The sequence below is a fragment of the Nyctereutes procyonoides genome, unplaced genomic scaffold (genome assembly GCF_905146905.1).
Source record: "Nyctereutes procyonoides isolate TBG_1078 unplaced genomic scaffold, NYPRO_anot_genome, whole genome shotgun sequence".
Taxonomy (NCBI): Eukaryota; Metazoa; Chordata; class Mammalia; order Carnivora; family Canidae; genus Nyctereutes; species Nyctereutes procyonoides.
In genome coordinates, this window is record NW_026575020.1 from 2057426 (window position 1) to 2115967 (window position 58542).

General features: G+C 48.6%; 6 protein-coding genes across 11 annotated transcripts; 2 read left to right on the forward strand and 4 right to left on the reverse strand.

Moving 5' to 3' along the window:
• The first annotated feature begins 5742 nt into the window (after nucleotides 1–5742).
• BECN1 (beclin 1) lies at nucleotides 5743–16370 on the forward strand. Of its 2 annotated transcripts, XM_055320374.1 has the most exons (13): nucleotides 5743–5876; nucleotides 6152–6280; nucleotides 8244–8311; nucleotides 9607–9665; nucleotides 10121–10189; nucleotides 10341–10431; nucleotides 10545–10681; nucleotides 10848–11042; nucleotides 11949–12095; nucleotides 13496–13645; nucleotides 14158–14218; nucleotides 14672–14814; nucleotides 15552–16370. In XM_055320374.1, exons 2-13 carry the CDS (start codon nucleotides 6154–6156, stop codon nucleotides 15718–15720), a joined length of 1416 nt encoding a protein of 471 aa, XP_055176349.1. In that variant the 5' UTR covers nucleotides 5743–5876; nucleotides 6152–6153; the 3' UTR covers nucleotides 15721–16370. The 2 variants fall into 2 exon arrangements, with proteins under 2 accessions (XP_055176349.1, XP_055176352.1); XM_055320377.1 differs by lacking the exon at nucleotides 10121–10189.
• Nucleotides 16371–16505: 135 nt separating this feature from the next.
• Nucleotides 16506–24189, reverse strand: CNTD1 (cyclin N-terminal domain containing 1). Its single transcript, XM_055320389.1, has 7 exons — nucleotides 23922–24189; nucleotides 20594–20669; nucleotides 20174–20342; nucleotides 19047–19209; nucleotides 18440–18584; nucleotides 17711–17807; nucleotides 16506–17134 (listed from the first exon to the last, which is right to left on the reverse strand). The coding sequence occupies exons 1-7, from the start codon at nucleotides 24088–24090 to the stop codon at nucleotides 16964–16966; spliced, it is 990 nt and encodes a 329-aa protein (XP_055176364.1). The 5' UTR covers nucleotides 24091–24189; the 3' UTR covers nucleotides 16506–16963.
• Nucleotides 24190–24449: 260 nt separating this feature from the next.
• Nucleotides 24450–25553, forward strand: LOC129506626 (cytochrome c oxidase assembly factor 3 homolog, mitochondrial). The gene is made up of 2 exons (XM_055320400.1): nucleotides 24450–24702; nucleotides 25049–25553. Exons 1-2 carry the CDS (start codon nucleotides 24489–24491, stop codon nucleotides 25153–25155), a joined length of 321 nt encoding a protein of 106 aa, XP_055176375.1. The 5' UTR covers nucleotides 24450–24488; the 3' UTR covers nucleotides 25156–25553.
• Nucleotides 25554–26112: 559 nt separating this feature from the next.
• On the reverse strand, nucleotides 26113–42285 carry WNK4 (WNK lysine deficient protein kinase 4). 5 transcript variants are annotated; one of them, XM_055320364.1, is made up of 19 exons: nucleotides 41555–42284; nucleotides 39949–40121; nucleotides 38759–38979; nucleotides 38259–38416; nucleotides 37682–37770; nucleotides 37376–37592; nucleotides 35349–35613; nucleotides 34990–35111; nucleotides 34703–34761; nucleotides 34488–34605; nucleotides 34080–34196; nucleotides 29057–29194; nucleotides 28478–28532; nucleotides 27795–28375; nucleotides 27655–27715; nucleotides 27143–27551; nucleotides 26858–27057; nucleotides 26592–26689; nucleotides 26113–26488 (listed from the first exon to the last, which is right to left on the reverse strand). In XM_055320364.1, the coding sequence occupies exons 1-19, from the start codon at nucleotides 42170–42172 to the stop codon at nucleotides 26486–26488; spliced, it is 3702 nt and encodes a 1233-aa protein (XP_055176339.1). In that variant the 5' UTR covers nucleotides 42173–42284; the 3' UTR covers nucleotides 26113–26485. The 5 variants fall into 5 exon arrangements, with proteins under 5 accessions (XP_055176339.1, XP_055176329.1, XP_055176336.1 ...); XM_055320354.1 differs by having other exon boundaries at nucleotides 26113–26689; nucleotides 27795–28372; nucleotides 41555–42285; XM_055320361.1 differs by lacking the exon at nucleotides 26592–26689 and having other exon boundaries at nucleotides 41555–42285.
• A 1071-nt stretch (nucleotides 42286–43356) lies between these two features.
• VPS25 (vacuolar protein sorting 25 homolog) lies at nucleotides 43357–48825 on the reverse strand. The gene is made up of 6 exons (XM_055333983.1): nucleotides 48170–48825; nucleotides 47810–47955; nucleotides 47024–47077; nucleotides 46230–46318; nucleotides 45393–45468; nucleotides 43357–43978 (listed from the first exon to the last, which is right to left on the reverse strand). Exons 1-6 carry the CDS (start codon nucleotides 48220–48222, stop codon nucleotides 43866–43868), a joined length of 531 nt encoding a protein of 176 aa, XP_055189958.1. The 5' UTR covers nucleotides 48223–48825; the 3' UTR covers nucleotides 43357–43865.
• Nucleotides 48826–51668: 2843 nt separating this feature from the next.
• On the reverse strand, nucleotides 51669–53520 carry RAMP2 (receptor activity modifying protein 2). The gene is made up of 4 exons (XM_055333997.1): nucleotides 53294–53520; nucleotides 52785–52850; nucleotides 52245–52353; nucleotides 51669–52114 (listed from the first exon to the last, which is right to left on the reverse strand). Exons 1-4 carry the CDS (start codon nucleotides 53391–53393, stop codon nucleotides 51859–51861), a joined length of 531 nt encoding a protein of 176 aa, XP_055189972.1. The 5' UTR covers nucleotides 53394–53520; the 3' UTR covers nucleotides 51669–51858.
• Nucleotides 53521–58542: the final 5022 nt, after the last annotated feature.

The window sequence follows — 58542 nt, forward strand, 5'->3', positions numbered from 1 at the left end:
TTATATAAATTATAAATAAATAAATAAATAAATAAATAAATAAATAAATAGTAAGCCCAATCATATCTATTCTGTGCTTACCACCCTCAATGGTTTGCCAGCTGACAGAGGGCCTCCTGAATCTCCCAGTTGAAGAAACTCCACCCACCCTTGCTCCTACTTATTCTTATGTATGTATTTTCCTCATCACACCTATTATATTGGTTTACTGCTTTAACAAAGTGCCACAAACTGGGTGGCTTAGAACAAGGAAAAAGAATTATCTTTTCTTTTTCTAGGTACTAGAAGTTCTAGGGACTAGAAGTCTGACATCAAAGCGTCAGCAGACCTGTGCTCCCTCTAAAGGTGCTAAGGAAGGGCACCTGGGTGGCTCAGTCAGTTAAGTGTCTGCCTGGGGCTCAGGCATGATCTCAGGATCCTGGGATCAAGCCTCGTAACAGTCTCTCTGCTCCGCAGGGAAACTGCTTCTCCCTTTGCCCTTCTGCTCGCTCGTGCTTTCTCTCACTGTCTCTCTCTCAAATAAATAAAATCTTTAAAATAAATAAAAACAAAGAAAGGTGCTAGGGAAGAATCTATTCTAGGCCTGTCTCCCCACTCCTGGTAGCCTCAGGTGTTCTTTGGCTTGTAACCAGTCATCTCCCTGTGTCTCTTCACTCATCTTCCCTCTGTTCACATGCATCTTTGTATCCCCTCTTTAAAAGGATATCAGCCAGGGATCCCTGGGTGGCTCAGTGGTTTGGCACCTGCCTTCAGCCCAGGGTGTGATTCTGGGGTCCCAGGATCAAGTCCCACATCGGGCTCCCTGCATGGAGCTTGCTTCTGCCTGTCTCTCATGAATAAATAAATAAAACCTTTTAAAAATAAATAAATAAAAGGATATCAGTCAAATTGGTTTAGGGCCCATCCTAACAATCTCATTGACTTGATCATCAGCAAAAGCCCTATTTCCAAATAAGCCACATTTGCAGATACTGAGGTTCAAACTTCAACATATTTTGTGGGGACACGATTCAATCCTTCATACCTACCATTATCTGATCATCTAATCTGTTTACAAATTTATTGTCAAATTCTCTCCTCTGGAATATAAACTATCTGAAGAGTTGGCCAGTGTATCCTCAACATAGAAAAGTGACTAGCACATAGTAGGTCCTCAATAAATCTTTGCTGAATCAATGACTTAGGTACTTTGTCCATTCCTGATAGTTCCTCAAGCACTATGCATGCTACCTGTCATTTACCCTCCAAGTAGCAGGGCATACAGTTTTCCATGTGCCAGGCATTGTTCTTTGTGTTTCATATTATTAGCTCATTTAATCATCACACTACTCTATGTGACATATACTATTATTCTCATTTTATAAATTAGGAAACAAGGCACACGGTCGCTAAATAACTTGTACGAGGTCAGAACTGGCAAATGACAAAGACAGGTTTCTGAACCCAGGCACCTCTAAACCCTCAGCTGTAATCTCTATATGCTCTACTCTTTAGAAGTTCATTACATCTTTATGCCTTTCTGAGATGGTGTTAGTGGCAGCCAAGCAGGAAGAAATGTAGGACTATGAACCAGCCACACCAGGCCAAGGTGAGAATTCTTTGGGGATGATTCTGCTTACCTCCTCCAGAGTGTGTGGGGAGGGGAGGTTCATGCTGAAAGATCCAAGAGGAAGAAGTGTCTAATCTCTAATTAGTTAGCAATACCAGGAGAAGATCAATCTGGTTCCACATACTACATCTAATACCAACTGTAGGAAAATCGTACTATTTAAAATAATAGGAAAGTTATTTCTGGAAGTGAGAACAACCTTCTTTTTTTTAAATTTAATTTACAGGCACCTGGGTGGTTCAGTCAGTAAGTGTCCAACTCTTGATTTCAGCTCAAGTCATGATCTTAGGGTTGTGTGATCAAGCCCCATGTCAGGCTCCATGCTCAACAGGAAGTCTGCTTGCCCCTCTCCTTCTGCTCCTCTTCTTACTTGTGCTTTCTCTCTCTCTCTCTCTCTCTCTCTCTCTCTCAAATAAAATCATTTTAAAATTTTAATTTAGGGGATGCCTGGGTGGCTCAGCAGTTTAGCGCCTGCCTTCCACTCAGGGTGTGATCCTGGAGTTCCAGGATCGGGTCCCACATCAGGCTCCCTGCATGGAGCCTCCTTTTCCCTCTGCCTGTGTCTCTGCCTGTCTCTCTCTCATTCTGGGTCTCTCATGAATAAATAAATAAAATCTTTTAAAAAATAAAATTTTAATATTAATTTATTTATTCTGTAGAAACAACTTTCTAAGGAATATAAGTCACCAAGAAAAAAACAGATTTGGGGATCCCTGGGTGGCACAGCGGTTTGGTGCCTGCCTTTGGCTCAGGGCGCGATCCTGGAGACCCGGGATCGGATCCCACATCGGGCTCCCAGTGCATGGAGCCTGCTTCTCCCTCTGCCTGTGTCTCTGCCTCTCTCTTTCTCTCTCTCTCTCTCTCTCTCTCTCTGTGACTATCATAAATAAATAAAAATTAAAAAAAAGAAAAAGGATTTAAAAAAAAGAAAGAAAAAAGCAGATTTGAGTTTATAAAAATGTAAAGCTCATGCAAATCTGGAAAACACCTTAATTAAATAGAATTCACATAAATTGATGAAAAATGTTAAAAATATTAAGAATCTAGCAGAAAAATGAGCAAAGGATGCAAAGAGAGAAGTCACAAAAGAGAAACTACAGCAAACTAATATATACAAGTAACCAACAATGCCAATGAAAATAACAGGGAAGTGCCTTTTTTTTTTTATTTGGCCGTTATTCCTCAGGTATATGATACCAATACTGGCCAAGGCATCTCGAACAGGCTCTCTCATACACTACTGAAGGAAGACAGAATACAATTACATACAACCACTTTCTAAAGTAATTGCTAATGTTAGTTAGTAGACATGAAATAGCCATGCTCTTTTAATTCAGTAATCCCAACTGTGAGACTAACACAAGAAAGCAGTCAGCCCTTCATTGCAGCATTACTGTAATCACCAAAACTGGAAACAATGGAAATTTTCAGCAAAAAAGAAATACATTAAGGTCATTCATTTGATGTAATGTAATGCAGCCATGAGAATGACAATTACAAAAATTGTGTAGCCAATTAAAAAATATGTAATATTAAATTGGAAAATGAGGATACAAAAATTTCATACAGATTATAAATACAAATACAACTGTGTTAAAGTACACAGGAAAAAAAAACAGAAAAATTATAGTGTGGTGAGATTATGGGTAACTTTATAACACTACTCCCCTAACTTCCTGTGTTTGTTATATTATCTTCCTGTAAAAGGTTTAATTTTGTTGTAAATGAATAGTAGGCTTATTGTAAAAAAAAAAATCCAGCAGTACAAACTTGCCTTAAGTAGAAGAAAAAGTCTCTGTCCCATTGTCCACATAACATGTCATGTTATATGTCATGTTACTTTTTTGAACAAATAAAATCATACCATGTATACTGCCTATAATTTTTATTTCAGTTGACACCTTTTGTCTCAATTCATGGAAAAACCTCTTCCCTGGTCTCCCTGCTTGCAACTTTGCCCTTCTTCAGACTATTCACAAAGCAGCGAAGCGAACCAAAAAAAAAGCAAGTTTACTCTTTTTAATGGCTGCATAGTACTCTGCTGAATGAACAACACCATCATTTATTTAAACAATCCTCTATGAGTGAAGGACATTTAGCAGTGAATATTCTTTTTTTAATTTTTATTTATTTATGATAGTCACACACAGAGAGAGAGAGAGGCAGAGACATAGGCAGAGGGAGAAGCAGGCTCCATGCACCGGGAGCCCGACGTGGGATTCGATCCCAGGTCTCTGGGATTGCGCCCCCGGCCAAAGGCAGGCGCTAAACCGCTGCGCCACCCAGGGATCCCAGCAGTGAATATTCTTGTATGTATGTATTTATGCACTTGTATATCTATTAGGAAATTCCTAGAAAGAGATTTTATAAATCAAAGAATATGAACACTTAAAAATTTGATAGATGTTTCCAAATTGACCACTGAAAACATTATACTAATTTACACTCCTGAGGATGCCTGGGTAGCTCAATGGTTGAGTGCCTGCCTTTGGCCCAGGGCGTGATCCTGGAGTCTCAGGATCAAGTCCCACATCGGGCTCCCTGCATGGAGCCTGCTTCTCTCTCTGCCTCTCTCACTCTCTGTCTCTCATGAGTAAATAAATAAAATCTTTAAAAAAAAAATCTTACACTCCCAGCCAATGGCATTCTAGAGTTTCACAAATGCTCGTCAGCATTGGATGTTATCAACTGGTTCAGCCTTTACCAATCTCATAAAGCAGCAATGCTGCCCCACTTAAATTTCACTTCCATTGATGTAATTACAAATGAAATGAAGCATCTATTGCTTTATCAATCATTTGTTGTTCTGCAAGCTCACTTTTTCATATTTTTTGCCCATTTCATTATTGGTCTTTTGGTGTTTCTATTGATTGAATGGACCTCTGTATTTTGAGGAAATTTACCTTCTATCTTATGAGCTGCAACTATTTTCTACATTTTTTGTAAATTTTTTTACAGCGTCATTGATGGTTCAGAAAGTTTTAATTTCTTATTTTCTTTTAAAGATTTTACTTATTCATCACACACACACACACACAGGCAGAGACACAGGCAGAGGGGACTCCAAGATCACTCCTTGAGCCAAAGGCAGACGCTCAACAGCTGAGCCACCCAGGTGTCCCATAAAGTTTTAATTTCTAAGGAGTAAAATCCTGTGTTTTCCTTTCTGGTTTTTGATTTTCATGTTAGGCTTAGAGAAACTTTCTCCACTCCAAAATTATAAAAAATAATCCATTAATGCTTTCAACTAGTACATTTAATCGTTGTGTTCTTTATGTTTAAATTTGTGACTTGGAGCTTCTTTTGGCATAAACAAAGAGGTAGAGATTTAGCTCTCTGCTATCTACATGGCTCTTTGGCTCCACTCATCACTAAGTCTCATTTCCCCACTGATTTGAAATACTAACTTTTACCCCTGTAAACTTGGTCTATTTTTGAACTATATTATGTTCCATTGATTGTGGTCTATTCCAGCACCAAGACAAAAATGTTTTAGTTTTATTATTTTAATAACCAAATATTTGATATCTGAAGTGCTTGATTTTCCCTAATTAATGACCGAAATTTTAAAATCTAAAATTTACCTCCTCACCTTCCCCTTCAAGTGTGTCTATCACTCTTTCAGGGGCATTTGAAAGAAAACCCAGCTCTCCCAAGGAGAAACTTTTATTTTATTTTTTAAGATTTTATTTATTTATTTGACAGAGGGAGAGCACAAGCAGACGGAGCAGCAGAGGGAGAGGGAGAAGCAGGCTCCCAGCTGAGATGGGTTCAATCCCAGGACTTGGGGATCTTGACCTGAGCCAGAGGCTGACACTTAGCCTCCCAGGTACCCACCAAGGAGAAACTTTTAAAACTGATACTGCAGGAAGAATTTAAAAATTTCAGGGGTTCCATTCAGAAGTGAGAATCTAAAGAAAAGTCACAGAATTACCTACTGGGTGAGGCTCCTCATTCTTTCCCAACTCCGTCCCAGGCATCTCCCCTGGCTACTATTGCCCACCCACCGACGCCTGCCGCGCTTCCCAGCTCAGCCTGTAGGGGGCGCGGCGGGGTCCCTAAGCGAGTAGCCTAGGACCGACCTTAGGAGCTTCAGCAAGGCGGTCCTGACGTCACGTCCGGTTCGTGCGGAAGTCCTCCGCCGGCCGACCGGGAAGTAGCGGAAGCCTGGGCGATGGCAGCCCTGGAGGCCTCGCTCCCCCGCAGACCCGACGCCACGGCGCCCCCACGGTAGACTGGAGCAGGGTGGCGGGCTCCGGGCCCCAAGGTGACGAGCTTCGGGGGCTGAGCTGGGGCTTCGGAAGGGAGCCTGGGAACCCTGACGGCCCCTGTCGAAGCCGCTCCCCTGACTCTGGGCTGATAAACTGCCTTTGCCAGGGCTGCCCCGGAAGCGGGTGCGCCTGATATCCGACTGCTCCTACAGGGAACGGCGCGGGCGAGGATTTCCCCCCGTCACTACACCAGCAAGGCTGCTGGTAGCCCCGGACCTAAGGTTCAAGGGCGCTGATTCTCCCTAACATGGCCTCCTCTCTACCACCGCAGGGATGGAGGGGTCTAAAGCTTCCAGCAGCACCATGCAGGTGAGCTTCGTGTGCCAGCGTTGCAGCCAGCCCCTGAAACTGGACACGAGCTTCAAGATCCTGGATCGTGTCACCATCCAGGAGCTCACAGGTCAGGGAGACCTTTGGAACGAGGGTGATCAAGATTGTGGAAAGTGGGCAGCTTTGGAGATGTAGTTCTTAAGGTGCCTGTCATTGTCATCTGCCATAGACGCGCTGTGAACCCAGGAAAGTCATTTCATCTTTCGGGCTCCCTGTTTTTTCATTTCCAACATGAAGCAGTTCTGACACTGTGCTTCTGAGAGCTTTCTGGTTTAAGGAAATAACCTTAGTTTTTCTGCTCCTGCTGTTTCAAAGTAAAGGAATATGTATGTATAATTATAAACAGCATTTTTTGAGAGCGTACCATATAGCAAGTGCACTACATGCGTTACATCATTTATCCCTACAACAACCCCAGTGGAGGTCATCATTTTACAGATGAGGAATTGAAGCTCAGAGAAGTTAAAGCTTATCCGGGGGCCAACAGCAGGTAAATGGAGGAATAGAGTCTTAAAGTCCCAAGAGGTGAGATGAAGTTAGAAAAGAAAGAAAAGGCTGAATAGATAGTTTAAATAAGCTCATTAGTCCAGAGTCAGCTTGCCTTGATTTAAATCATAAATGTCATTTACTAGCTGAATGACGTTTTACTTTCGAAGCCCTGGTTCCTTGGTTTCTTTATCTGTAAAATGTAAAATGACCTCAGGGTACTTGTAAGAATCAAATATGTTAAAGAACATAAGTACTTAGGAATATGCTGGGCAAATAGTACTCAAATGTTAACTAGCTATTATTGTTGCTACCAATTTCTCTTTTTTTTTTTTTTTTTTTTTAAATTTATTTATGATAGTCATACAGAGAGAGAGAGAGAGAGAGAGAGAGGCAAAGACACAGGCAGAGGGAGAAGCAGGCTCCATGCACCTGGAGCCTGACGTGGGATTCGATCCCGGGTCTCCAGGATCGCGCCCTGGGCCAAAGGCAGGCGCCAAACCGCTGCGCCACCCAGGGATCCCCCAATTTCTCTTTTTTGAGTGGGACTAAACTTTTAATACATTCTAATCTTTTATTACAGAAAATTTCAATCATATGGTCAAGGGAATAGCATAATGAACTCCCTTGTATCCATCACCCAGCTTCAACATTAGCTACGTTGTGCTATTTTTGTGTTTTCTATATCTTCACACACCTCCCCTCCCCACTCAATTATTTTGTTTTTTATTCTTTTTTTTTAATTGTCATGCCTTTAAATGTACAAATCTTAGCTGTGCATTTTTGACAAAATGGATACACTCATGTAACTCAGATCATTGGGATATAGAAAATATATCCATATATGTCATCTCCCCAGAAAGTTCCCTCATGTTCCTTCCTAATTATTTTGGAGGAAAAAGGATGTTAACTTTTATTACAGAAAACTTCAGAGTATAATGAATCTTCATGTACCCATGAGCTAGCCTCAACAATTATCAAAGCATATTTAAATCATGTTTCATCTACAGCCCCATCTATTGCCTTCCACCCCAAATTATTTGGGAGCAAATCTCAAACATAAAAATACTGTAAATGTTTCAGTAAGCATTTTTGAAAGATAAGGTATCTTTTTAAAAACACAATCATGGGCAGTCCCCATGGCGCAGTGGTTTAGCGCTGCCTGCGGCCCAGGGCGTGATCCTGGAGACCCTGGATCGAGTCCCACGTCAGGCTCTCTGTATGATGCCTGCTTCTCCCTCTGCCTCTCTGTCTCTATGAATAAATAAATAAAATCTTTAAAAAAAAGATTAAAAAAAATAACACAATCATGATATTATAATGGGAAAAAATGAGCAATTCTTTAATCTGATTTAATGGGGGTAAGAGGAAGAAGACACGAGATTTATCTATGTGCAAGTGGTACTTTAAAAAAGATGAAGTGGAAAAAAAAAAAGATGACGTGGGAGTGGTGATGAGTTTTGTTTTGTTTTATTTTCCCATACTTTCATATATACTCCAGCTTTTTAAAGACTTTTTTCTAACTCTAATATTTTCCTTGTCCTTAGCTCCATTACTTGCCACAGCCCAGGTGAAACCAGGAGAGACCCAAGAGGAAGAGGCTAACTCAGGAGAGGTATGAAATACTGGAATGCAAACTGGGTTTCTACAGGGTACTTGGTGCTTAAGGATCCCCCAGATTTTGGGGATCTCCGGACCCAGAGATATTCTTCATGATCAGGCCACTGTGGGTCATTGGGGAGATACTGAAGTGCACCTGAGGTCACAGGATTACTGAATGAAGCATAATTTTAAAATGTGGGGAGAAGCTTTTTATTTGAAGCAGAATTACAAGCTGTTATAGGTGGGAGATGAGATGATCTACGTGTCTAGGTCATCTCAAGGCATGCCTGGTTTACATCTGTTGTCCCTAGCTAATTATTAATATCCACTCCTCTCTGTTCTCAAAAGCATCTTGATTTGGATTACAGTGTGATTAACCTAGCCAGAAAGGATTGTTAAGTGTTAGAGGACGTGTCATTTTTATTTATTTTTACTTATTTATTTTAAGGATTTGATTTATTAGAGAGAGGGAGTATGTGCACACAAGCAGGGGGCAAAGGGGAGGCAGAGGGAGAAGCAGACACCCTGCCTGAGCAGGGAGCCCACCTCGGGGCCCAATCCCAGGATCCTGAGATCATGACCTGAGCTGAAGGCAGATGCTTAACCGACTGAGCCACCAAGGCACTCTCAGTGTGTCATTTTTAAACTGTGATAATGTCAGTGATAATTTTCTTTGCTAAAGGTAGAGGTCATAAGAACTTGATCTCATGAAATTATATCAAAATATCAAAAACATACAAATTATCTACTTTGTTGTATGCCATGGCAAACTTCATTGCAGTTTGATCTGGCTTTTTCCTTGTGCTGTGATTCAGGGCATTTTCTCTTCTACCGGTAACTGGTAAGTGTTGAGAAAATACAAATTTAACTCCAGTAGAGTAAAACATAGGAGATACTGTTTCCCACAAAAAGTCACATAGGACTTGGTGTTTGTCTGTACTTGAGGTCCTTTCTTAGTGTACATATCTAGGGATTGGCTAGGTAATACCTATTAAGCCTCTGTGGTTTATCAAGTCCTGCAGTTTTCAATAAACGGTAAAGCCAGATAGTTCTGAGGCTGTTTGGGACTCCACCTTTAAGCTGCCAGAATTCTTTTTTTTTTTTTTTTTTTTTAAGATTTTATTTATTTATTCATGAGAGACACAGAGAGAGACGGAGAAGCAGGGGCTCCATGCAGGGAACCTGACGTGGGACTCGATCCCGGGCCTCCAGGATCACGCCCTGGGCCGAAGGCAGGCACCAAACTGCTGAGCCACCCAGGGATCCCTAAGCTGCCAGAATTCTAATGTCCTCTTATTTCCTTCCCAGGAGCCGTTTCTTGAAACTCGCCAGGATGGTGTCTCCCGCAGATTCATCCCCCCGGCCAGGTGCCTGCTACTCCCTAGCCCCCTAATCCTTGCCAAAGGCCAGTAGAATTTTAATGGAACCCAGAATTAAGACCTGGAGAAAGGTGATGGAGATGAATCATCACCTAGCTTTTTGCCTCCTCCAGAAAAGATGTATCCTCTTATACATACCTGGCCCATCACTTTCCAGTATTGGTTTTCCCTGTATCCATTCACACAGTGGGAAGGGACAGTGGCTCTTGTGATGAAGAATTGAGAAAAGTCTGAAGGAGTGAATGCCTAATAAAAGAGATGGGCTCTTGAAAAGCTTTAAAATAGCAGATGTTCTTAGATGTTTGGGCTTTTAGTTGCTGATGTATGTAAAGGCAGCTGGCAAGGGATATAATATTTAAAAATGGTCTTTCCTGATTCTCCTCCTTTTCTACTGTAGACACACACACACATGTCAGTTTTTGATGCCCCCTCTCCCTCCTTAGTCCATCTAGGCCATCCTTCGTGCTGAGTGGCCCTGTGGAAGACCAGCATGGCCTTCCCTTGGGAGAGAGGTACCCTTGGGAGGCCAGTCGGGCTAGGAGTGGGTATGCGCTTTGAGGCCCCCTCAGCCGGTGCTTGAGAGTCTCTGCCACTGCCACTGCAGTAGGTGGAGGAGGCCTCTCTGCTCCCTCACGTGGCCCATGGGCGGGGGGCTGTCTGCAGGATGATGTCTACAGAAAGCGCCAACAGCTTCACTCTGATCGGGGAGGCATCTGACGGTGGTACCATGGAGAACCTCAGCCGAAGACTGAAGGCAAGTCTGCAGCATTGCTGTGTCCAGCAGTGGGCCCCAGCTGCTAGAGTGGGTGGCCAGACAGGCCACATGGAGCAAGCCCTACCTGACTCTCCTACACCCCACCCTTCTAGGTCACTGGGGACCTTTTTGACATCATGTCAGGCCAGACCGATGTGGATCACCCACTGTGTGAGGAATGCACAGATACTCTCTTAGACCAACTGGACACTCAGCTCAACGTCACTGAAAATGAGTGTCAGAACTACAAGTGAGCGCCCCTATAACTGGTGCCCGGAAATCCGGATCTGAGAGCTTAGAGTCTTAGAGCTGTCACTGCTCTGAGACTATTTGGCTCTTACCTGGGAGCTGTGCTCTGCTCGCGTAAACAGCATAACAAGGTTCCCTGCAGTGAGTATATTCCATGTCCTTGGCAGACGCTGTTTAGAGATCTTGGAGCAAATGAATGAGGATGACAGTGAACAGCTACAGATGGAGCTCAGGGAGCTGGCACTAGAGGAGGAGAGGCTGATCCAGGAGCTGGAAGAGGTGGAGAAGAACCGCAAGATAGTGGCAGAAAATCTCGAGAAGGTCCAGGCTGAGGCTGAGAGACTGGATCAGGAGGAAGCTCAGTGAGTGATCACCCTATTCCTCTGTCTTCTTGGCCTTGAGGCTCAGGAGAAGTGGCTTCTAACTGAATTTGTCTGAGTGGTTTGTAAGTTGCAGTCACCTGTCATTTGGCAGCATGTCTGCTCTAGATTCCTCATACTGGAACAGGGCATTGCAGGCCCTGTTCCCTGTTTCTTGAGGTCTGTTGGGAGGGATATGTATGGGGCTCAGCCTAATTAAGAGAAAAAAGTGGGTTGGTTAAATAGAGAAACCAGGGTTCAGGTTGCATTTCTGCCCTTTAGGGAACTGGGCTCATTTGGGTAAGTCACCCACCCAATCTGGCATCCTCCTCTGGAAAGATGAGAATATTGCCCTATGTTCATTCTTTCCCAGCCCAAAAATTTCACTGGTAATCTTGACCTGAGAGAACCCTCTGCCTAGTGGAGGAGATCCAGTGTCCACACATTCTTGGGGAAGTGGCAGAAAAGTTATTTCTTTCAAAGTAGTGAGCAAATTTCCTTGGAAATGGTGTCTACTAACTAAAAAGACAGTTAAGTATCTAGAAGTGAAGTTATAGAAGTTCAGTTATGGTCAGTTCATGGAAAAGGCCACTTATAACCCCCTCACCTCACTTCTGTAAAAGATCAGAAATACAAGAGCCGCTTGGCCTTGGTTTGGGAGAGTCCTGTTTTCCCCTACCTTTTGCATATGGGTGACTGGAATTTGAGACATTTCTGTCCCTCGCAGGCAAAACAACTAGGACTTGTATGTTCCTTTGAATGGGATCTGTGCCAAATAGAAAGGATGCTGTAACTGGGTCTAACCATAACTACCAGAATAGATTGTCATGAGGGGTGGTGAGAGAAATTTCAGCCCCAAACCTTCAAACAGCCCCAAACATCCTTCAGTGGCCACCTTGCTGCTCACAGGTATCAGAGGGAATATAGTGAATTCAAGCGACAGCAGCTGGAGCTGGATGATGAGCTGAAGAGTGTGGAAAACCAGATGCGTTATGCCCAGATGCAGCTGGACAAGCTGAAGAAAACCAATGTCTTTAACGCGACCTTCCACATCTGGTAATATGGGCTAGAGGGTGAGGAGGGTCTGGGAAGCACTCTACACCTGCACTTCAGCTACAGACCACTGAGCCAGGAAGCCCACCTCCCACTAAATAGGACTGTATATCGTCTCCCCATCCAGGTTGCTTGCATTCCCCATGATGGGATAGGCACTTCCAGGGGTTGGAATTCTAGAGCTTGGTGACATCCACTCCCCCAAGGAAAAGAAAAGATCTGAGCCTTCCAGTCCCATATAAACTTTGTCATCTACCCAAGTGCTGCTTTCTTCCCTCCTAGGATCATTGATGTATTTATTCAACGTTTTGTCCATTTAACTAGTATTTATTGAGCATCTCATACATGGTAGACACTGCTAAGTGCCAGAAGGGCAACAGCATACAGCATTGCACTCTACCTTCTAGTTGCTTATAATCTCGGGGGTGAAGATGTGATGGTTAATTGTGATGCACCGTGATAATTGTGAACCTCAGGGCTGGGGGACCTCTGGGGCCACACAAAGGCACTTGGCTCAGTTTGGGAAGGCCACATGGAAAGTTTATCCTGGGGTGGGGGGTTGATGTTTAAACTGAGATGTGTGAAGTGGAAGTCTGCAGAGGAGGGGGTTGTTCCTAGCAGAGGAACATCATGTGCAAAGAAACAGAGGAACGTGGGAGTGGTGAGTCCAGAGAACTGAAAGGAGCTTATTGTGATGGGAGATTGAATGTAAAGGGGAGAGTGACAGGATATGAAACTGGAGAGTCACCAGTTCCCCAGGGAGCTCGTAGGCCTTATTAAGGGATTTGGGCTTCATCCAAGGGGCAGTGGAAACCACTGAAGCGTTTTAGGCAGGGAAGTGACCTAATTACATTTGTATTTGTGAATGATAGTTTCACCTGTGGTGTGAGAAGTGATGGGACAGGGAAGGCAGTGCCAGTGGTAAGGAGACTTGTCCATAGGACTCCAAGTGGGAAAAGATAGAGCAGTGGCATTGAGTGTGGAAAAGAGTGGACAAATTGAAGAGATTTAGGAAGTCCAATCAAGAGAGCTTGGTGGTTTTTGAGGGGAGAGAGCAGAGAGAAAGCATTCAAGGATGATGCCCCCATTTCTGTTTTTGGCATCTGAGCACAGGAGGAAAGATGACAACTCACATTGTACTTAAAGGGCCCAGTAGAGGGGTGCCTGACTGGCTTGGTCGGTAGAGCAGGTAACTCTTGATCTTGGGGTCGTGAGTTCAAGCCCCACATTGGACATAGGATTTGCTTAAGTAAGTAAATAAAGTGCCAAGGAGAGCTTAGGTATATGAATCTGGAGATGAGGAGAGCCATGTATGTGAGGATTTAGGTGGGAGCAGAAGTCTGAGAAGTTGCTGAGCATTCAATTCTCCCTATACTTCCCCCTATCCTCCTGCCTTCCTCCAGGCACAGTGGACAGTTCGGCACAATCAATAACTTCCGACTGGGTCGCCTGCCCAGTGTTCCTGTGGAATGGAATGAGATTAATGCTGCTTGGGGTCAGACAGTGTTGCTGCTCCACGCCCTGGCCAATAAGATGGGTCTGAAATTTCAGAGGTAAGAAATGCACTCTTTTCTTGGGGTGTGGCATGTCCCTGATATATTCTGTATCTCCAGCCTAGTATTCTTTTCTGCTATGACAGGAGCCCTTGCTCCCAACACGCTGAGAGTTTTCTGTGTGTGGAGCCTTTGCTTCTGATTTTCCCCTTAGGACAGGGCTCTTTCCACTCATTGGGCAGTCCTTGAACTGCCTGGCCAGAGTTGTGATCCCCAACCCATCGTCTCCAGAACCTTGATGGTTCCTCAAGCTGTTTGCAGCTTTTTTTTTTCAGCCTAAATAAGACCTACATTTACCAATGAAAGGTCACCAGACAATTATATAATAAATGTACTTTGTTCAGTAAACAATATCTTTTAAACATGGAGCCTACGGGAAAATGAAAAGGTGGGTAGGAATAATAAAAGTAGTCCTTGGGTAGGATGAAGCCCGAAAATGACTGGGTTATAACATTCCGATAATCACTTTAGGAGGAGTCCTGTATCCATCTCCATATGCATCTCCATTTTAGGTATCGACTTGTTCCCTATGGAAACCATTCGTATCTGGAGTCTCTGACAGACAAATCTAAGGTATCTGGGAAGTCCCATTTTCAGTGGAGTGCAGAATCCTTGTACTTTCTGACAGATAGTTTACCTTGGATATTAGCATTTCTTAGATTCTTTCTTAGCCAGAAGTGTCTCATTATCCCATGTCTTGTTCAGTGTCTTATCTAGTTCAGGATTAGCTCTTTGAGGCCTAGAGACACAAAGTAGGTTTTTAACAGTCTGTTGTAAAGGTCCAAGAGCAGATCAGAGGAGGAGGCATATGCTAGGGTAGGAAAGGAATCACCATGAGATAGGTGTATAATACATTTCCAGTGGTGGTGAACAGTTCTTAGGTGCATTGTATTGGCCCAAGGTTGCTGTTTCCAGTGGAATAAATACAGATGAAACATGACTTAAGAGGTTGATAGGCTTGGGAGAAATGTCTGGTAGCCTGTCTTGGTGCCACGCCCTGAGCCAGTTCTTTCTCTTCTTGAGCAGGAGCTGCCGTTATATTGTTCTGGGGGGTTGCGGTTTTTCTGGGACAACAAGTTTGACCATGCCATGGTGGCTTTCCTGGACTGCGTGCAACAGTTCAAAGAAGAGGTTGAGAAAGGCGAAACCCGTTTTTGTCTGCCCTACAGGTCAGTATTCCCTGATGCCGAATGAACCTGGGGTGGGACCAAATGGACAGGACTGAAAGGACAGTAAGAATGGAAGCAAGACATAGTATAAATGGTGGGAAAGCAGAAAATGGTGCAAAATCACATAACACCGATGGGCAAAGACTGAGTCAATGCTCCAAGCAGGACAAAACCTGACCACCTGGTCCTTGAAGAGAAAGAATATTATCTCTGGTGCTTTGGGGGAGTTGCTTACCACAGAGCTCAAACTGGCCTTCTAATTTCAGAAAGCTTTTCTGCTTAAGCCCTTGGAAATATACAGGAATGCTTCCTTTGGTCAAATCTCGTAGGAGCTCAGTGATAGAGACCGTAGTTCAAGAGAGTAAGGCTGAGCTACTTCTATCACCCCAAAACAAAGCATTTCTTTTCTTCTGCCTCCCTCCTCTCCCCATGAGTTCAGGGATGCTCAGGAAAACAGTCAGGAGTACTGTAACCCTCATTTACCCTCTGCTCCAGGCTTTTCATTTGTTTGGGTGTGTGTCCCGTCCCTGTACTCTGCAATGACAATGAGGCTCTTGTGACAACCTTCTTGATGTTTGGCTTTCAAGCAAATCCAAAATACACTACCATCCCTCGCCAAGAGTTCTTTAATAGATAAAATGACGTGAATGGTCCCATGATCAAGTCCCTGCCCATTTGCCTGAACTGACTTAACTCTGATCTCAGTTACTAATGAGCTCTGCTCTGTCCATCTGCAGGATGGATGTGGAGAAAGGCAAGATTGAAGACACAGGAGGCAGTGGCGGCTCCTATTCCATCAAAACCCAGTTTAACTCTGAGGAACAGTGGACAAAAGCTCTCAAGTTCATGCTAACGAATCTTAAGTGGGGTCTTGCTTGGGTGTCTTCACAGTTTTATAACAAATGACTTTTTTTTCTTAGGGAGACATTTGCCTTAAAGGCTTTAAATTGTTTTGTTTGCAAAGAGAAAAAAATGTTTTAAATTAAATTCGGGTACTATTAAACAGCACATGTTTACAATACCAAAAAAGAAAAAAATCTACAAAAGCCACTTTATTTTAGGATATCATGTGACAGTTTCCAGAGCTACAACATGCCATGTACAGCTACCAGCCTTTGTCATAGTTTTGACTCTTAATCCCATACCTTCATTTCCCTCTCTCCCCTCAAAACAACTAATTTAAATTTGCTTTGTTGTTGTTGTTGTTGTTGTTAACTGAATTGAGTTGAGATTGATATGTTTTCGATGGGTTTTATCTCTCTCAACTTTCTGCACTTACAATATGAAATAGAAACTTTTGTCTCCACTGAGATGACGAGATGTGTGAGACACAGTTGGCCAACGTGAGAAAATGACACATAAGCTTTGGTCACCAGGTGGTGTGATCAGAAGCTTGAAATTTAACACTCTTGTCCTCACTCAGTTCTAGTACTGAATGCCTACTCTGCTCTCTGTTAGAAATATGAAATGGTGTTTGATATTGTCTGAGACATTATGGAAAGATTTAATTATTTGTAATAAAAGATTTACTGCAGTCTGATAACTGCCCAGAGGTACACTGTTGGGTTTTTTGTTGACTAAGATAGAGTGCTTTATATTCTGGGAGTATTGAGTTCAAGTGCAGGTATGTGGAAATTCTGTCGAAACATGTTTAGAGATGGATTAGTGTTAGTTTTACAAAAGACTAGTGGAAATCGTCAGCTGTACAGGAAGCCCTATTTGTGTACATCTCAATGACAGAACAGAGATGTTAAACTAACTTTAAGGGGAAATAAAGGCTGCCTCCTTGATGGTCAGTCAAGGTCACCCGAACAGTCCCAGTTTTCAAGCCCCTGGTTAATATTAATTTCCATGTCTGGTGTTCTCTCTCAATGAAATGAACAGTTAAGGAAAAGCTATAAATGTCTTGTTAAACAAAAATGAACTAACTTCACTAAAATGCCTCCTCCCAGCTCCTTGACATTTTTAGTCTGATTCGGCAAAAAAGACATGCTTGTCAACTTTCTCGGATGCAGAAAAAGGAGCGTGAAGTTGGAATACAAAACAGTTCAAAAGATACTTGGAACATTTGTACCCTGAGTCTGAGAGTAAACAAAAGGGATGAGCGCCATGACAGAAGGCTGTTTATACTTCGTGGGTTGAGCGTGCCTCATGTGTTGGAGGAGGCAGCAGCCCTCAGAGCTCTGGCCTCCAGGTGGGGAAGAACAGGCTGCTGTCGCCTCGGAGTGTTAGCTCCCACGCTGTGAGTCAGGATTGCGTAAGAGAACTCAGCAATGCTTTCCAGTGCAATGCCAGTGATGCTCTGCAAATGCCCCACAACCTTCAGAAATAGATAGATCTCTTATTACTATATAATCTCAACATGTTTCAGTGCACAAGCAGACACATTGCTTGGGCTGTTCTCTCAAACCAGATGTAAATTTTTCTGTTTCTCTGTGTTTACAGAGAAGATTAAACCCAGATCACAGTGTTTGCCAATGGCCAAATTACATTAGGACACCTTTACCCTCCTAGCGTTACCCTTAAGAGTTTCTTTCTGCTAGACATTGCATTCTGCTAGAGGTAAGGTCTGTGAAATATGAAGAGGACATCTGGGCCCTGACATTGTCTTCTGCTGGGGAGGATATACGTATTGGATCTGAACATAATGGATTATCAGAAAGGGAAGCGAACAAGCTGAACATGGTCCTGCATTTCCAGTTCCATAAGGGGAACATCAGAGAGTGCTTTTCAGACCTACCCTAGTGTTTCCTTCTCCAAATCCTGCTTATTCATCCTAATCCCCTGGGTCTTGACTTATCTTTTATAAACTGCCTTCTCTTTTCCTTTAACCGATGGGAGAATGCTTCCTACTAAGTGAATTCTGACCATGCTGGTCCTTCTCAGTGGTGCACACCTGGCTCCAGCACTCATGGTTTTGGATGAAAGCACTCGCTGCGATGATTCCTACTGCCAACAGCATGAAGTCTTCCTTCACTGAAACAAACTTTTCCCTGAGTGATTAAAACCATATTAATTTTAGAGCTTGAATGGAACTTAATCTTTCAAATCCCAGAGCCATGGGACTTCAGCTATGGGTTATGTTGATCATCTTGGACTTTTTTAGATACAAAAGGAAATGGCCAAGTAATGGCTAATTGGCCCCTCTCCCCCAGCCCACCTGGTATTAAAACATGAGCCTCCTGACTGGTTTATGGGCCTTTGTTGTCCCATCTGCCTCCCTAACAAATGTAACTGTGAGTCTTCTTACCAGTCTGACTTTACAGTAATCAAACACTTTTGTCCAAGTTCTAACCCTGTGACTGGCTTCTTTTCCTAAGTGACTAAAAGGCAGTCCAGTAATCTCAAATCTAAGCAGCAGTAAAGGAAGAACTATGAAAGAAAGTATATTAATTACCTGCAGTCATTTTAAATTAAAAGCAAAATCCTTTAGGGTTTTGCTGATTGGGCTCAGTCATCTGCATCCAAGCAACATACTGGGAGTTCATTAAAACCGGGTAACCTGCACAGGTTATCTGTGGACTGGATGCTTTATTGGGTAAATTCCATTCCCATGGTATGTTCTTGAGGTCTGCTCCTGACTTGCTGTTTCTGGAAGAGGCTTACTGGAAAGAGGTTGCCTTACCCTTGCAGCTGACTGGGGATGGGGTTTTCAATTGAAGCCCTCAGAAGGCTCTCATATATGGGTTCACGCAGGAGATAGACAAGGTCGAGCAGAGTCAGGCAGGTTGCATGCAGCCGTGTGGCTGGGACCAAACAGCCATTGTATCCTAGATGGAGCATGGGCACAGCAAAGAGCGCTAAATGAGTCCTCTAATCATGATCACTATTGTCGTCTGACATAAAGCTCCTGAGCTAATGTGTTCTGTAGGAAACCTCTAGCTGGAGGTCAACTTTAAAGGATAAAGGGAGAGGTAGAGAAATCTCCATCTGCAGTGTATATATACTTAGAGTATATTTGTTTGTTCCCCTCTTATCTCATGCCTCTCTAGAAAATCAGCTCTTTGATTCTGCAATAAGAGAATGCCCAGTGAGTCCAAATAGAAGCCAGGTGCTGAGACCTGAGTTCCCTTCCCAGCCAAGTACCAGAGGGAACACATGACTCAGTTGTCCCCGGCTCCCTGCTGTTTCTCATTGGTGGGTTCTGTCTCCTGCTTCCAAACCTGCTTCCATTCCTATTGCCTTCTATGGAAGATTCCAACCCACACCCCCTGACACACTTAATAAGGTACCTAAAACCTCCAGAAGCATTTCCACATATGCCAGGGGAGTAGGCAGATTGATTTGGAAGTTCAGGGACTTCAAAACATCAAGTTCTGACTCCAGCAGTTCTTCTTTAGTGTGTACATACCCCAGAGACTGGAGGAAATTCAGGACTGTAATGTTGCTGATAATCTGAGCAAAGAAAAAACAGTGAGAGGGAGAAAAGGGTGTCAGACTAAAAGGTCACACATCTTGGCAGAGCATAGAAGGCTTTTCACAATCCAGCCCATGCCTTTACCGCATCTTCTCTCTTGGTAATTGCCCCCCACGCCCCACGCTTGTCAGAGTGGATTACTTGCAGCTCCCAAGCCCATCCAGCTCTCCAAGTCTGTACACGTGCTGCTTCCTGTGTCTGGATCTCCCTTTCCTCCCCCTCCTCTCTCCCTGCTTTCCTTCACCCCTCTCCCTCTTTTAGCATCCATCCATCTCCTTCCTACCCACCCCTACTCCCATCAAGAAATCATTTTCTCTAAACACATTTCCTTGACTTTCCAAGGCCATGGAGGTACACTCACAGCTGTATTTACACTAATCTGAGTACCCTCCCACATTATTTGCCTGTGTGTCTTCTCCCATTGGATAATAAATTCCTTGAGAGCGCAGGCAGTATTTTCCCTTGTTGTACCCATGCTGTACCCATGGTGCAGCTTCTGGCCATAAAAGACAGTGAATATTTGTTGCAGGAATGGTATTTTGCTATACAGGCATTGGGTAGGGGTATGGAAACATGTTATCCTCTATAAATGTAACAGTTTGTCCTTAATACTGATAGGCCTGTTGGCAATTCAGGCACCTTACATAAACTGTCCTTGAGTCCAAGGGGAGGAAAGGTGACCTGTGTGAATGATGGCATCTGTCCAGCAATTATACTTTGGGAACAGAACTTGAGGCTATTTAAAAATTGCATTTCTGTGACTGTGTGTGTGTGTGTGTGTGTGTGTGTGTGTGTGTGTGTGTAGGAGGTGTGCTTAGGAAGCATAATTGCACTCTGGAATTTCCACAGGAGTAGTAACACCTAGCTTAGGAGGAGGTTTCCCACAATCCCCTTTGGACGGGCTAAACTCTCAAGTGCCCGGGAGGGACCCCAGCTCCTTACTTTGTAGTGGAAGGAAAGTTTGCTTGCCAGTTGAACACATGACACAAGACGCAAGATAAACTTGTTGAAAAGCTGCTCTTTCAGAGCTTTCCAATTCTGAGGCTCTTTCTTCTCTCTCAGCTGGATCGTGGCTTGCCTGTACATATTCTCTGCCTGCTTAATCATAAACCTGTAAGGAAGGGAAGGGGAGGGTAAGCAATCCACACTCACTCAAACTCAAGGGAGTTTGTGCTGCAAACTGCTGTATATTCTCTCCAATCTCAGTCCCTGGCTGAGCAATGTACATTTGCAATTAATAGAGGGTGCAAAACCAGGTCTTGCAGTGAAGGCGACTGTACTTTTTTTCTTCTTTGTTAAGACTTGGGTACATTAGCTGTTCTAAGAGGTACCACTCACAAAGGCCTATGCTCAGGGCTTTACCTTTCCAGGATTTCTACAGCCTGGTAGCTCACAGATTTCTCCAGACACCATTGTTCAGACAGGAGAAAAACAAACTCTGCCAAAACAAGAAAAAAGAGCCTAATTCACAAGGTGCAACCAAAACCACTCTGTGAACTCCTGGCATCGTGTAAAAGCCATGATGGGGCCAAGGGAAGAGGGTCAAGGGGTGAGAAGAGAGACTGGAACAACCCAAGCTGAGCGGAGTTCCCTTTCCTGCCAACAGGCAGATCAGAGTCACGAAAAGGAGGCTGACCAAGCACCAAAATCAAGGGCTTACCAAGCCCCCTCAGTGACCCTTGAGTCTTCCTGTGCGTCTTAGCCGATAAAAGGCTTGGCCAGCTACACACAAACATACCAGCTGGCCTAATTGGCCTCTGCATCATGCTGGGAACCTCCAGCTTCAAGGGAGATTTTTGGATGGATAAAAACCCTAGCCCCTATATTCTGTTATCAGTGGAATGTTGGCAGGAACAGAAAAGTCCCTCCTGGAGCTTCGATATTCTTTATAATACTGTTTGTTTAGTAACCACCCTCTGGAGAACCCCCATTGCTTTACAAACACGATTCACCTTACAGCTGGACACCATCTCCCCCCCCCCACCAGTTTGTTGGGTAAATCTGTGGTGACTGAGCCTCTCCCTAAGAGCAAGTTTGTTACTGTGGAGTGGCTTGTTTGGAAGAAATATCAGCTAAATCAGGGAACACGGCCCACTTTGTGACGGGGGTTGGGGGCAAAGTCACTGGGGAGGTTAGGAAGGGCAAGTTACCCTGGCAAGATCTTAGGTCGCCTCTGTTTCTCTTTGAAAGAACAGCCCCAGATAGAGTTCTATTTAGTTTGCAATATCATTAGAGGATGGAAACAAGGGTAAATGTCAGTTCTCAGCAAAGGAAGCTCCTGTAGAACTTGGGACTTTTAGCACTGATCGGCAAAGAATTACACATAGTCAAATGACCATGTGTCTTCAGAGGAAATTTGACGTTCTCAGACACATAAAAGTCATGCTAACACAAGACAGTTGAACAATTTGACACGTTCCACATATGTACAAAACCTTACTGTACAGAAACTAAAGCCCTGTTAGCAGTATCCAATGCAGAAGATAGCATAAGCAATTAAGCAAAATACCCTAGAATACATGATTGTGTCATCAGTCATTTTTTTTTGCTGGAGTTTAGGCTTTATTTCTTTGCTTTGTGTGTGAGCATATAGTTGTTTTGCTTTGCTTTGTTTTGGGTCTGAATTATCTGGGCAACTGTTTCTATTTTCTAGTTTAATTTGCCAAGAAAACTGAGCTAGGGTTAGGTGCAATGGATGATGGTTATGCTTTCCCTCCCTACCGGCTCTCCCTCCTGCACTTTACAAACATAACATCTATTATCTGAAAAGACCCTCTTCCTTCCGTTGTCTTAAGCTAGGGCTCTTTATCTCCCTAGTTTCCATCACTGTAAACTTTTTTGAAAGCCTGGCTTAAACCTGCTGCTTCCACTTCCTCATGAATTCCCTAATGTTCTGCACTTTGGCTTCTACTTTTCCCAGCTTGTTAAAACAATGATCTCAAAGGCTAGCAAATATGTCCAAATTGTTAAATAGCATCACCCTTTGCAACCTTTATTCCATTGTTCATATCACTGAGGCATGTGAAACTGGTGACCATCATCCTTCTTGAAACTCTCTTGGTTCTGTTCCTTGGTTCAGAGGTATCTTGGTTCTGTTCCTTCCTCCCCAATCATATTTTTGGTTCCCTTCATGACTCTTCTTCCTACTTTAATCACTTGAACACAAAATGTCTCCCAAGGAACTGTCCTTCACCTATTTCTCTTTTTCTCCCTCTCGGACTCATCATTCTCTGCCAGTTTTCTTTCTTTCTTTCTTTCTTTCTTTCTTTCTTTCTTTCTTTCTTTCTTTCATTTTATCAATTTATTAGAGAGAGAAAGAGAAAGCACAAGGGGGACAGGGGCAGAGGGAGAGGGAAAAAGTGACTCCCCTTTGAGCAGGGAGCTGGATACAGGGCTCCATCCCAGGACCCTGGGATCATGACCTGACCCCAAGCAGATCTTTAACCAAATGAGCCAACCAGGCACCTCTCCGCGTTTTCAACAGTATCATTATGAAGACAACTCCTAAACCTTTATCTCTAGTTCTGACCTCTCTTCTTATTTTCTTAAACAGCTCACTAGAAACCCTCCTTTAGATGTTCTACAGGCACTTTAAACTCAGTAGATCCCAAACCAAACATGTTATCTTTCCCAAACAAAGGTCACATTTCCTCCTAAAGTTTCATTTTCTTAATGAATGTGTGTATATCTCCTAATGGTACCACTATACTCTCAATCTCCTAGGTTCAACCCTTTGGCTGTGGTCATCCATGCCTTCACCTCTTAACTTCATCCATTATAGAGCCCCAGATTTTTATCTCTGAATTATCTTTAATCCATCCTCCCTTGTCATTCCCTCTGCCCTATTGCCTAAACTATAGAGTCTGCACTCCAGAGTCTTCTGCCACACAGACTCCACTGGTCTACCTCCCTCTTCTCTCTCTCTCTCTTCCAATCCATTCTTTACATCAGAGCCAACATAATTTTTCTAGGGCAAAGGCTAAAAGTCCTATCACTACCATATTTGAAAAGTTTCAATGCCTTCTTGCTTCCCTACTAAGCTATGGATAAAACTCCTCTCCTTGGCGTTCCACATGGAATGTCTCCAAACTACATTTCTGGCCTTAATTTCAACTATTCTTCCACATGCTCTGGACAACCTGGACTTAAACACTGTACCCACACTCACCCCAAGCTTCTCTACTTCCACGGCTTGACTCAGGTTATTCCCCTTTGGTAGACACTCCCTCCCCCTTCCCCTCCCTCCCCCTCCGCCAAGCCAACCAAAAGGTCATCCTTCCTGGAGCTCTACCATACCCCGACGACCCCCTTCATTCTTCCTACCCTCAACTCACCCTACCACTCCTTTCAGTCCCCATAAAAGTTACTTTTATCTGGTATGTCGCTTCTCTAACCGGTACTTGCTCCTAGTCGTCTACAGATTTGTTCCAATAGCCTCCCGAGCAGGGACTGAAACTTGTTCCATCCCGGTCTCCCAAGTGGTGTGGATGACCACTCTATACGGGTTGAAATCAAGGATAGGGCGCTGGCGGATCTTGTCTGTCACGAAATCCCCTGTACCTGGCAACTAGTAGTTACACTAACAACACTTATTTGAATGAATAAGGGGAGCTGAGTCTCCAGATTGGTGCCTCAAAGACCGGTGACCTCAGTCTCCCTCGAAACCGGTTCCCCAGCCCCGCGTCCACACCCACGATCCGGGTCTCCCTGAAGCTGCCCATCCGGCCTGCAGCCTCCTGCATGGCTTGCTCATTCTGCTGCACCAGGTGGAGCAGAGCGTCTTCGATGGTCTCTGTGGCGACAGCTCCGAACTGAAAGTCACTGAGGGAGGCCGGTCTTGACCTCACAGGTCCGTCCATTTTCAGAAACCTTTGGGGGCACCTGGACGGCTCACTGGATCCATAAACCGACCCCCTTAGCTTCACTCCAGAGTCTTCTGCCACACTCTGGATTCCTCGTCCCCTTCTGTGTGCTCGTCTTCACCTGAAGTCGGAGGAAAACCTAGTTCCCTCCACAGCCTCGAGCCCTCCACTGCCTTTTCCAGCCCCAACGGCCGCGGACCCCTCAGCCAATCAGAAAGCTTGGCCGCTTGCCGCCTCCCGCCGCCCAACGCGTGAGACCAAGAGCCGCACTCGCTTGGGCGGGAGGGGGAGAGGAGGAAACACGGACTACAATTCCCAGCGTCCCCTGCTACGGCCCAGGACTGCTATTCCCAGCAAGCCCTGCGCCCTGGGACTGCGAAGGGTGGAGCGGCAATATGGCAGCGCCTGGTGCAGGTGACCCTCTCAATACTAAGAGTGGACAGGCCCCTGTGGCTCAGCGCATCGACCCGACCCGGGAGAAGCTGACTCCCGCGCAGCTGCAGTTCATGCGGCAGGTGGAGCTCGCCCAGTGGCAGAAGAGGCTGCCGCAAAGGCGGACCCGGAACATCCTGACCGGCCTGGGCATCGGGGCCGTGGTGTTAGCTATTTGTATCCATCCGGACTGTAGGCTCAGGAGACGGCATAGGGAGGCAGGGGAAGGGGAGCAGAGGCGCGTAGTAGGGCAGTGTGGGGGTGGTAAACGGAGCCCGAGCTGTGAAAGTCTTGGCCGTTTCTGATGCCGAGCCAAGTGTTTGATGTACCTTATTTTGTCATTTTAACATGCTCTTTTAATATGAGTTATTAATAATAACGGAATCGGGGTCAGGGCTCAGAAAAAGCAGAGGGCAGAAGATCGAATCACTGATTTGGGAGGGTGTGTAACATGGGTGGTGGAGAAAGTCTAGGAAAAGGCACTGTGCATACTCCGAGAGGTTTCCTGAACCCACTTCCCCAGATGGCTACACCTTCTACTCCGTGTCCCAGGAGCGTTTCCTAGATGAGCTGGAGGATGAGGCCAAAGCTGCCCGAGCCCGAGCCCTCGCGAGGACATCAGGACCCTGAACCAGGTGGACACTGCACGTCTCCAACCCGCTGGAGCCCCTTTCACGTGGTGGATGATACCGGTGACCCTGTGGAAATCCAAGCCAGCACACAGCATTGATGGCCTCAACCTTGAACGATGATTGAGCCCAAGAATTTATTGCATTTGGCCAGGTCGAGGAAGTATTGCCCACCTTACACAAATTGTGTCCAGTCACTGAGCCCATCTTGCAGTTTGTTTCCTTTTTTGAGAGCTGTATAACCTTGGCTGTTCTCAGGCTTTCAGACTTTGTGGTTTACCCTGTTTACCTCCCTGGGGCTTAGCTGTTATGGAGGTGGCAGCTATGTGTAATGTTGGAGCCTAAAGTGGGAAAGATGGAGTTAGGTTGAGAATAATAAACTGAGTCACCTCTCTTGGAGCCAAATGGGTGTGTTGAGGCTGAGGGGTGGCATGGCTATGCTGGAAAGCTCCACGGGCAGTAGCTGCAGCAGTGGCATTGCCCCAGGGAGCTGTAAATCTTTAACTAGAATTACTTTTTCCGTGAGATCTTTCCGTCTGATTTAAGGGAGAGATCATGGTGGGTCACTGGGCTGTGTGACACTGAACCATGTCTTCAGGGAGGGAAGGTCACTCTTCTGTTCTCTACCTTTAAAAACATCCTTACTCTAACTGTCCTGCCTTTTCCCGTTCTGAGAGGGGTGGATGAAAGATGAGGGGCAAACAGGCTTCCTTCTTTTAATTTCCACTTGGGCCTGCTTTTGTAGGCCGAAGGTGGAGTCTGGATGAGATCTTAGGTTGGTCAAGTGGATCACTGACCTTGTAGTTTCCTCATGAACTGCTGGCAGAAAGTCAGAAGGCTGGGCAGCTTCTAGCCTTGCTTTCCGTTGTGAGGAGAGTCCCTTCTAAATTTTCCCCTGCCAAGCCCCATAAGGCTTTACCCACAGTTCTTAAGGCAAAACAGATTCAGAGTCACAGAATCCTAGTTTCCAGCATTTTTATTGGCTGTTGCTAAGTCTAGTGTGAGTACACCCCATACACTTGCTCAGCTGGGAGTATGCCCTCTAGAAGCATCAGGGCTTGAGTGGGATTGCTTAGTGGTTGACCCTTGCCTGGGGAGGTGGAGGCATGAGGATGGTTGGCTGCAGAACTGATACCTTCTATATATAGTAAATAGTTCCCACATGTTTGGCTCTTCCCTATGGAAGAAGCACTCTCCATGCCCCTTTGAAAGCTTTTTACTCCCTCAGTACTGGGGTCTTCTTGCACAGTTGTGTTGGTCAGCAGATTCTGAGTGCACAAGCTCCATGGTGGGCCCTGGTGTGGGGGAGACGCATGGCTTCTGTTCTGAGTTCACTGGAGGGAAAAGAAAAAGCACTGAAGAAACCTTCAGGATGGGAGGAGGGTGAAGCTGCAGTCAGCATTCCATGGGCTCACCCTCCCTTGGGCCCGCCCTCACCATCCTGCCAACATCCCCGGCGAATGTCACCCCCTTGCTTGCCCGCTGCTCCTGGGAGCCGGTGCTGCTGCCACTCAGGGAGTTCCTTCGCATGATGCCTGGGTGCAGGATGGGGAGGGATAGCACTGAATGAGGGAAGGGGCCATGGGGAGAGGGGGGCTAGTCCCCCCCCAAACCAAGGGGCAGACCCCCAGGGCCTGGAAGAAAGCCAGATCAGTAGGGAAGGGGGCCCAGGAAAGATGGGAGCTGGGCCACTGCAGTCTCACCCGGGCCTAGGGGCTCGGAGCGCTGCAGGCTGTTGCGGCGGGAGGTAGGGAAGCTGCCCTTAGAGAGGCGGCGCTGGCGGCTGGACAGCATCGCAGCTGGGGCCACTATTCCTGGTGGGGGCTGCTTCCCAAGCCGGCTGTACAAGTCCTCAATTTCCTTCTTCTGTAGGGTCTGTAGTGCCTCCACCTCTGACAAGTGCCTAAGGATGCACCAGGAGCATGAGTGCTAGCCACACACTTTACTCTCCCAAGTCCACCTCTTTTGTCTTTCCTCCCCAGACTCACTTCTGCCGAAGGCTCTGCAGCTGAGCCCAGAATTCCTCATCCTCCCCACTGCTCTCGGATTCCTCACTGCTCAGACACAGGCTGCTGTAGGAGTAGTTCATCCATACCGGGCTGGGATGACTCTGGGGTGGGGGGCTGCCCCCCACTCGGGGTTCCTTCCCATCGTCCCCTTCCTCCTCAACTCCAGCCCCTAGGCCTTCGGCTGCACGGTCACTCTCAGCCAGAGCCTCCCTGGCCTCTGGCCCACTTCCAGCACTATCCTCTGTGTCTGAGCTCTCTGAGGTCAGCTGAGGGGTTGGAGGCTTCAGGGAACTGGAGAGAGTTGGGAATGCTGGTTGCAGGGGAAGAGGCTCAGCCGGTTCCTTGGATGAAGTCACTTGGAAACGCCCCACAAGCTGTGGCTTTCCCTCTGTAGAGCAAAAAGGAAGGAGTCATGAAAGGAGGGAGAGAAATTAGAGGCAAGATATGAAGTGGACTGAGAATAATGGGAAGGGGAAGATCAGAGGCCTCACCTTCAGAGATGGGTGCTAGTCTGGCTTCACCCAGGAGCGGCCAAGCAGGATTTGGTGGGGCCTACAAAGTGTGGGTCCATGAGGAGGGGAATGATCCAGAATGGAGCACCCCTCACCATCCCTCTTGGTTTCCTACTCACCTCACTCTCCATCTCAGCTGTTGGAGGTGAAGCCGCAGGGGGAGCGGGCAGGGGCAGGCTAGGTAGGGGACCAGGAGGGGCCACAGGGGACTGGGACAGGAGCCCAGGTGAGGGAGACAGCAGGGACTGGGCCACAGTCATCACAGCCAGCGAGAAGGCACTAGCCAGAGAGAGGAGAGGGGCTGCAGTGGTGGAGGGGAGGGGAGAAGTGGAAGGGCAGGAGAGGAAGGAAGGGGGAGAAAGAGCCGACTGGGAACAACTGGGAGAGGAGGCAGGTGAAGGGAGGATGGAGCTCTGCAGACAATGAGAGGTTGGGCCAGGGAACTGGGCAGCACTGGGAGAGAATCCAAGCAGAGAGTTTGGGGAGTGTTGGGGGAGATTTGAAGAGACTTGGGAGAAAGGGGAAGGGCTGGGGTAAAGGGAAGAAGTGATGGGGAAGATGGGACTTGGGGAAACAGGGGTTTCTGGGGTTCCAGGGGAAAACAGGTTTCCAGGAGACAAGGGGGTTCCAGGAGAAGATGAGGAGGTAGAGAAGGCTGCCCAGCTCCGCTGCTCCAGGGAAGTGCTGCTCTGGAGCTCTGCTGTTGAGGAAGGAGTGTTGAGCTCCCAGTAGTCATTCCCTACTCCCTTCCCAGAAGCAACCCCAAGGGTTGCAGGGAATAGGGACAAAACTCAGTACATACCACAGGATTGGTCTGGAAGGGGGCTTGAAAGGGCAGGCAATGGTACTGGCTCCTCCTGAGGGACAAAATGGGGCCCACAGTTACAGTGGGGGAGAGCTGAGTCTTAGGTGGGATCCATGAACCTCTAGGAGTCCATAGAGGACTTTCAGGGGACACAAAAGTGTATGTGCTAAAATAATTACAGGTAAAGGGGTATGATGTCTACAATTTACTCTCAAGTGGTTCAGAAAAAAATAATACAGATAGAGAGGGGAGGGAGGAAGACAGCAACAAAACTAACATGACCAAACACTAACAACTGGCAAATGTGGGCAAAGGGTATCTAGGAGTTCTTAGTACAACTTGCAACTTCCTTCTGTAAGTCTGAAATTCTATCAAAATAATGAGTTAAAAAGAAAAGTATGTGTTGAACACAATTTTCTAGAACAAGGGCCCATGGCTTTCATCAGATTCTTAAATGGGGTAAAGCCATTGTCTTAGAGGTCCCAGAGATGAAGGAGTTAGAGCCAAGGGGAGTGGTGAAGGCAGTGAATCATGACATCTGGAGCAGAGAGGTGGAAGTAGCCTGAGGGGTCTGACCTGGGGGCCCAGGGGGTCCTCAGCAGCCTCCACAGGGCCAGTATCTCTCTTCAACAGGGTCTCCACTCGCTGGATAATCTCCCGAATACGGCTCAGGAAGCCGGCTCGCTCCGAGGGCAGAATGAACTCGTTATATACCTGGCAAGGGGTCAGCAGGAAGGGGAGAGAAGGCTCAGTTATCCCCACTCATCCCTCCCTGCTGCGCTGATCTTTCAAAGCCAACCCTTTACACCACTGCTCTGCCAACCACCAACCTAAAACAAGTATTCAATAAGTATCTACTGTGTGCCAGAAACCATATGGTGTAAGGAGAAATAAATTTAGCAGACAGGAGCTAACATTCCTAGTATGCATTATAGCTCAGGTGCTTTACATGTCTTATTTAATGCCAACAATGACTCTCCAGCATCTGTACTAACATTCCCATTTTATTTTTTTAATATTTATTATTATTTTTTTTCATGATAGACGCACACAGAGGGGGGGGGCAGAGACACAGGAGGAGGGAGAAGCAGGCTCCATGCCAGGAGCCCGACGTGGGACTCGATCCCGGGACTCCAGGATTGCGCCCTGGGCCAAAGGCAGGTGCCAAACCGTTGAGCCACCCAGGGATCCCTAACATTCCCATTTTAGAGTTAAGATAACCAATTGCAGGGCTCCCTTGATGGCTCAGCGTTTTTTTTTTTTTTTTTTTTGTGTGTGTGTGTGTGTGTGTTTTGTTTTGTTTTGTTTTTAAGATTTTGTGTATTTATTCATGAGAGACAGAAAGAGAGAAGTGGAGACAGGCAGAAGGAGAAGCAGGTTCCATGCAGGGAGCCCGCTTCTCTCTCTGCCTGTGTCTCTGCCTCTCTCTCTCTCTCTCTGTGTCTCATGAATAAATACATAAAATCTTAAAAAAAAAAAAAGACAACCAATTGCTCAAAAAAGAGTGAGTTCAGTCTGCCTAAAATGACAGGGTTTGCACCCAGATTTGTCTAAAGCCAGAGCCTGAGCTCTTTCCACTATTGCATCATATGCTTTTGGACACAACTCCTGCTCTTGCAGGGAGTTGCACTTCTTATGAAGTGTACTATCCAGGTGCTCTCTCTCTTTCTCTCTCTCTCTCTCTCTCTCTCTCTCTCACGCACACACACACAGTACAAATAAGACAAAAGACAGTAAATGTATCATTCAATTTCACAAACACTTGAGCACATACTATGTACCAGGCATTGTTTTAGGTCCAGGTACACTGTTCCAGGTGAGGAATACATAGAAGCATAAAACAAATCCTGGTTCTGAAGAAGCCCAAAATCTAGCCAAAGAGACACATATATACATAATATACTGCAAAGGCATGGTAGGAAAGGCATTCTGATCAAGGTATAGATAAAATACTAAACCAGCTAGAAGAAAGGGAGAGTCGCTTAATGGTACAGTTTCACCAGATTTGCAAAATGAAGAGGTTCTGGAGACCTGTTTCACAACAATGTGAATACACATAACCCTGCTGAACTGTACATTTAAAAATGGTCACGGTAAATTTTGTGTTCTGTATTTTTTGCCACAATTTTTTAAAATGCCATTCCAGAGAGAGAGCAGATCATGTCACCCAGGAGGATAAGGGAAGCTGGGATGGCTTCACAGAGCTGAACCTTGAAGGATGAGTAAGAAAGCAACCCTTCTAGGGACACCTAGGTGGCTCAGTGGTTGAGCACCTCCCTTCAGCTCAGGGCGTGATCCTGGGGTCCTGGGATTGAGTCCCACATTGGGCTCCCTGCATGGAGCCTGCTTCTCTCTCTGCCTGTGTCTCTGCCTCTCTCTCTGTGTCTCTCATGAATAAATAAATAAAACCTTTAAAAAAAGAAAGAAAGAAAGCAACCCTTCACTGAAGACCTATCATGGGAGAGCAAAAGACCTCAGCAGGTCAAAGAAACAATAATAGGGAAATGTGGGCACCCTGCATGGAGCCTGCTTCTCCCTCTGCCTGTGTCTCTGCCTCTCTCTCTCTCTCTCTCTCTCTCTCTCTCTCTCCTCTCTGTGTATTCTCATGAGTAAATAAATAAAATCTTAAAAAAAAAAAGAATAGGGACATGCATAAATGGCAACAGCTCTATGCATGTGGCAAGAGCCAATTATTCCTGCCATGTGTCTGTACCGAAAACAGTACATGCTGAAAACAGCAATAATGGTGGATAAGATAGCCAGGCCTGTTGAGGTCGGTTCTTCTGTCCCCTTAAGCCCCCTGGTTAATGCTTCCTTAGACCTGTATAGATGGTCACAGATACAGTTCCCTGATGCCCCTCACAGGATTGCTTTCTTGTTTTTCCTCCCTTGTTTCCACATACTTTACATTCTACTAAATAAAACTGACAGCCAACCTGGACTCAGGGCTTCACCCGGCACCTGCCCTTCTCGGCGGTGCTTGACAGTGGATCCTCTTCGGGCCTCTCATTGTTCTAAGATAGGGGACTCTGAGCAATCATTTTGTCTCTCATTGGATCATGCCGCGTGGCAACCTATCACGTGTGGGTACTCCTCATATAATTTCATCTCTCCTATATCTACAACTTCTCATAAATTATGTACTGTATCAGAACATCTTTGCAGGGGCGGCCCCGGTGGTGCAGCGGTTTAGCGCCACCTGTGGCCCAGGGCGTGATCCTGGAGACCCTGGATTGAGTCCGGAGGTGGGCTCCCGGCATGGAGCCTGCTTCTCCCTCTGCCTGTGTCTCTGCCTCTCTCTCTCAATAAATAAATAAATCTTTTTTTTTTTTAAAGAACATCTTTGCAAAATGGGTATGATGATCTGCATTTTGCTGATAAGCAACGGAGGTTCAGAGGGGTTAAAAAACTTGTTCCAATTCACCAAATTAGTGAGTAACAGTGGAACTCTGAACTCAGATCTTATGTGAAAGCCTACCCTTTCCTCCATTCCATGTTGTCCTTTTGGAGAGAAGAGCAGAGAGAACAGCATGAGTGATAGCTCTGAGGCATGAAAGGACATGGCACATTCACAAAGTGGTGAAGACCAGAGCAGAGCTGGAAGTGCGGGGAATTTCAAAGGCCATGCTCCAGAACTGGGACCTTACTCTGTAACCACAGGTAGCCATTAATTGTGTAGGAGCAGAAAGCAAGGGCTGATTCAAGTCTCAGGAGAATTCTGCTGCAGAGGAGTGGACGGTGGAATGGTGGGAAGAGAAAACAGGGCAATGGTCAGGGGGAGGGGTCGCTTTGGCTGTGTGGAATCTGAGTGGGCTTGAAGCCTAGTAGAGAAGCCTTTCAGAGCAAGAGACCCCTGAGCAGATGGAGGCAGAAGTGGAGAGGCACCTGGCCTCTTCAGAGGACCATTAAGAAACTGGTGTGGCGGGATCCCTGGGTGGCGCAGCGGGGACTCCTGGGTGGCGCAGCGGTTTGGCGCCTGCCTTTGGCCCAGGGCGCGATCCTGGAGACCCGGGATCGAATCCCACATCGGGCTCCCGGTGCATGGAGCCTGCTTCTCCCTCTGCCTGTGTCTCTGCCTCTCTCTCTCTCTCTCTCTGTGACTATCATAAATAAATAAAAATTAAAAAAAAAAGAAGAGGGAAAAGAAACTGGTGTGGCTAGAGGAAAGATGATAAGCCCAAGAGCCAAATGATATTTTGTCTTTGTCCTGGACACAAGGTGAATGACATGATGGAAAAGAAGAAGCTTTAAAGAGAGCTCCTGAAGCCTGATGCTTCTCTCATTCCCCTTTCTCCTTTACCACAGAGGCTGGCATCCCTGCCCACTCCACTGAAACTAGTCTCCCACAAAGACCTTCTTCTGACAAAAGACAGTGTGGTCTTGCCTCAGGCTTCACCCTATGTCACCTCCTTGAAGCTCTCTGCTCATTCAGTTTTCCCTAATATCTTCTGGGGCTGCTCCCACCTCTCAGGCTCCACCTCTGTGTCCTTTGAGGATCTATTCCTCCCCATCCCCAAAATGGGGGTATCCACTCTCAGATCCTCTCTGCCTCTGGCTTTGCAAGCTCATCTCTCTTCACCCTCCCTGCTGTGCTGACAACTCCTAGATCTACTTCTGGATCCTAAATCCAGCCCTGCTTGACCGTATCCTGCTCCTAAGGAGGATCTTGCCTGCCCCTCTGTCATTCAGACTCCTCATGACCCCCAAGAAAACGTGCTTTCATTTTCCAACTTCCTCTCTCCTTTAATGATTTTCTCCCACTAGCTTCTCCACACTACCAGTCACCCATGATATCCCCTCTCCCTAACTCCCTATCATTTCAACTCAGCAAGTGTTTACTGACCATCTACTAGATATATCATATTACATCAATAAATGACTGGATTACAGAGTAACTTATTTTCCTGAAACAACCCTCAGATTCACCCCCTTTTCTTCTTTCTTCCTCCAAGACCCATTTTCTCCTTCGACCCCTTGTAGCTTCTTGTACCAATCTATCAACTGGATTCCCTACCCCCAACCCTCTCCCACTTCCCATGGCAGAATGGTCTTCTTAAAATATTCTCACCATGTTACACTCTGTCGAACTCTTAAGACTCTCTATAACCTTGCTTCCTCAATTCTCTTGGAACCCCTAGTTCTAGTGACAATGGTTTCCTCATGAAGCCCCCACCCTAGGCCCCATATTCCAAGTCACTCCCTAGTTCCATGCCTTTGCTTGTGCTGTACTTCCTCTAGATCTACCCTTTCCAGGCTTCACTGCTATTCTGTCAAGACCTCAAATAAATTCTACCTCTTCTCCCTGCCGTCCCCAGACCACCCCTTACACAGGCACAGTATCATCTGTGTAGTGTGCACCTGACCACAGCACTTGTGTATACCCTAGATGAGTCTCAGATTGCTCCAGCTGAGGATCCAAAGCTCACTGAATAAATAAAAATATCTCCTCAAACAAGGACAGAGCTATCTTCAGGGTCATTGTGCTTTAAAAACCCCTGCTGTTGGGTGGGAGGAAGGGGGAGTTCCACACCAGGGGGCATCAGAAGAGAAATTCCTGGCCTGGACCAAAGGACTGTGTTCTCATCTCTGTCCTTCTCACCATGGCAGCTGCAATCTCCTCTGGGCTGTCCCCATCCAGATCAAATCGGAAGGTCACCATCTTGCTATTGTGGGTCTGTAGCTGGCACTCAACCACTCTGTCATTCTGGTCTGAGACCTTCAGAGTCAAAGTCAACAGAGGGGAGGATGTCAAGCCCTCTATCGTCGTCATATGTCCCCTCCCCCTGCTCACTCCAACTAAGGACAGTGGCCAAATTGGAACTGAAGAGAAGCAAATTCTGTCCCCCCAGGCCTGGTATTAGAAACTAGACTGGCTGCCTCCAGGGGACCAGTCACATACTGCTCTCTTCTCTTTTGGCTGACCTCCCTCACATTCCCCCACCCCCACCCTGACAGTTTCCCTTCTGGTCTTGCAGGTTATTTCCCATCTCCTGTGCCTCTTTCTTACACTAGTGACCCGCAGCCGGGATCTCGGTCTGCGCCGGAGATTTCTCCCTGGGGGTCTCCTCATGCATGCCATCCCTTCTCCCACATCACTAAGGCCTGATGCTGCATCTGAGGCATAGCTGGAAAAGAAAAGGAGATAGGAGTGTCATAGTGGACACGGGGACCCCAGAGTACCATATGTCTCACATGAGCACCCCAACTCCTACCAGAACCTACCTGTCTCCCGGGGAAAAGTTGCTGCCAGGGCCAGAACGTGGGATGGAGAGGGCAAAAGCCTGAAATAGGAAATGGGTTCATGAGGTCAGAGGACTACAATCGTCGGAATCCAGGGAGATTCAATGTCAAGGATGCTGGGGTACTACGCAGAGGGAATTAAGGAAGATGAGGACAGAGTGGTGGATTTCCAGGGATGTGGGTCCAGGTCATGGGGTTGGGTTTCACAAGGAGAAAGAAAGGTCATAGGCTTGGAATGGCTGGGAGCCCCCCCATATGACCCCTCTCACCGAGGGCAGGCAGAGATGGGACTCAGCGGGGCTGGATGGCACCCCCCCAGGGGGCTGAAAGGCAGGGTCTGAGGCATCCAGGAAGCCGGAGGAGCTGAGGTAGCCATCAGTCTCACAATCCGCTGGTGGGGAAGGGAGGGGATCAAAAAAGGGGAAGTAAAGGGGAATGTTGGCAAAGAAGGGGGGCTGCCTGAGCAAGGAGGGGCCTGGACCTGGGGCAGTTTTCCCAGAAGGAGCTTCATGGCTAGATGTGGAAGGCAGGGTAAGTGATGGTGCTGCTGGATTGAACTTCTGCATGGGGGGCCAAGGGTTCTAGGACCTAGGTCACATCCCAAATTCCACAGTCAGGGGTGACTTACAGGTGGTAGATGAGTAGCTGGCATGGCGGAAGAGGAAAGGCTGGTGCTGGTCTGCCTCTGGCTCCTCAGGCTCATGGGGGAAGACACTGGGGGGACCAGGAGTCATGGGGACAGTTGCTGCTTGAGGTCCTGGTGCAGGGGGTAGGGCCTCCAACTCCCTAGCTTTGCGTAGCTTCTCACGCTTTCGCTGGATAGCAGCAACTCGTTCACGTACTGCACGGGCCACTGGCTGGTAATCAGCTTCACAGACTAAACCCAGGGCCACCTGGAGTTGAGAGGGTGAGAAACACAGTTTGAAGTCGAGGATCCCACTAGAAGACACATCAGGAGACCTTCTTGGAGCCTCCAGGATATTTCTCCAGGAGAAAGGGCACTGACATTTATTGATTAGGCACTGTGCCCATTAATTGGCAACTCGTTACCATCATTAAATCCTCTCAATAACTTTCTGAGGTAGGTCTCAGCTCCATTTTAGACATAAGTAAAAGCTGTGACTAGTTCATGGTTATCTAGTAGGTCAACTGCTCTCACAGGGAAAGGGGGAACATTTGGCAGTATCTGGGGACATTTGCAGTTGTCACAACTCAGTGCTACTAGCATCTAGTGAGTAGAAGCCAGGGATTCTTCTCAACACCCCAAAATACACAGGATCATCCCTCAAATAAAGATGTCAATAGTATCATCATCAAGGATCCCTGTACGTAATGGGTCAAGATCTGATCCCAGGTCAGGTTTGAGCTGTGCTATGGAGACCTGCTCTTATGCCACATTTCAAACATATTCTCATGTTCTTGATCCAGACCTACCATAAATGATCCCCACCCTCTCAACTGCCATTTTTCTATCAGGAATCTCATACTCTCTTCCCCTCCTCACCCCTTCCTGCACCAAGTCTGCATCTTCTACCTCCCATGTATGTCTCTGCTGGTCCAGCAGCTATTGTTCATTATCTTCTTATTCATCTCAAGCACAAGCTTCCCTGTGCATGTAAGGGAGGTCAGGTGGGGTGATCTGACTTAAAATCTGAACAGCCTGGGGATCCCTGGGTGGCGCAGCGGTTTGGCGCCTGCCTTTGGCCCAGGGCGCGATCCTGGCGACCCGGGATCGAATTCCACATTGGGCTCCTGATGCATGGAGCCTGCTTCTCTCTCTCCTCTCTCTCTCTCTCTCTCTCTCTCTCTCTCTCTCTCTCTCTCATAAATAAATAAAAAAATAAAAATTAAAAAAATTAAAAAAAAAATCTGAACAGCCTGAGTTTAAATCTAGCTCTGCCACTTACTTGCTCAGGACCTCAGACAAAATATTCAACCTCTTTGAGCCTTCCATCTCCTCATCAATACAACAGGGTAAAATCACTCCATGCAGGATTGGTAGTAACAGCCAAATGCATATGTGAAAGTGCTCTAAGCCATGTACAAATATGGGGTTATTAATGAGCTCCCACCATGTGCCAAGCTCTTTTCTATCAGAGATAGAAAAATCAATAGAACACAGTCTCTGCCCTCAAGGAATTTATAGTCTAGTAGAGGAGAAAGACAGAAATGTCTCCTGGTATATAAAACAAGCCCAAAGGTGGTGGGTCCTATAATGGAGAACCCGTTGAAATTGAAAAAAAGTATTTAATTATGACTTTAGAGGGGACAGGTTTCCTGAAATTCATGGTCCTGAGCATGGAGGAAGACGGAGTGGGGGTGGGCGGAAACAAGGTAGGTGGAGGGTGAAAATGAGAAAAATAAACAGATAAATTGGAGAGAAGAGCATGCCAGGAAAATCAGATCATTAGGAAGTAGCGCATGGGAGGCTGGAGGACCCAGGGCTTGCTCTGGAAAAGGAAATCGTCAGAGTTAGCACACAAAGTGTGCGTGTGGGTATGTTAAGGCGGGAGGGGCACTCAAAGATACTCCGAGAGGGGTGAGTTGGGTGCCTCTCCCACCACCGCGGGGCCCCTTCGGGTCCCCTCCAGTCGGCGCCCACGGCCCCCGCTCCCGCACAACCCCAGCGGCAGAGCAAGTCTGTCCTCTGCTCACCATCTCGTGCGCCACCTCCTCTGCCGCGTCCCGGCCCAGTTGGAACAGGAACTCTATGGCCTGGTTGTCCCGCGGGCGCCCCCCGCGCCGCGCGTCCTCCATACGCAGCCAGAGCTTCAGGCCTGGCTTCTCACCGTCGTCCTCCTCCGCCAGCTCCACGTGCACGCCGCGCTCCTCGCGGAAGAAGGCGTGAGCCAGCAGGTCCTGGATGGTGAATCTGAGCGCGGCGCCCGTGAGCCGAGCCTTGCCGCCGCCGTCCCCTCCATTCCCCTCTCCCCGATACACACACCCTGCTCATAATCCTACCTCTCGTTCTTATCTGTGCGGATGCAGCCTTCAATGATCTCCTTCACCTCGGGCATCTTCACCTTGTAGAAGCTGTTTGGCTTTGTGCCCTGGAGGAAAGGAGTTGCATCAAGCCTGGGGGGCTGTGCACCCCAGCTCTCTGCTCGCCCCCTACCCCGCCCGAGGCAGCAGGGCGTGCAATAGCAAATGCACTGCGACAGCTACTAGACGGTTTAATTTCAAATCGCCGTCATCCCCGTCCCCCCCCCCCCCCCCCCGCGTATCGACAGTATGACCTTGACCTGAATGCCAGTTTTTGTAAAGTGCGGGGCATTACCCTGCGAGTCAAAGACCAGATGTGAAATCATTTGTAAACTCCGGGGAGCGCTACATACATCATTATTCTAAACCGCTAGTACTGGGGCAGAGGCTCGGAGGGGGCGGGTAGGGGGGAGCGTGTGTGCATCCAATATCCTTCAGGGTTGACTAGAGCATCTTTGTGGTTTGCTTTAAGGGAAACTGCATGGTCCGCGAGCTGGTTGGGGCAGGAGAGTGAGAGGTGACCTGGAATACTCTTTCCTCCCCACCCCCCTCTCACCGAAGTGACTTTGCGGTAGATTTGCGCGGCATTCTGGCACTCTGAGTAAGGGTACTCCGAGGTCGCCATCTCCAGCATGCACATGCCGAACGCGTACACGTCCACGGCCTCATCGTACTTTTCCTCGTACATCTCAGGAGCCATGAACTCAGGGGTCCCTGTAGGAGCCACAGCAGGCAGGCATCAAGCTACAGAAGCTTCCTCGGGCTTCGTCCCTCTTCCTGGGCACTTCTCTTCCTGGGCTGGCTAGTCAGCCCAGGGGGTGGGGGGCAGGGGCAACCCTGAGCATTCTGGAGTGCTAGCGACAGACCCTTCCCCACTGCTTGTGTTGGGGGGGGGAGCGGGCAGTAAGGGGGAGAGAGGATGCTATAGGCCTCCCCAAGTCCCCTGCTCTTCTAACTCCGTGCAACTCAAAGGACCCCTGCTGGGAAGGGGGGTTGCCAGGCTCTCTTCTGACGCGGGGGAGGTGTGAATAGCAAGGACCTCCTGGAGAGACGCACCGATCACGCTCTTGGCAAAGGAGGCGCGCTTGAGCGTGGCCAGGCCCAGGTCCCCAATCTTGACCGAACCCGAAGGGCCCGTAATAAAGACGTTGTCGCACTTGAGATCCCTGTGCAGAATGGGGGGTACCCGGGAGTGTAGGAAATGAAGACCCCGGAGAATCTGGCGGCTCCAGCGCTGAAGGACTCGTGGCTTCATCTCGCGGAACCGCCTCAGGTATCTGGAGGAAAGGCACATAGCCAGGGTTGCGGCGGGGACACGGAGGCGGGGGGGAGGGGACCCTTGCTGGGAAGTTCCCCTAGTCCCCCTGGCACCGCCTCCTACGCATCTTCTGCCAGCATTCTTCTAGCTGGCTTGCCTGTCGGGCTCCAGGGAGAAACTGAGTCGGGGGTGTGCTAGGTAGAAGTGAGATTAGGAAACGGGTTGGGCAGGAAACTTGCAGATAGTGCCTGGGGGCTGTGGGAGCACGGAAAGGGATGATTAATTGCTCTGGGCGTGGGGGGAGGGCTTCAGAGAGGAAATAACTTTTATATAACTTTTATGTTGCATCTTGAAGGATGAGTAGGGGTTCAAGGGTGAAAAGGGGAAGGGATGGAGACTTTCCAGGCGGCAGGGACACTGTGCTCAAAGGCACGGAGACAGCAGCACGGCAGGGTGGGAGGAGGTACAGGGAATTCCGCCCCGTGAGGAGTCTAAGTTCAAGATGAGGCTAAATCCTAAGAAGAGTGGACTTTAACCTGAGGGAGGTGGGAAACCTTGAAGGGGTTTTAAGGAACAGAGAGATTCCCCCGACTGCAGGAAGATAGGATAGGTTGGAAAGGTGAGGGCAGAGTGGGAAAAGGCCCATTAGGGGGCTGCTGCAGGGTTTTAGACCAATGAGATGGCAGTGGATGGAACAGGGAAAGCAGAGTGGGGAATTATAAGGAAACCTTGGAGAGAAATTGATAGGGATAGGTGGATGCACAGAGTGGAGATAAAAAAGGCATCTGGGGAGATGCCTGAGTTTTGGCTGGGTGGACACTGTCACTCATGAAGGCAGAGACGCAGTAGGAGTGGATGAGAAGTAGCAAGCCTGGTTTGGGACCTAAATCTAGAGTTTGAGGAGCCTGGGAGAAGTTCCAGAAACAGTGGGGACCTCCCACTACCAGCTCTCCCACCAACCAACACTACCACCAGGCACAGAGCTCACGTCTTGAGGGTGCCGGAGGTCATGAGTTCGGTGACCAGCACAATGCAAACCTGGCCCCTCAGCACTGACTTCCACGAGTCGTAGAAGCGGACGATGTTGGGGTGCTGCAGCCCCTTGAGCATCTCCACTTCCTCAGAGAATCGCTGCCGCTCGGTTCGAGACAGTTTCCGAGTCTATAGGGTAGGGGATGGGGGTCAAGGTCATGTCGGGTCCAGGACCCCATAGAGAGGAGGAAGGGGCACATGGAGGGAGCAGCTGGGTGAGAGGTAAGGGTTGGAGCCCACAGACCAGGTTAGGTCATCACTTGCCCAAGGGGCTGTATGCCCCTAATTCCTGATCCGCCCCCTCAGGCTGCTGCAGAGACACGCCCATCCAGGGCCTGGGGCCACCCCTGGACCCCCTGCTGGACACAAGGGCCTTTATGCAGCCCGGTCCAGGAGCCCTGAGCTCAATAGCGCCTTTGTAGCCTCCTGGGCCAGCCGTGGGGTGGGAGGGGACGCCCCAGGGCTGGCAATGGGCAGGCAGCAGGCAGGCAGCAGGCTGACAGCAGGCAGAGAATTGGGGCCTTCAAGGGGGTTGGCCCCAGAAACTGAGAACTGCTAGATCCAGACAGGAGGCAGGAGGGCTGCAAAGGGAGTTACAGAGAAAGAGAAGGATCCAGGACCAGGCACCAGGAGACTGCCCCCTGCCCCTTGGCTGTCCTGCCCCCCCCACATCCCCCCAACCCCCTTCATTTGGCTGCCTCTCCTTGCCTGGCCTAGAGCCTGGGGCGCGGCACTGGCAGGCGCAAGGGGAGAGCCCAGTGCCAGAGCTGGAGGGGAGGACCCTTATCCAGGCTCTGCCCCCCAGTTTGAATCCAAAGCTGCTGGCCCAGACTTAACTGGGTTCTTCCCTCCGTGGGAGGAAGGTCCTTCCCACCAACATCCTCCTAAATCCCACTGGGTTCAGTGCTTTTGGGTCTGGGAAGGGAGAGCCCAGGTACACAGTGAGATGAGGAGCAGGACTGGACTCAGACCGGGGCTGGAGCTCTCTATCTCGCCCGCCTCCAGTTGTGTGGAAGTCTATAAGTCTGATGCTCCAGAAGGGGCTTGGGTGGGCCCCATCCTGCCACCACCACTCTAAATCTGCTGGAAATGGAGAGGATCCTGCCGCAACTCCTGGCCTCCATCATCCCAGCCTCTTACTCTTCAGAGATCTGGGGTGAAGGAGGAGGACGACCAGGGACACACCGAGGGTCTCAGGACTAAGAGGAAAGGGAAAGGAAGAGACAATAGGAGGAGATTGGTGAGGCCAGTCACACCTTAGATCTGAACTGGCTCCCTATCTGGTTTTGCATTCTATCTTCCACCTCTCAGGGTTGGGTATAGAGACTTTAAAGTTAGAATGTCCAAAACCTATAGGGGAGCCACCCTCTGTCTCAGTTTATCCTTCTGCCCAGAATCAGCCAGATCCACAGATCATCAGAGCAAGGGGGTGCAGGCAGGAGTGTCCGGACATTTGACTGAAAAGACAGATCTCTCCCTTGCTGCTGTCCCCTAGGTTTCTCATCCCAAAACCTCCAAAGGGTCCCATCCCAAGGTGCCACAGAGGGGGCACCCAGCCACACCTGCAGCTCACACCAGGCCACCTCCACCGTGGTGTCAGTGTCCAGCCCTCGATACACCGTCTTGAACGAGCCACGTCCAATCTCGATGTCAAACTTGAGGTATCGGCCATCCGGGGACGTTGCCACTGCCTGGGTCTCCGTGTCCTCCTTTTCCTCCTGCTCCCGCTGCCGCTCCCGAGCCGCAGCTTCGGGGACAGTCGGCGGATCCCGGCCCCCGGGGCCCCCTGTGGAGCCCGGGAGCTCTGGACGCGTGGAGTCTGCAGCCTTCACCGGGGCTCCCCCAGTCCACGTGCCCTCGGGGGGCTCTGGACAGCTAGGCGGTGGGCTCCTCGCGGGGCCGGCACCAGCGGAGTCCGGAGGATCAGGGGGCTCCGGAACGGGTGAAGCTGGCTGGGACCACAAGCTCAGCAGTCCCAAATCGACCGAGCTTCGGCGGCTGAGACGGGAAGAGCGCGGCCGGGGCTCAGCCTTCCCGGAGAAGCGGCGCGCCCGGCGAGGAGGGGGCCCGAGGCGGGGCGGACCGGCGGCGGCGGCGAGAGGCGGCGGGGGCCGCAGGCCCAGGTCGGCCTCCGCCTGGGACATGGGGACTGCAGTCTCGGAGGTCGGGGGTGCCAGCATGAGGAAGGGCCGGCGCCGCAAGGCAGTAAGCCGGGCGGCTGGAGAGGAGGCGGCCTGACAGGCAAGGATTGGCTGGGTGCGCAGCGCTCCGGCTGAGCTCCTGGGGCCCCAGTCCCCGGCTCGCCTAACCCCGGCCCCGCCCCCAGCCCCGCCCCCGGCCTCACCCCCCAGAGCCGCCCCCTCGGAGCGGCCAGCGGCGGAGCGGGCCAGCGGCGCGGAGCGGGTGCGCAGCCCCTCACTTCAGCAGCCCCGCCCCCGGCCGCAGGCCCTCCTCTCCCTCGCCTCCCGGCGCACCCGCGCACCCGCCGGCGGTATCATTCAGAGGTGGACCGGTGGGAGGCGGCACCCGCCTGCGGGATCATTCCGAGGTGGACCGGGTGCTAGACGGCAGCGTGCCCTCCCGCAACAAGACTGCGCAAACCTGTTTGGGGGCGGGTGGTGGAGGCTCAGTGCTGGGACTGGGAGAGGAAAAGTGACCAATGCTCTCGGGCTCTAGAAAGGGGGGTGGTTAAGGGAAGGTTACCACCCGCCTGCACGCCCCAGATAAGGTAGCCCCAGACCGACAATACAGAGGTCAGTGGAAAGGTCTGTTTTTCTCCCAAGCAGCTGTCCCTCTGAACTGCACAGGGATGGGTGTGTGCACCCCAGGGCAAGCCCCTCCCCCAAGCCAAGGACCCGGGCACCCATCCCCTCCACCTCTCTACCTTGGCCGCAGCCTGGCCCTGGCCACAGTAACTGTTTTTGCTATGTGGGCTCTCCTTCCTCCTCCTTCTGTTTGCCAAAGTTCCCAATAAACCAAAGTCCATATCCGGTTTACACCCCTTCAGCTCCCCTTGGCCTCAACTACCCCACCCAGACCAGAGGGATGGAGGGAGGGGCTTCAGAGTGGTTCAGGACTTTCATGGGGGAGACCGTGAGGAAATGAGAAGCCATTAAGTCACTCTAATTCAGAGAAAGAAAGCAGTCTGTCCCCAAGCTGTGTTCCATCAGCACTCCCCCACACAGCCCACCCAGCAGATGTAAAACCACAGGCTCACTGGAGCCTGCCAGCACTGGAGGACCTTTTCATCTACAAAGGCCGTAGGCCTCTCCTCTTTCCTAGGCTGGGATTCATTTAAGGGGCAATGCTTCACAGCCCTCCTCATGACCATTCCAGTAGTAACTTCCAACGTCAGGCAGACAAGTGGGGTTGAGCTTTTTAATATCATAAATCAGTGTCCAGCCCAGCCTCTCACTGCCAGGCCCTTTCCTGGGCCTCCTATTTTCATATTGCCTGGAAGGCTGCCTGCAGCCAGGGCTTCTCTCACCCCCTAGGAAGGATCCAGCACCAGCCTGAGAGGTGAGGCAATAGCAGCTAAAGGGGTGGGAAGGGGGAGAGACAAAAGCTTGTGCAGGCGCGTGTATGTACTTACGTGTGTGAACACATGTGAAGTTAAAGGTTTACAGACCCTGGCTCGGGGACAGTCTAGGATGGTAGAGGAGGCAGGGCAAGGAGAAGCACATCTTTTCTCCCTGGTACCTCAGCCTCACCTTTCCCCAAGGACAGACATACAGGGTAGTGGGAAACCCATCCCTGGACTGGAGCCCTTTTGAGTCTGGTGGAGTCACAGATCCAGTCTGTAGGGTCACTGGGTCTGTCTCCTTTTGAAAGCCCTGGAAAGGTGGGAGGTAAGAAGTAAGAGACAGGTCTCTGCTAGAAGAACTTGACGCCTCGGCCATCGCTGACAGTGATGATCTCAGCCTTGTGCTCCTGCTGTAGGGCCTGCAGAGCCCGAAGTAGGGTTGCTTCATCCAGCCCATGGAACTCTGGATAGGGAGAGACAGGTAGTCAGGGACACTCAGCTCCTGGGGACTCAAGGCCCCTGAGAACAGTCCAGATGGAAGCTGAAACCTTGAGGCCAGGGTAGACACACGCCATCTATGCTGGGCAGCTGCCACCAACCCCTCCTGGGTAATCCTTAGGAGTAAGGGGTGAAAGAAAGCCTGAGTCAGCATGAAATGAGAGTTCATGCTTATTTTCCCCTTCCGGGTTCTTTGGTCAGACTCAACCCTCATGTGTACCCCCCACCCCCACACCATTAGTGTCTGATGTACAACAGTGACACCACCCACGTGTGGGCCACAAAGTAGGGGGACTTCCTGGTAAGGCCTAGGAAGGTCAAGGTCCTTGTCACTGGATGACCCTCATTGCACACCTATACCCATCAAGAGCGCCTATTGTAACATAAAGTATAGCCACCTCTGACCAGAAGACTGTTAGGGTCCAGCACAGATATCTGCCCTTTCCTAGTGAAAAGGAACAAGGCTGGGAGCCAAGGGCCAGCTGAGTATCTGGAGATATGGCAAGATACTGCAGGGAGAGGTGAGAAGCAGGTGGCAAGCCCTAACAGGCTTGTACACCTCACCCCCTACGGGGGCCTGCCTCTTTAGTCAGGGAGCTTGCTTTCTGAAGAAGCCTCCAGCTTTGCCCAGCGTGAGTGGTGGGCTGGGCAAGGCTGCAGTGCTGAAGTCATAGGGTGATGGTGGGAGTAGCAAGCAGCGGCCTGCAGGGTGGGGGGTGGGGGTGGGGGAACAGCCAAGAGCTGTAAACTCTGTTAGGGCAGCCAGGGCCTGGCAGAAAGGGGAGGTGCCTTTTGTTCCCCAGCTGAGATTGGAACTTTTGGTGATCCTGCGGATCAGAATATGAAGTCAGAGATAAAAAAGCTAAGATTATATTTACACTATGTAAAAATCAAACAGTATAAAAATCCTGGCCTGGCCAGAAACCAAAGTATTTAAAAGGCCTGGGGGTGGGGATGGGGGTGTTGGCCCAATCCTTTCAGCTGACGCCCACAAATCCTGAGCCCTCTATAAGTATACAGGGTGAAAGAAAGCCTGTGTCAGCAAGGAATGAGATTTTAGGCTTAATCTCCTTCCCTGGTTCCTCATTCAATATCTACACCATAATTCTTGATTTTTCATGGGTCACAGATGCTCTTAAAAATCTTTTAATATGGACTCTATCCCTAGGAAAATGTACATATATCCCCACAGACAAAATATGGGGGTATTGTTGCATGTAAATACAGGTGGTTTACAGAAACTTTGCATATGGGTTAAGAGCCCTTGTGTCATGTAGTATTTGGAATTCAGAGGCAGAGATGGGAAGTCTGAATGCCAATTAAACAAGGACTGGAGAGGATTCAGATGACAAAACTGGGGGGAAAGGGAAAAGCATTACCCTCATCCTCTGTGTCTTCGCCATTGGTCAGTTCATACAGGGTGAACACAGAGTTGTTCTGGCCACTCCTAGAAACCTATGGACACAGAAATCAGGGATTGAGTAAGGACCAGGTATCTCCTGGGAGAAGTTGAGCTCACCAGTTCCAACTACCTGACCCAGGAATGGTACCTATTCCCAAACCAGGGCTCACTGTCACCTCAGCAGGAGTGGCCTAAAAACCACAAGCCATACAGGTACTATATTTATATGTGTACACACACATACGGAACCACTAAACCACAGGCCTTCACATGTCTGAGGAGTGACCTCTCATTCTGTTTTCCTGTTCAGGAATAGGTGGCATGTATTTGTTATATTTGGGTTGTTGATGCTTCTTCCCCTCTTCTCTCCCTTGGGAGTTTAGGGCTGGGGGTAGCTAGGAATGTGAGGGAAAGAGTCTGTCCCCACACCCACTCTGGTTCAGAATGTCTCATTCATATTGTGGACAGCCCCAAAGGGTGCAGAGGGGGAGGGCCCCAGCCTTTTTTTTTTTTTTTTTCTTCCTTTCCTCATTTATCTTCTGTGGCCAGAGACTCCAGCCAACAATAGTACTCCTGGTTCCCAGCACTGCAATCTCCAAACACGGCCTCATGTAGCCTCTGGCCTCCCACAGTCAAAGGCAGGGAAATTCTATACAGCCAGGGAAACTGAGTCACTGAGGCTTGCCTGGAAGACCTATACTTCTTCCTTCTGCCCCTTCCCACTTTGCTCTGTCTGGACCTAGGAATGCTGGGTGTCTGCTGAACACAGATATGATTCCCCTTTGCCATGGTCACTGCGGCAGGACAGTCTCACCCACTGATAGATGAGTTTCCCCCATTCTTCTGGCCTTCGCCACATGATCAGGAAGCTAGACTTGTTCTTATCCAACCACTCCAGGTTCCCTGCAAAACAGATACTTATGAAAGCATCTTATGCTAAGAAGGGACAGAAGGCAAAACCAAGGTAGAACAGAGTGGAAGAGACTCAGCTTTCAGGGAATGCAATTCAAGATCTGTTTTATTACTATCTGCAAGGCACCATTTCTCCTTCTACCTCTCTCCAGGTCTCAGAACACAGATGAAGAGATTTCAGTGTTGAATACCAATAAGGGGCAGCCCCAGGTGGCTCAGCAGTTTAGCGCCTGCCTTCGGTGCAGGGTGTGATCCTGGAGACCTGGGATCAAGTCCCATGTCAGGCTCCCTGCATAGAGCCTGCTTCTCCCTCTGCCTGTGTCTGTGCCTCTCTCTCATTCTGTGTCTCTCATGAAAAAATAAATAAAACCTTTAAAAAAAAAAAAACAATAGGGAGAAAGGACCCAGGGAATTGGACTATTTACTGTACAGAACAGTATAGGCTCCAAGTCAGGGGAGAGAAAAAAGGTGTTAAAAGCAAAGACTTATAGAGCACCTGGCTGGCATAGGTGGTGGAGTGGGTAACTCCTGATCTCAAGGTTGTGGGTTCCAGCCCCACAGTGGGTATACAGATTACTTAAAAATGAAACCTTAAACAAAACAAAACAAACAAAAAACCCAAACATTTATGCCAATCTGCCCTCCAGAAAGCCCAAGTAGGAGGAAAAATAAGGAAATCTGAGGACCTGAACCCACCTTTCTTCCTCAGTTCCTCTAATACAACCTGGATTGATTCCACAGGGAGCTTCCCTGGTTTAAAGTTAAGGGAAGGGCATTGATGGAATGATTTGGGTGGGATAAAAATTCTCAGGGTCACTGTCATGTTGAGAACCACCTGTCCCCTTCTTCTCCCTCCCACACATATATGTGCAATTCCCCAACAGTCTATATACATTGGCATTTCATGGATATTGGTGGGGAGAGGAAGGTAAAGAGAAACTAGTCCAATTAAAGGGAAGAGCTTAAGAAATGAATGGTACTACCATCTGTCACCCTCTGCCCTCTCTCCTTCCTTCAGATTTTCTCCACAGATATTTTAGGTATGAATCAGGCAGCAAAAACAAATGACCTTTACTTCCTGGGAGAAAGAGAGTAGGTGGAGAAAATTACTAAAGGGAGTTCCAGAGTTTGAGCTTCACTCAGAAGAGGACCGGAGATACAGAGTCAAAAGGATTTGGGTTGAAAAGCCTGGGATTTGGCGGCTTCCGGACAGAGATTCTAAGACCCGAATGACACCTGGGTCCTCCTCACTGGCTAAGACAAGAGGGTTTGAGGCTGCATTTGCGTTGGGGGTTGGGGATAAAATGGCAGTCAGCTAACACATACTGGCTCTTTCCCAAGGCCAGTTTGGGTGAGAACCTGCCTACGGTGGGTGACGGGGCTGGGGGGTAGGGGTGGGGGTGGGGGTGTGTGAAGTCTGGGCATGTGGGAAAGCGTGGAAGTGCATGTGTGTGGGCTGTGGAAGAGCCTGAGGGAGGATACGCTGTAGCTTCACGTTGTTGAAGAGCGGGCTCTCCTGAGCTTCCATCACCGTCATGCTGGACTGTTTGTGCAGGCGGCAGAAGGACAGGACCAGCGAGCACCAGGCGGCCAGCTGCTTCTGCCGGGTGTCCACGTTCGGCTGCAACCTGCCGGGTGAAGGGGGTGGGGCGCAGAATTAGAGGGCGCGAGAGAGCGAGAGGCAGCGCTTGCCGGAGGCGCGTCTGGGGGACAAAGTGGGGGACCGAGGGTGGTGGCCACCGGGTCCTTTCTCCCCCTCCCCATTTGAGGCATCAGGGCTGAGCCCGGGGTCCGGGGCAGGGGAGGGAGACGCAGCGGGGCTTCTCGGGGTCTGAGCCTCACGTAAAGAAGGGCGGGAAGCGATACTGCCACGGCCACTCGAAACTCATCGCCATTGCAGTAGCCCAGGAAACTCGGAACCTCCGGGCAAAGGACTTCCGGCCTCCGCTTCTGCACGTCCGGGCAAAAAGCACAGCAGAAAGGTTCCGGATGCCTCCTCGGAGAGGGGAGGCCCAACAACGCGAGGGATCTTGCTGGTCTGCCAGTCGTTTGCCATTATCCTAAAAATCCTTACCGTGTAGAACCGCGAAAAGTCTTCTCGTGCAGCTCTCGAGAAGGGCAGTGACTTCCCCAAAGCGGCGCACTTTGGCAGAACTGCTGAGGCTTGTTTCCACTCTGCTCAGCTTCTTTTAATACTAACGTTCGTTGTCAGTTGCATTTAACAAACACCTCATCATTCCCCAGTCTTCTCAATTGCTAGGTCTTTCGACCTCACCATTCCGTGTTCTCCTGCAGTACCCATGGGAGCACGCTTGTAGCTTTTAGCACTGGAAAAACTTCAGCTTCTATGATTCAGAGTTGCTTCCTCTGACTACAGCCATCCATCTCTCACGTCCTCACTTCCCACATCACAAGTCTCCAGACCCATTTTGGTCTTATTTGACTCCTTACCCAGCCTAGACTACCCAGTTCTGTCCCCTTGCTTGTCTACCTTCTGGTCACTTACCAAACCAGGGTAGTTGCTCCCTGCCCCTGCCTCTGTTCTCTCCCCCCCAACTCCTGGGCCCAGTTGTATTACTGGGGAAAAAAAAAATGCATTGATCAAAAAATAATAATAATAATAAATAAAAATAAATAATAAAATGCATGGATCATGCTGGCTGAGCCCCAGATTCCCTAACCTCACTGCTGGACTCTCAGTGCAGCCCAGCACTGTCTTTTATGGACTCCCTGTCATATCCCTCTAGCTAACTCTTCAAGTGTTTCCGTTCATCAAGTCATTCCACCTGTCTCCATCTTCTCTCTGCAGAATGCCCTTTCTATTTTGTGAACTTGAGGCCAAGCATTCGAATGTCTTAACAGTTCCATCTCTGTCACCACACTTGATTCATCCCACAAGAATTCCTCTCCACTTTTACTCCTTTTTGTTTGTTTGTTTGTTTGGACTCAAAGGAAGAAGTGTCACTCCTCCTTTATAAAACCAATCCTTTGGCATATCTTCTTGCCTCTCCTGTCCAACTGCCTCTAGGCCTCCTTTTATATCATCTTCCCTCTTTTCCTTGACTCTGTCACCCTCTGAATTTCCTATCTGACCTTTAACCTTTCCCCCACCCAAGTCTATTCTTCATTGTGCACAGTTCCTGATCTACCGAAGTGCCCAGCAAATATTTATTGCATGAATGAATGAACCATTCAATTGATAATGTGCTTTCAAAGGGCACTATCTCCTTTGCTTCCATGGCATTGCTTTATCCTTGGTCTGCTACTGTCTCTCTGATCTTTCCCTTTGTTTCACTTCTCCCTCATTCTTTAAATGTGCATGTTTCCTAAGGACCTAACCTCAGCTTTATTTTCAATACACCTTCTGCCTTGAGAACTTTCATCCTTCTCATGGCTTCACTTGGCATTTCTGTGCAAAAGACTCCTAAATCTGTATTTCCAGCTCCAACCTTTCCACCACCACCACCACTCCCATTTCTAACTCTCTGTAAAACATAAAAGCTTGTTCTACTAGCAGCTCATATTGTACATGCTTTTCTTCATGTCAGCTCCTCTTTCTAATAGCCATTTTCTATCATTACTTCCATCATTGTCCTAGTAACTCAGATTCAAAGCCTGAGTCAGCCCTAATCTCTCCTCTCCTTCATCTCCTTCATTTCTAAAGTCCTTCTGGTTCCCTCCCCTGTCTTTAAACATCTCTCCTACTTTTTATTTTCTACTTCCTCATTCATCACTCATTTGGCCCATGTCCTCTTTTTCTCAAGCCTAGAATATTACAATAATTTCCCAATTCACTCCCTTTTCTCCTCTCTTCCCTAGGGGTAATGTATTCCATCTTAAGGCCTAGTCATGTACCAACTCCACAATCACCCTCCTGTGATCGCATCTCAGCTAGCCATGACCTCCCCCCCCCCTTTTTTTTGCACTTATACAACATTTGGTTTGTATCTCTTGCATGACTCTCATCATATACTCCATTGCTTTTGTTTGTGTACATGCCAGTTCTCCTACTAGATAGAAGCCATTGAGAGCAGAAACCAAGCCCTTATCTAACTTAACTTTCCAACAAAAGATACCCTACACAGTATCTTATACCAGCATACCATTGGTGTATGTTAGTAAAACACATGAAGGCAAATATGGGCCAAGAAGAGACTATATATCCCTGGGGAAGACCGATGCATTCATGGAAACAGAGCAAAGACTTAGCTCAGGTGAAAACTCAAAATGCCCCAGGGAACAGGAATGCCTCTAGAGAGACAGACATGTCCTGAAAGGGGAAGTCTGTCTCAGAGGATGAATAGATAGATATATTCTAGGAAGCATATAGGTATAGATCTATGGAATGGACAGGCGTGTCCCAGGAAATGGATGTGCATGTCTTCAGAGAGGCAAATATTTCAGCAAAGAGGAAAGTCCCTGAAGAGGCTTCAGGCACCATAAAGAATGAACATATGCCTTTATGGAGAACAAAGTTTTTCTCTCATATTTTTGATGTTCTGGAAGAACTGGAGGTGAAGGTCCTCTGGTGAAAAACTGGGCCTTACTGTCTGGGGAATATGTAAGAGTGTCTGTATAAGAAATGGTGAGTTCAGAGGCTAGGTACATCCCTAGAAAATGGGAATGTGTCTTAAGGGAGTATCACTATGGCTTAGGAAGCTGATAGAATGTTCCAGTTAAGAACTAGTGATTGCTATGGAGGTGGCAGATGTCTGATCCATGGGTCCGTCTCCTCAGCTTTGAGCTTCTTCCAGGTCACGTCCATCTTCTGGCTCTTACCTCTAGTGGACACCAGGGGGCAGTGTGCTGTCAGGCTGTAGGCCACACCCCCAGGGTACAGGACAGCATAGGATGAGGCAGGGACCTGGAAGGGGAGTCCTGTGGTGGACTTAGTAGAGTAAGTCCCTACTGCCCTTGCCCTCAATCCTGAGGTCCTTAGAGATGGACTCTTTTTGGTCATATCAAAGTTCCTATTCCCAGACCCTGGGAGTAAACTGAGGCATGAAGAGGAAAATTCAGGGCTCCTGGGTGGTCCCCCTTCCTTCTTGCAGGAGTCACAGCAAAAATTCCACCCTTGCCCCTCCCCCCACACCTCCCCAGCTGCTGTCCAGACCGGAAGGGAGTCTCTTTCCTGTATACTTCCTGGTGCTGGGTTTGGATAAGGACAGGAAAGGCCCAGCCTTAGGAGGAAACAGTGGAGGGATGGCCTTCAGGTGGGGGGAGGGAGATACTGGGGAGCAGGCAAGTGAACAAAACAGTGCTGCTATCCAGATTCTTCTAGCTCTGCTTCCCAGAGCTGAGGGCCTGTGAGAATGGCAGAGACTCTAGGATGGGGAGGGGATAGTACAAAAAAAACCTTTTATTTAGAAGAGTACAGAACTTGTGCTGTGACACCGCTGGGTTTCCATTTCCACCAGTCCAAGGATCTGTGGTGGGGGTGGGAGTGAGAAAGGGAGGCAGGGAGGGGAAGAGAGACCTGGTGGTAGCAGGGAAAAGGAGTAAAATGGCTTCCAAGAAAAGCTCATAACACCCTAAGCCTGGGCTTCATTGTCTTTACTCCTCCATACCACAAGGGTGACGAGGAAGGGGATGAGGCAGATGGGGGCTATGATCATGGCCAGGAGTACATCCTCTGGGGGGTCTGATAAGGTGGGCTGCACCAGGGAGCAGTTGGCAAAGTGGATCTGGTGAGTCTCAAAGATGACCTCTTCTGCCCAGGGATTGGGGAAGCCCAGGCCAAATGCTTCTGCAAAATGCTCCAAGCAATACTGTAGGTCGCTATAAGGCCTGGGGGCAAGGGAAGACTAGAGTGAGTACAGGTTGGGCCAAGAGAGAAGAATGCCCCACACTTATGCAAGGCCCACCCATAAGGAGCAGGCCCCACCCCTGGCCCAAGCTGCCCTGGTACTGCCCCTACCTGCTAATCATGGCCCAGTCGCACCAATCCTTGGGGATAGAGTCCATCTGCTCCTTATAAGATTGCCAGCAAAATTGGACACTGGTTTCATAGTCAGCCATCTTGTTCCCTGTGGGCACAGATTGCTGCACACTGACCACACCCCTGCCCCTTCCTCCAATCCCTCTGGTCCAGGTATTTCAACTGTTCCTGTCTTCAAACATGGCAAACACCAGGAGAGTCTCAGAAAGTTTTCCAAGGAGTCTCAGCTCAGAAAAATGTTAATGCCTTCCAGGTGCCAGCCCCACTGGAACATCCACATACTTTTTCTGGGGTCTTCTAACCTACCTGTGAGGTAAGCCAGCTCAGAGCTGGGTGGGAGCCACAGGGGATGAGAGGGAGAAAGACCACAAGGAACCCCAAGAGAGAACAGAAGGGAGTTTAACGGACCACCAATTGGGCTCGTGAGAAAAGAGACCCTCCCCACTGACCTGGCTCTCCTCGCAGCCCTAGGCCGGCCACCCTCCCAGAGTTGGGGTGGGGGTGGGTGGGAATACACACCTTCTAACTTCAAGCTGCCTTCAGTGGGAAGAAGCTGAGCCAGGGACTCCTGGGGCTTTAGGACAGCTGTGAACAGAAATGGGAGGGTGAGGAGGGATAGTGGGGATCCAAGCGGTGGAGCCTGGAGGAGGGGTCTGAGACCCTAAGAAGTCAAAACTACTTTCAGAGGAGAAAAAGGAACAATCCAGGCCCCCAAGGGACGCCTCAGCGACTGGAAGCGAGGGAAGCTGATACCAGCTCCCTCCCACTCAATCCAGACCCAAAACCCTCTTCCTCCTCGCCAGCCCCAGACCTCCCAAGACCGCTCCGCGGGGTCCCGGCAGCCCAAGTTCCTCCAAGTGGGAAGCAGCTCGCGCCGAGCCCTCGCCGAAGTGGGGCCGAGGACCGTCCGAGGACAGCGCTGTCCCGCCCGCACGCCGGGGCCCCGTCTCGGCCTCGGCAGTCCAGCCCCCTCCCCTCCGGGCCTCTCGCGCTTCCCCCTCCCCCGGGGCCCGGGGCGCAGCGCTCACCGCCCAGCAGGAGGAGGAGGCGGAGCGCAGCCGGTCGCCCGGCGCGGGGAGCGGGGAGCCGCGGGCCGCCGGCTGCGCGCTCAGCCCGGAGCGAGGCCATCGCGCGGCGCGCAGGCGAGGAGGGGCGGTGGCGCTGAGCCGGGCCCGGGCGGGGGCGCCTATATCCCCGGCCCAAGCCCCAGGAAGCCGCGCCGCTTCCTCGCAGGGGCTGGGACGGCTGCGGCCACGTGGGGGGCGGGGGCGACGCCCGGGGCCGCCGGGCTGGAGGGGGAGTCGCTGCCCCACCCGGCCCTGGCGCCCGCCGCTCGCTCGGCCGGGTCGGCGTTGGCCCACTCTTTCTCCTAGCTCACCCTGCGGGGCTGGACAGCTCCCCTCGTAACCCCAGAACCCGGACGCATTTCCTGGGCTCAGCCGCGTGGCGCCCAGGACTCGCACCGGGGGCCCTGGTCGCCCCGGCTCCTTGGCGGCGGGGGTGAGGAAGGAGGTTAGCGAGCTGCTCTCGCGGACCTGGAGGAGAAAGAAGGGTTGGGGGTTCAGAGGGCCTCTCCACGCCCGCAGTATCTAAGGCAGGGGGTTGGGGCTGTCCTGGGCCGTGGGGGAAGGGGTGTCTGGAGCTGGGCTCAGAATTCCCCTTCCCTGGGAACACCCACTGAAGTCAGCCCGCTGGCCAAAACTGGGGAGGAAATGAGGGAGCCAGCCCTCCAGAGTCTCCAGGACAAGGCCTGGGGTTAGGGACAGGGAGGAAACCAGAGTCCAAATACCCTCCCTTCCAGGCACCTCCTAGGGCCTATATCCACAACCTGATTGGGGGGGGGGGGGGCGGGGGCAAAAGTAAGGTTACTTCATTCCTAGGAAGAAGGTGGCCACTACTCTTCAAGACCAAAGTTAGGAGAAAGGAAGGGTTTAGAACCTACTATGGGTGACTTCATTATTGTGCCAGTTTTACAGGGTAAGAAGCCAAAGCTCAGGAGAAAGAGCCCAGAACTTGAACTCAGCAGCTCTGATTCCCACTTCTGTCTTCCTACTCCACAACCAGGTAGCCTGGAATGACTTTGGTTATCCTGACAATGTTTCCCCCATGTAAGATGGGGACATTATTCTTGATAAACGGTCAATGGTAGTGAGGATGACATATGTGAAAGGGCATTGCACTCACTCAGTGGAGGTTTCCTTCCTTTCTTTCCTAAGGACTTGCCTAAGGTCACACTTCTGGGAAGCAGCAAGGCTGAGCCTGGAGTCCCAGGGGTCCTGACTTCTGTTACACCACAGCTGTCTCTGTGTCCTGAGCCAGAGCGTCACTAGCTTGAAGCAGCCGAGCAGCCCAGGAGCTGATTTGGCCCTGATGCTCAGCTCCAGACACAGCTGTCAGCACTGAACTTTCCTAAATTACTCCCAGACACTGACCCCCTGGACTCAGCTGCTGCTCTTGTCCCACTTCACTGATTTCTGCCCACCACAAATTATGCTTCACATTCTCTCTTCAAATCTTCATCTCAGGGTCTTAGGCTCTCAGATTATGGCCACTGAAAGCCTGTTGTGCTCCTCCATAGCCAGGGTCATGAGGTTGCCTTCATAAGGCATCCGGAAGAAGAAAGGAGGTGGCCCACTTGGCCTGAACCACAAAGCCCTCCTGGTGATAGTCATCTTCTGCAGTGTGCAGAGAAGAGCCTGACAGCCTCAGAGTCACTTCAGGCTGGTGACCAAATCCATTAATTTCCTCCCACCTAAGAGTGCCCTTTTGAAGAAGGAAACATGGTCAGGAGGGAGATTTCTGATTGATGTGATAGGAGGAGCAGGGATGGGGGGACAGAAAACAAACCAGCCATATCCACTGAGCTGGGGCCAGAAACACTTGAGCCCACTGTGAATTAGGACTGGAGTTGGGGTAAAGATTAAAGTTAACAAAAAAGTTGGGTTTTAAATAGGGAAGTATGGTATCATTGATTAAAAAGACAAACAAGCATTGGTTAGGATTTTGAAGGCAGATTGTGCCTCCGTGTTGCTGTGTCACCTTGGGTAGGTCATTTCATATCTCTGGAGCTCAACATTTTATATATAAAATGACCTTAGGGGGCACCTGGGTGGCTCAGTGGTTGAGCGTCTGCCTTCAGCTCAGGGTGTGATCCTGGGGTTCTGGGATCGAGTCCCACATTGGGCTCCCTGCGGGGAGCCGGCTTCTCCCTCTGCCTCTCTCTCTCTCTCTCTCTCTCTCTCCCTCTCTTTCTCTCTCTCTCTCTCTCTGTGTCTCTCATGAATAAATAAATAAAATCTTTTAAAAATAGTAAATAAATAAATAAAATCTTTTTAAAAAAGCATAAATGTGACTTAATATCTCTGTTGTTCAATGACTTTTTTTTTAATGACTTCTTTTTTTACTTAAGAATAGGTCTTGGGCTTCTTTTCACAACAGCATATATAAATGTTCTTATTTCCTTTTAACTGTAGTTACCTGTAGTCTTTTTGTCTTATATCCAGTGGAGTCTGGTCTTTGTTTTCTACCCACCTCCTTAGTTCTCTGTCCCTATCCCACACCCACTCCTAGTGCCTGGGAAGACAGGGATCTGGTTCTGATCCAGATGGACATTGACCTGAGATTTCTGGCCCCAACCTAGATTGACTTCTGGGTGGGGATCCTACTGCCATGTGAATTTCTCTTCTAATACAGGCTGGCTGAAGCAAGAGGAGAGGTGACCCTATCCTTAGGAGTGCTGTTTCTAATCTTCAGCCTTCCCCCTATACACTCATGCACAAATCCAGAACAACATACTGGGCAGTAAAAAGCACTAGGGGCCTCCTACACAATGAAATTGCATGCATAACATCCTGGGATTATCATCTCTATGATGTAGAGACATGCTGGCCTCTTCCCCAGCTGTCTGCAAAATACAGAGCAGAGCACAGGAGAGGATGTGGGGGAGAATCAGGGTCAAGGGAGCCAGAAGTCCTAGCTGGGAAGGGCTGATCCCTCCAAGCTGGAGAGAGGAGACAGATATCTTTAGCGGGCAGGAAGGCAGCAGGGACAAGCAGAAGAGCTGCAGTCAGGGAGCCAGCTAGCTAAGGGAGGGAAGACAAAGGTATAGGGACATAGCTACTCCATCTCTTGCCATCTCCTCATCTCTAGAATGACACACTTGGTGTGAAGAGCATGGCCATCTCTCAGAAAGAAGAATGGTTACTGGGGAAAACTTTGGCTCGCAAGTTGGTAAAAAGCAGAGAAAATGGTTGAGCCATGTTTCTCATCAACTACCAGGGACTTACTAGTAGCTGCCATTCATTGAACAATTATATGTGATGCACAGTGCATTCTCTGATACAAGTGCTGAGTGCTTTGCAAGTATTTTTTAAAATCCTACTACCATAACGTATCAGAATTATCTTGTCCCTGGGAAAAATGGGGAAACAGGAGTAATGTGCTGAAGGCCCCAGAGGCAGTAATTGACAGTCGGAATTTGAACTCAGGACTGCTTGACGCTAAGCTTCAGGTCTTAACCATTATGATTTATCACCTCCCTCCCACTCTATATCCAAATATTAATTTCTTACTGGGTCTTGAAAATGAGGTCGAAAGAGGAGAGAAAGATAGAGAATTTCTTCCAAGACCAGATAGACCCCTCCAGAAATAAGAAGATCCTCTTTCACCCAACTATGTATATACAATCTCCTCCTCCTTTCCTTCTTTGACCCAGGCTAGACTATGACATCACATGGTGGAGGCTGTTTTTCTGAAAAAAAAAAGGGGGGGGGATAAAAAAAACAGACTAGATCCAGATTTATAAGAACGACATTCAGACAGCATGACTGAAGAGGATCATGGCCAAGTGACCATAGCACACGCCCAACAGTGCTAAGAACACTGCCGGTCCCTCGGCACCTGGGGCTGACTCATGGTTGCTGTCAGGACCCAATGCCAAATGCCAGTGTTGCTTTCACTCTCGCTTCATTGCTCAGGACCATCCTGTGAAACCATCCCAGGAACCCTTCTACCCACTTCCAACACCTAAAGAGTTTTGATGTTATATAACATGGGAGTCCCCTGAGGACGCATACTGCTTGGCAGTATGCTCACCTTGTTTCATTTAAAACTCACAACCCTATTAAATTAGGCACCATAGTAACCATTTTACAGATGAGGAAACTGAGGCTCAGAAAGGGTAAGTAATTTGTACAAGCTCATGCAACTCATATTGTCAAATATCCAGATCTTGATCCTGAAGCCTGAGTACTTAACCTCTGCTCCACAATGGAAGTCAGCTTGCTAGCCAACCTGCTAGAGAGAACCAAATAGAAAGGGATGCAGAAGACCAGCTGGAAAGGCAACCAAATAAGATTTGGCACGGAGGTCCTCCTGACATGGAGGGCCTTCTCCTCTCAATATGATCCCTCTCCTGACTATGCCTGCTTTGTTTATAGACGGTATCTTTTCACATCTTTTTCCCCAAGACCTTAATGTATAGGATAGACAATGAAAACCCTCATGATGGGGTGCCTGGTTAGCTCAGTCAGTTAAGTGTCTGCCTTTGCCTCAGGTCATGATCCCAGGTCCCAGCATTGATCTGGTGCAGTTGCACCAGGCTCCCTGCTCAGTGGGGAGTCTGCTTCTCCCTCTTTCTACCCCTCCCCACTGCTCATGCATTCTCTCTCTCTTTCTCACAAATAAATAAATAAATAAGATATTTTTAAAAAACACTTATGATGTTATGAAATAAGACATTTTCTAGATTACAGCATCCAACATGTGTTAAGCAAATAAGACAGTAGGAGTATATGTTTAACATGTGTGGTATCTATAATGTGAGCTTAATACTACAAAAGGCAATATTTTCCTCTCCTGCAAAACAGGGATAATAAAAATACTTATTAGTTGTAAGACTTAAAGCACTTAGAGTAGGATATTATTATTATTGCTATTATTATTGATGATGATGATGATGATGATGATGATTTTCATTACCTTAGTGGTTAAGAGCACACACACTTTGGAGTCAAGCAGACTTGAGTTTGGATCCCAGCTCCATCACTTATTTAGCTGTATGTGACTCTATGTAATTACTTAACTCCTCTGAGAATGTTTTCATATCTGCAATATGGGGTTACTGGTCTATATCTCATTCAGAAGTAAAGATAATGTAAGTAAAGCATTTGACCCAATGTCTAGTGCTAGTAAGCATGTCATAAATGGTATTTACTATCATGGTGTGTAACATATAGACTTATGACAACTGTATTTCCAAGATATTCTGGGATCCTTC

Bases quoted from the DNA above. Each gene is read 5' to 3' on its own strand.
- BECN1 (XM_055320374.1), top strand. From the start codon at position 6,154: ATGGAGGGGTCTAAAGCTTCCAGCAGCACCATGCAGGTGAGCTTCGTG. The intron at 10,190-10,340 runs GTACCCTTGGGA...GGCTGTCTGCAG, and splicing joins GGCCTTCCCTTGGGAGAGAG to GATGATGTCTACAGAAAGCG. The intron at 10,432-10,544 runs GCAAGTCTGCAG...CCACCCTTCTAG, and splicing joins ACCTCAGCCGAAGACTGAAG to GTCACTGGGGACCTTTTTGA.
- CNTD1 (XM_055320389.1), bottom strand. From the start codon at position 24,090: ATGGACGGACCTGTGAGGTCAAGACCGGCCTCCCTCAGTGACTTTCAG. The intron at 19,210-20,173 runs GTAAGGAGCTGG...TTCTTTGCTCAG, and splicing joins AACTTTCCTTCCACTACAAA to ATTATCAGCAACATTACAGT. The intron at 18,585-19,046 runs GTACCTTATTAA...TGCTCCATCTAG, and splicing joins AATGCTTCTGGAGGTTTTAG to GATACAATGGCTGTTTGGTC.
- LOC129506626 (XM_055320400.1), top strand. From the start codon at position 24,489: ATGGCAGCGCCTGGTGCAGGTGACCCTCTCAATACTAAGAGTGGACAG. The intron at 24,703-25,048 runs GTATCCATCCGG...CCACTTCCCCAG, and splicing joins GGCCGTGGTGTTAGCTATTT to ATGGCTACACCTTCTACTCC.
- WNK4 (XM_055320347.1), bottom strand. From the start codon at position 42,172: ATGCTGGCACCCCCGACCTCCGAGACTGCAGTCCCCATGTCCCAGGCG. The intron at 34,606-34,702 runs GTAGGTTCTGGT...TTTCTTTTCCAG, and splicing joins AACTTTTCCCCGGGAGACAG to CTATGCCTCAGATGCAGCAT. The intron at 27,552-27,654 runs GTGAGGCCTCTG...TTTGCTCTACAG, and splicing joins ACTAGCACCCATCTCTGAAG to AGGGAAAGCCACAGCTTGTG.
- VPS25 (XM_055333983.1), bottom strand. From the start codon at position 48,222: ATGGCGATGAGTTTCGAGTGGCCGTGGCAGTATCGCTTCCCGCCCTTC. The intron at 47,956-48,169 runs GTGAGGCTCAGA...TTCACCCGGCAG, and splicing joins CGCTTCCCGCCCTTCTTTAC to GTTGCAGCCGAACGTGGACA. The intron at 45,469-46,229 runs GTGAGACTGTCC...CTGTGTCCATAG, and splicing joins GGAAACTCATCTATCAGTGG to GTTTCTAGGAGTGGCCAGAA.
- RAMP2 (XM_055333997.1), bottom strand. From the start codon at position 53,393: ATGGCCTCGCTCCGGGCTGAGCGCGCAGCCGGCGGCCCGCGGCTCCCC. The intron at 52,851-53,293 runs GTGAGCGCTGCG...TTCTGTTCACAG, and splicing joins CCTCCTCCTCCTGCTGGGCG to CTGTCCTAAAGCCCCAGGAG. The intron at 52,115-52,244 runs GTAGGGGCAGTA...CCTTGCCCCCAG, and splicing joins GACTGGGCCATGATTAGCAG to GCCTTATAGCGACCTACAGT.